At 40.2% G+C, this 62,152-nt stretch overlaps 1 protein-coding gene and 1 pseudogene across 1 annotated transcript; both read left to right on the top strand.

The window, feature by feature from the left end:
* The first annotated feature begins 4,571 nt into the window (after positions 1-4,571).
* On the top strand, positions 4,572-23,378 carry FANCB (FA complementation group B). Its single transcript, XM_052663764.1, has 8 exons — positions 4,572-5,504; positions 9,750-9,902; positions 10,743-10,835; positions 17,242-17,370; positions 20,258-20,424; positions 21,453-21,883; positions 22,002-22,239; positions 22,964-23,378. The coding sequence occupies exons 1-8, from the start codon at positions 4,572-4,574 to the stop codon at positions 23,376-23,378; spliced, it is 2,559 nt and encodes an 852-aa protein (XP_052519724.1).
* An 8,287-nt stretch (positions 23,379-31,665) lies between these two features.
* LOC128069668 (cardiotrophin-like cytokine factor 1) lies at positions 31,666-32,307 on the top strand (annotated as a pseudogene).
* Positions 32,308-62,152: the final 29,845 nt, after the last annotated feature.

A 62,152-nucleotide genomic window follows, 5' to 3' on the forward strand; every position in this document is an offset into this window, starting at 1 on the left:
AAGAACAAAACTTAAGCCTTTGGAGTTTGCTTCTCATTCAAAAGAGGAAAACTATATTACTTACTTGTACATGACCTCGTTTTCATTTATTTCTAAAGTACTTGATTTTCCTGGTGTAAATAATCCACAAATAAGAGAAAAGAGAGAGTATGAGTTAGAGTTATTTAAAGTGACAAGAGACCTTTCAGCATTCACAAACCATTAAGTATACAGTTGCTCTGATGTTTCTAAGATTAGGTACTGTATGAGCCAGAGCTAGCCATGATGGTAGTTAACCTTTTCTAGCACTTTCTATGGGCCAGGTTCTATTTCAAGTGAGTTCTATTCATTAATTCTGGTACCTTGTAGGTTTGGCACTGTTACCGCACCCTCTTACATAGATGTGGATGTGAGCTGGCTTAAAGGGACTAAATAACTTGCTCTAAATCGCACATCTAAGGAAAGGCAGGCCCGCCATTCAGAGGGTGCTCTGATGGTTCTTAGCATATGCTAAGCATTTGGTAACAGGAGTGACTCCTGGGGCCAAGCTATGGTGGAGGTAATGGAAGATAATGGCCACCTCCTTCCAAAGGTCCCATGCATGCACTGCTGCACTCCGTGCCCCCGACCCTGCAACAGGCCACCGCTGACCCACGCCTCTGCTGGAGACTCCTAGACACTCACGGGCAAGTCTGGGTCAGTCTCTTGTGGGGTCACTGCTGCTTTGTCCTGGGTCCTGGTGCACACAAGGTTCTGTGTGTGCTCTCCAAGAGTCTATTTCCCAGTCCTGTGTAAGTTCTGGCAGCTCTATGGTGGGGTTAATGGTGACCTCCTCCAAGAGGGCTTATGCCATACCCAGGCCTCCTGCACCCAGAGCCCCTGCCCATGCGGTAGTCCACTGCTGACCTGTACCTCTGCAGGATTCGCTCAAACACAGTTCTGGCTGTCTCTGTGAGGTCTCTGGGTCCTGGTGCACACAAAGTTTGTTTGAGCCCTCTGAGTGTTTCTGGTGGGTATGGGGTTTGATTCTAAACATGATTTTGCCCCTCCTACCATCTTGCTGGGGCTTCTCCTTTGTTCTTGGGCCTGGGGTATCTCCTTACAGTTTCTCAAGCACTGCACAGCTGCTGCTTCATCTGGTCCCATCACTTCATGGCAAATAGATGGCCAAACAGTGGAAACAGTGGCAGACTTTATTTTGGGGGGCTCCAAAATCACTGCAGATGATGAATGCAGCCATGAAATTAAAAGACGCTTGCTTCTTGGAAGAAAAGCTATGACCAACCTAGACAGCATATTAAATAGCAGAGACATTACTTTGCCAACAAAAGTCCACTAGTCAAAGATATGGTTTTTCCAGTAGTCATGTATGGATGTGAGAGTTGGGCTATAAAGAAAGCTGAGTGCTAAAGAATTGATGCTTTTGAACTGTGGTGTTGGAGAAGACTCTTGAGAGTCCCTTGGACTGCAAGGAGATCCAACCAGTCCATCCTAAAGGAAATCAGTCCTGAATATTCATTGGAAGGACTGATGCTGAAGCTGAAACTCTAATACTTTGGCCACCTGATGTGAAGAGCTGACTCATTTGAAAAGACCCTGATGCTGGGAAAGATTGAGGGCAGGAGGAGAAGGGGTCGACAGAGGATGAGGTGGTTGGATGGCATCACTGACCCAATGGACCTGAGTTCAGGTGGACTCCGGGAGTTGGTGATGGACAGGGAGACCTGGCGTGCTGCGGTCCATGGGGTCGCAAAGAGTTGGACACGACTGAGCGACTCAACTGAACTGACTGGAGTGACTCAGCATACATAGCCAGTGAGTGAAGAGACTTCACCATCTTTTTCTTATGTGTTTTCTCACATGAGTTCAATGGAGGGGGTGTTCCTTTGTTCTTTATTCTGCCTTACTAATTATCTCAAGTTGCCTTTCTTATACCCAGTCTTCAGAGCAAGAGAATACGTGCCAGGACAATGTAGTGGTTAGAAGTATAGGGTCAGGAGCCAGAGGGCCCCTCTTCTAAATCTAGTGCCATTGCTGATTAACTTTGTAACCTTGGGAAATTTTCTGACCTTCATTAAAATACAGTTTTCTCATTTAAGAGGCAGGGCACCTAAAGCCAGTGCTCTGGGACAACCCAGAGGAATAGGGTGGGGAGGGAAGTGGGAGGGGGGTTCAGGATTGGGGAGACACATGTTTCAGTTCAGTTCAGTCACTCAGTTGTGTCCGACTCTTTGTGACCCCATGAATCGCAGCACACCAGGCCTCGCTGTCTATCACCAACTACTGGAGTTCACTCAGACTCATGTCCATCGAGTCAGTGATGCCATCCAGCCATCTCATCCTCTGTTGTCCCCTTCTCCTCCTGCCCCCAATCCCTCCCAGCATCAGATTCTGTTCCAATGAGTCAGCTCTTCGCATGAGGGGGCCAAAGTACTGGAGTTTCAGCTTTAGCATCAGTAGATGATGGTAAACTTAATAATAGGAATAAATGTTGGACTTTGCTAATACCCAAGTAAAAGATGATGTGGAGTTTCAGCTTTAGCATCATTCCTTCCAAAGAAATCCCAGGGCTGATCTCTGTGGCCAATTCATGTTGATGTATGGCAGGAATCATCACAATATTAAAATTATCATCCAATTAAAATGAATAAATTAAAAGATGGGATATTAAGAATACTTTAAAAGAATATTTGTGAGTATTAAATTATGCATGTATTGTACCTGGCATACAATAAGCATGAACAATTTCTGGCTATTTTTTAATTCTTGTGTTCATTACAATATCTAATCCTCTGTTTTTTTCTACTTTGAATAAGAATAGTGACTTCCTTAGGAAGTAAAACTGCATTGCTTGTGCAAAATAAGATTTAAATTTTATTTCTATTACTCCTATGAAGATTTTTTTTTCAAGTCATGTTACAGCATTTCCTGGTTTCCACCACTCCCCCCGCCCCCATCCCCCACCTCTCCGGGCTTTCATTTTGGCTATCAAGTCTGTAGAAGCTCCTTTCTCAGGGAGGCAGAAACCCAAGTGCCTGGGCTATGGGAGCAATCTAATATGAATCCTTGACTGACTGAGATGTCATTATAGAGGGGCTAAGACGTAGAAGGAGAAACCAGGTTAGGACTGTATGTTTGAGAGACAGAGGTAGAACCCTTAAGAAATTCTCTGAGCCGGAAAGTTTGCAGTTCTTTATAATGGAGCACTTGTGCCTTTTAATAGATGCTGTTAACAAATTCACTGATCTTCTGTGATGTGCTTATTTGCCTTCTTTGCAAACTGTGTTTTTTAAGGGCTCTACAGAAATGACATTTGGGATACAGATTTTTTTAAACTTTTTATTTTATATTGGAGTATGCAGAAATGAATATGAATTGCAGGACACACTGGGCTTCCCCAGTGGCTCAGCGGGTAAAGCATTCCCCTGTAATGCAAGAGACACGGGTTTGATCTCTGGGCCGGGAAGGTCCCCTGGAGGAGGGCATGGCAACCCACTCCAGTATTCCTGCTTGGAGAATCCCATGGACAGAGGAGCCTGGCGGGCTACAGTTCATAGGGTTGCAAAGAGTCAGACACGACTGAAGCGACTGAGCACATAGTCGATTAACAGTGCTGTGTGATTTCAGCTGGACAGCTGAGGGACTCAGCCCCGCATACACATGTTTCCAGTTCGTTCTTTCTGGGGCTGTTAGTAGTCGTTCTCTGCTCTTCTCGAGTAGCATATTGGACACCTTCCAACCTGGGAGACTCATCTTTCAGTATCATATCTTTTTGCCTTTTATACAGTTCATGGTGTTCTCATGATAACTATACTAGGGTGGTTTGCTGTTCCCTCCTCCAGTGGATCATGTTTGCCAGAACTCTCAAAACTCTCCGCTCTGACCTGTCGGGCTTGGGTGGCCCTGCACAACATGGCTCATAGCTTCACTGAATTATGTAAGCCCCGTTGCCACAACAAGGCAGTGATCTGTGAAGGGGATACATGTATCCATTCCCCCCTAAGCCCCCCTCCCATCCAGGCTGCCACATAGCACTCAACAGAGTTCCCTGCGCTATACAGTCGTTTCTTGCTAGTTATCCATTTTAAATACAGCAGTGTCTACATATCTATCCCAAATCCCCTAACTATCCCTTCTCCCCATCCTTTCCCTGCCCTGCAGCCATAAATTCATTTTCTTAAGTCTGGAGTTTGTTTCTATTTCATAAATAAGTTCATTTGTATAATTTCTTCTTAGATTCCACATAGAAGGGATGTCATATGATATTTCTTCTTTTCTGTCCGACTTCACTTAGTGTGACAGTCTCTGGGTCCATCCATGTTGCTGCAAATCATGTTATTGAGATACAGGTTTTGATAAGTGTGACATTGGTAAGATAGCATAAAAAGCTAAAAATGTTAGTAATGTTTATAGTTGCCTGTGTAATAGTTCTCTAACAAAAACATGTGTTTTCTTTTCAGCTCTGCCTACTCAGTGGCAGTTTCCCTCATTTCATTTTTAGGTTTAAAAGCATCAACTGGAATTGACTTACTTTCAAAAACTGGACCAACACAAATTGGACTTGATACTGTAGATTCACTAGCAAACAAGCAATGTCATCTAATGAACAAGAAAGGCTCTGCTGTTATAATGGAGAAGTCCTTATTTTTCGTTTGTCTGAAGGAAATTTTGTAAATGAAGGGCCTAAAAAAACTCCTGTGTTACATGTCAGAAGAATGGTATTTGGCAGAGGACCAGGGGGATTTGTTCAGAAATCCACTGGATTCTTTAGCATAAAGGAAGAATACTCTCATTTAAAAATTATGTGTTGCAACTGTGTTTCAGATTTCAGAACTGGAATCAATCTGCCTTATGTTATGATACAGTGCATTAAAGAAAAGAACATTTTCAAATATTTTCTACTGTTTCTTCATGGTACCAATAAATTTGAAAAGTGTTTGAGTTTTAGACTAGGCTATGAGATGAAGGACAGTATAAGGGTCCTTAATGGCCCTTTAGTTTTATGGAGACATGGTCAGACATTCTTTTATGTCTCTTCTCAAATTGGCAAAGTTGTCACTGTGTCTATGAACTTTTCCTCTGTTGAGTGGGCAGGGGAGATTGAAAATCTAGGTATGGTTTTGTTAGGACCAAAGAGATGTTATTTATCTGCAGAAGGATGCACTCCAAAGCCTTCAAAATCAGATTATGCAACTTGGAATACCCACTTTTGTGCATACTCTCTTGAAAGGGCAGAAATAATAAGTGATACATATATTATCCCTCCTGCTTATACCAGCATGATAACATTTGTACATGTCTGTTCAACTGAGATTGTCAATGGCCAGTTAAGAATGTCTCTGATTGCCCTTACTCAAAGAAATCAGCTGATTTCATTCCTAAATGGGACTCCTACAAGTGTGTGCCAGCTTCCATTTGGAGATCCTTGTGCAGTTCAACTTGTGGATTCAGGTGGAGAAGACCTCCTCTTCATCATATCCTTTAAGTCCAGTGATGCTTGTGCTGTTTGGGAAAAGAGCTTTCAGGTATGGTACTTATAATCATTCAGTTGCCGTCATCTTAGACCTACTAAGCATCCCTACGCTTCATAGGATTCATCCTAGAGTCTTATTATCCAAATTGATTTTTAGTTCTGCACTTAAGGAAATAATGTATGTTACAGCATTCCTTTTTCTTAAAATGATTATCTGAATGTTTTGCTTTGCCATTTTGAATCATAAAACCCTTGAGTTTTTGGAAATACATGAATACATAACTACAATTATTATCTATCTATTTGTCTTTTACCATAACTCTTTCTAATTTTCATTAATGTGATAATAATTGGATTTGTATTTTTACTTAGAACAAGACCGTAAGCCTTTCTGGAAAACTCAAATCAGTTGTTGAACTCTGAAGAAGTTGGTAGTTGTCATTTTAAACTTGAAATCTAGAGGAGTTCCTTGAAACCTGTCATTATCTTTTTAGAGACAAATGATGGTTCTCCAGAGAAAAGCAACATGTTAACTTTTCTAGAAATTGTTGCTTAGAGAATTGCATTACGTTACATTTTGAAACTCAAGAGTTGTCCTCTGAAAAAGCGTTCACATTTTATCTATATATAGTCATGTCTTTTAATGTAAGGTTTGAAATTGCTTTAAAATACTCACTGGTGTTGAACGTTCAATAACAAGTAGAAAGGTGTAGAAAATAAAAATGAAATTGGAGGATTGGAATTATGTGTCTCCAATAATATCTCTCTGACCCTGATGTTTTGTTAACATTGCATCCTCCCGGCATAAGATGTTTATCAGCACATTCAGTTATGTGTGCTGAAGTGTTAATAATTTGAGATCTTCCAAAGCAGTTTTTAGTACATTATACAGCTTTTTAAGTTCTTGTGCTACTTTGGAAAGCAAAAAGCAGCAGATACTGCCTTCCTTGGTGTGCCCTGTTCATTTCATTAGAAGCTCAGTTAAAATTTCTCTCATTGTATTATCACCTTGATATGAAATATTGATAAATGTTTCAGAAAGCTTGAAAAGCTTTTTTTTTAAATTTGAATGTGTATACGTGTGTTTGTGTGTGTGTAGAAATAGGTTGAAATTATGTTTTATGGGACTTTTCCTTGTAGACTAGATTACCTTGATGCTAGTAGGAATTATGTTCAACCTCTGCAACACATAGAGGACTTAAATTCTCAAAAGGAAAATCATTTGAAAACTGTCCTGTTTTTATTTTGAGAGCATTCTTTAAAAGCTCATCACACTTTTCTTTCAAGGTTTTGTGGGAAGGTAGCATTTTCTGTTTGAAGAAGTGGTGTGGGGAAAAGCATCTGTTAATGGTAAAGCCTATACTCCTTATTGGGGTTAGAGTAGTGGGAAGAACACTGTTAACCTTGGGTTTCAATCCCAGATGAACACCATACTCGTGTTACCTTAAGGGATGTATTTACTTTTTGTGAACTCATTTTCTGTCTGTATAAATTTGTGATCATCTTGCCTCAGAGAGAGAAGAATTCAATAAAATGACGTTGTAAAGTGACCTGGACAGCACTTGGTGCTCAAGACAAGCCCAGAAAGTGGCAGCTACTATCGTGTTGGACGAAGGCTAGGGCTATCATCAGCATTGGTGCTTACCTAAGGTTCCCTCTTCACTTGGCTAAGGAGTAGTAACTTCCTGTCTCATTCATTCAGTGGAATAGTCCTCTCTTACTTGAAATGGGTCCCCTGCTCGGACACCATAGAATTCTGCCAGCGACACATTACCCAAGGCAGAAGACTGTATCACTGTTTGTACATGGGTCTGTAGCTGGTGGGCTCCCTGCTTTGAAATCGTATCCTACGGTTCTTTTTCTGCACTAGACCACCAGGTTATTTACCTCCGTCTCTACTGACAATCGCTATGCTACCTTTTCAGGGATTCCGTACTTCTAAGCTGTTCTCAAGTGCCCAGTACTGAATGTTCAGGAGCTACATCCTGATACCTACAAGTTAAGCGCTTCTAGATTGTCTCTGATACCTTGCCACTCTGGGAGTTTCACAGCTCCTGTCCCTGTCATGGTGTTTATTTATACACACCTACTTAAAAAGAAAACGATGTAGCTTATGGTAAAATACTTGATTACTTTAGCAACAAGAATAAAAGTTAAGAATCTACAGATAAAAGGGGGAATAATCGTGTCAGAAAACCTGAGTTAAGGGAAGTAATTGCATTTGAGCAATTACACTTCATTTAGCAGTTAAGAGAAATAAATACAGGAGGTTTTGTAATTGAATGGAACATACTATTAAGGGGAAAAATATTTTTCTCATTGCCTAGCGAAAGGAATTTCCTGTTTGTGGTATCAAGAGGTTTTAAATAGTAAAATGAATACACTATTGAGTAATAAAATGGTGCCTTTGATGGTTTTGCCCCCAAATGGGAGAAAACATCAGATGTAGTCTTCCTTTGGGTTGGCTGTGGATTTCATCCATCCATCCTTTTACTACTTCATTACAAACAGGAATTAAGGCAACTTACAAAGATAGGTGAACTACAAATAAGCATAAATTAGAATAAATAATGAAAATCAAGGTTACTGTGTTCTGAGATCAATGCTTCATGAAGGCCCTAGTCCTTAATCCAGTGGTAGGGCTTGAAAGAGAGAGCTGAGTGTGGATAAAAACATGATTAGCTTTTCTCCTAGGCTTTTTCTTTTGAGTAGAAATTATCTCTGCAAGTTGGGGCAAGTATCCTTGTAGCAGGCATTTCAAAACTGAGATCATTGTCAAGTATGTGTGCAACAGATAGTGGTGTGTTCTCAGGTAGAAAGAGGCCAGTATGTTTAGAGGCGTGATGTCCAGTATGGTCAGTAGTCACTGGCTCCAGGTGGTGATTCAGCATTTGCAGTGTGGCTGGTCAGATTTAGGATGTGCTGTCCATGTCAAATACACAGCAGATTTCAAGGGCTTAGTAGAAAGTGGGAGTAAAATATTAATATTTTTTCTTGATTCTGTTGAATTGAAGTGATAATATTTTAGCTAGACTAAAATGCCTTTTAAAAGTAAAATCACCTTTTTACTGCTACTAGAGAATTTTCTTTTACTGGCTACTGGAAAATTGAAAGTCATGTATGTGCCTTGCGTTTGTAGCTCATCTATATTTCTTTTGGACAGCCCTCTTCTAGAGCTAGAGATTGCAGGTGTGTGTACATGCATGCATGCATAGCTCTGTGGTGTTTGTGTGCTGAGCACATTCTTATTACCAGTGTCTCTTGGCATGGTTCATTATAATGCATGCTACTCGTGGTGGGGTGGTGGAAGAAAGGGAGGCTATGGGTTTACAAATAAGCTTTCTCCCTGCATGAGTGAAAACTCACTGTTTTGAGTGAAACATCACTGCTTTGGAATTAGCCTTATAGGGGAAAGATCGATATTTGATTATGTAGCTTGAAGAGTCTTATGTATTCTTCCTTGAATGCAAGCTTCCCTCTACCTGGAAGATGATGTATCCATTCTTCTGGGGTTCTGCATGGGGTTTTCAGCTTTTCTGCCTGAGGGAGAAGAAATTTCTGATCCCTCTGTTAGTTTTCCAGGGAATCAATCTGGAAGCCTTCAGCTTTTGGATCTTTAAGAAGTTGTCTTTTATTTTAAACTTGGAATTTCACGTTCTGGTATAAATTTAACAAATCATTCCAATAGGCTGTGATGATTCTAGGTGCCCCACTATTAGGATCTCTTCCCTTCTGTGCCCCACATAATCACTCTGTTCTCTCCTACCAGAATTCAGCATATATTAATTAATTATAATTTCATATGGACTCTTAGTCTGCTTTGAGAGCTCTTAAAAGTGTTTGCTAGTACCTTCTAGTTACCTAACACAACTGAATTCCTTGTGTAATTGGTTTGATCATAAATACATATCCACTAAGGATTATGGAGTGAGGGTTATCCTTAAATTAACCAGTTAGAGAACGAATCTTCACTAGAGTTAGTCATGAGAAGTGTTAACATTTATAAATTATAATAAAAATTTTATATAGGAATCAGGAATGTGACAGCCCCTGGACAAATGTTGATAAAATATTAAATATAAGTATCTTTCTATCTACAAATTTATGACTCCTTATGTCTTCTGATCTCCCAATATCTTTATTTTAGTTTGGTTCTTAGTGTTTGCACTACCATTTTCATGACTGACTTGTAAGATCAAAGATGACAAAGTGGATCTACGTGCAGCAAAAGGATTTAGCTCACTTTCTATGTATTCATGTGTCCTTTCTTTGTTCCTTCTTTACCACTCTCTTTCAGGTTGCTGCCAAGTGGGAGAAGATTAGTTCAGTACTGATAGATGACTTCTTTGGAACTGGAACGGAACAAGTACTGCTACTTTTTAAGGACTCCTTGAATTCAGATTGCTGGAGTTCCTTTGAAATAATAGGCCATGACACCTTAAACTGTTTGGTAGGTTCTGTTTATTTTTTATACATTACTTTAAGAACGTTTTAGAAAATGTGAGTACTTTAAAACTTTTGACTTACCTTTAAATATTTGTTTCATACTTTTGACCCACCTTTTAAATATTTTGATTGCATACTTAAAAATACATACATTGAATCTTTTTTTAATTATTTATTTTTATTTTTATTTATTTTTTTTACCCTATATGTGCATTTTATTTTATTTTTTAATTACATTGAATCTTTTAAATAGTATATTGACTCTCCTTTCAACAAATGTCATGCAGTTGTATACCAAATGTTATACAAACAGTATACCATTACTGTTTTTGGTGTAAATTTGAAATACAGTATATCTGGTATTTGCTCGTGACAATACTGTAAATTAACTTCATCATTGCTTCTGAAGAGCACATTTTATGCCAATAAAGCATGGTGATATTAGATTTATTAAGGAATAAAATCAAGTGAAAGTGCTTTATTAAAAGAAGTAACAGTTCACAATGTGTTAAGATCTTGAACGTAAGAGAAATAATACCCCAAAAGTTTCAGACCTATCTTAAATACCTCTGAGCCTCAGTTTTTTTATTAGTAAAATGACAATAATTCTAATTCTCTCTAGTTAGGACATTTTGTAAAAACCTAGTAAGCTGATACTTTTTGAGGCAGTATACAAATGTTCCATGGGTGGTGATAGTGGTATTCATTTTTTTCCTAGTTAGGAGAAAATGGTGTATATTGTGGCACACTGCTTTTTGGATAAACTTTAATTGTATTTTGTTAATCTTAGGAATTTTCAGTTTATTTCAAAATTTCAGTTTTAATGTGCTGTTTTGTTTACTAGAGTGAAACGTTGGATTGCAATGAAGATGACCTATTTGACGACAAACATGAGAATTGTTATTTGGTGGTCCTACCTCTGGAAAGAAGATTGAAAGTTAGTGTCTGTTTCCTTTTGCTTTTTTTGGATTAGTGCTGTTCTAAATGAAGGAAAGAACATTGAACGAAAGGTCCTTAAAGTATAAGCAATGCAGTGATTGGGGGAAAAAGAAATGGTACAGGTTATCTCCTGCTTTTCAAAAGTTTGCTTTATGCTACTTTGCTTAATGCCATTTTGGTTTACGCCACTTGGCTTTTAAGAAAGACCTCCATTAGCAAAAACTGTTTTTGCTAGCCAAAAGAAATCTGAAGAGGAGTTTTGCTTTTATGAAAAAAGGGGAAAGCGAAAAATAGTGTTCAGCGTTTGTTTTGCAACAAGCCATTGCAGCACACATCCCAAGCAGCAAGAGTAGTCCTGCCAAGCTCCTTTTCCGGACCTTATCTCAGCCTCTCAGCAGCCAGCCGCCATGGCTTTCACCTGGGTCTGTGAGCACCTGGGCTCTATCTCGATTTATTTGGTGCTGCTGCTGGTGCTGCTGGTGCTGGTGCTGCTGGTGCTGGTGCTGCTGCCGCTGCTGCTAAGTCACTTCAGTCATGTCTGACTCTGTGCGACCCCATAGACGGCAGCCCACCAGGCTCCCCCGTCCCTGGGATTCTCCAGGCAAGAACACTGGAGTGGGTTGCCATTTCCTTCTCCAATGCATGAAAGTGAAAAGTGAAAGTGAAGTCGCTCAGTCGTGCCTGACTCTTAGCGACCCCATGGACTGCAGCCTACCAGGCTCCTCCGTCCATAGGATTTTCCAGGCAAGAGTACTGGAGTAGGGTGCCATTGCCTTCTCCGTTATTTGGTGCATCCCTTACCAAGATGTGTCCTAAGGTAATTGCTTTTTTGCTTTACACCATTTCCTCGCGGCGTACAAAAGGTTTCATAGGCATGCTCTGCTTTTGGTTAGTGGGGGAAACTTGTATTTCAAAGGATCTATTTCCTTTTTTGGTCCCTCTGTAAAAGCTATTAAGACATTACTTATAAATATATCGTCTAAAATGATAGTTTTTTGTAATAAGATTGTGTAAATTTGATAAGACTTATAAAACATAAACATCTGTCTTTTGAAAAACACGTATTTTGTAGTTTTAGGGTCGGTATACCATTACTCTTTTAAAAGAGTAGTAAATATGATGAATGATGACATGTTCCAAACATGAATAGTTTACCTTCAAGTTTTCCATACAAAGCTCTCTAAAAAAGATTTTGATATTTTCCCAAGTGTACAAAGGTACTGCATATTCCCTGTAAAATACTCAAACTTCAATGCCAAGAAATATTAAAAAGAGACTAACAATTACCTTTAATTCTACTACTGTGATATAACCAGTGTTAAAACTCTGACTTGCATATTCTTATTGATGTTTTTAATGAATATATACAAGTTTACATGGAAGTGTGATTATAAGATGCCTGTTCTCACATAACCTGCCTTTTTTTATTCATAAAAATTTTCAAATATACAGAAAATTCATAGAATAATACAGTGATCATCTCTAGTCCCCATGTAGATTCCCCTATTGTTACTTTATAAAAATCATATTTGCCTTATCTGTTTCTGCTTGTGTGTATGTACATGTATTTGAAAGTTGCAAATATTCAGTATTTCACTCTTATGTGTTTTAGCAGGAATCTCCTAAAATAAGGAGATTCTCCTGTGTGACCCCAATACCGTTATTCACTTAGAAAGTTAATATAATCTCTTAGTTTTATTTACTATTCAGTCCATATTCAGAGGGCTTCAACTGCCACAAAAATGTTTCATATGGCTGCTTTTTTCAGGATCCAGTCAGTGTTTGCACTTGATTATTATATGTCTCATTGGTCTTTTTCTCTAGAATAAGCCCTCCCCACCTTTTGAAAAAATGACATTGCTGAGGCCAAGCCAGTTGTCCCTCCTTTTGGATTTGTCTGACTGTTTCTTTGTGTTGTCCTTTATGCTTTTCTGTATCCCTGGCAAAGTTTTTTGGTGAAGGGCCAGATAGTAAATATTTATACTTTGCAGGCCCTTAAAAAGTTTTTTTTTGCAAGTATTTTAATATTAAAGTGAACTCACTAAATACTTAGTGAACACATATTAGATGTAAATGTGAATGATAGGTAAATAAAGCATCATAGTAGACAAAGAACCGTAAAGGAAAAGGTGGATTACCTTAAAAACTTTTGTGCTCCAAACAAAGTAAAATAAAAAAATAAATTTTATAAAAGGAAATTGTAAAATTTGACAGAGGATTCATTTACTTAATATAAAATGCATTCTAAAACAGTATTGTTGAGCATATAAAGTGGCCTAGTCTCTTTAAAGGAAGTTTGTTATAGCTATTAAAATGTGAATTGCATGTCTTTTTAGTGTTGCAATTTCACTTCTAGAAATCTGTTCTAAGGTTGTACTTACACATGTAAAACTGATTTTACAAGAATATTTAAGTAGTATTTATAAACACAATTCAGTCAAAATCTAAATATCCATCATTAGGAGTATGGTAAATAAATTATGATTTAACTGAATCATGGAATACTATGTAGCTGTCAAAAAGGATAAGGTACCTGTTTATACAATCTTTAAGTGATGCCAAATAATTTATGAAAGCATGGCTTTTAGAAATTCCACTTCTGACAATATGTCACTTAAATTTTTGAATCAACTCTGATAATAAAAACAACTTAAAATGGTAGTTGAAATATATATTTTTTAAGCTTCAAAAGCTAAAAATATTAATATAAGAATAGATTAGCAGGGGGGAGGGGCCGGGCCGGCTGAGTCACGGAGGCCCCGGGCGCGCCCGCCGCCTCCTGACGGGGACGAGGAGCGGGCCCCGGGGGACGCGGAGGCCCGCCCGCGGCCTCGGCCCCCGCGGTGCGCGCCGTGCGGTCCCGGGCCCGCGGGGCGTCACTGCCCGTCGTCTCGGCGCGCGCGGCGGCAGGGGGCGGCGGGGCGGCCTTGCGAGGGCGCTCCGGGCGCTGGAGGCAGCCTTGTCGTCGCCTAAGCACCACGGTGCGGGCAAGAGAGTCCGCAGGTTTTGCAGGAAGACTTGGAGGAAAACTGAAGCGGTGGGACGGCCCCTGTGCTCCCGTGCAGCCTGCCTAGCGAAAGATGGCTTGTTTCGGTTCAGCCCGTGAAGTGACCCTGACTCCACGCGGGTCTCGCTCCAGTGTCCACTCGGTTCCTCTGAGAAACCTGGGCTTCCCCCACCTGCAGGCACTGCGCGAGGTGCCGGTGGCGCAAAGCGGGAGACAGGGCCTCCTGCTTCCTGCTGACCGTGCAGGGAAGCTGGCAGAATCAGCGCGCTTACAGTGTTGAGCAGTGGGGTGTCTGCGGACAAAGCGCGCGGGGCAGGTGGCTGTGGAGGGAACGCAGACCCGAGTGCAGACAGCAGGGTCCCCGGCACCCCGGGGCCAAGGTCTTGAGGCGGGTGGGGGCCTGGCTGTCTTCTTTGTTTGCCCCCAGCGCTTCCTGCGCTCCGAGTTGCCTTTCTGATTTGACATCCGGATCTTCCAGACCTGAGGATACCCGTAGACACCAGGGAACTGAACTTGGTGGTCAGGACTCAGGCGTGTTTCATTGGGGTTTGCTTTAAAGCAGCGGGCCCTCAGTTGTCCTCGAATGAAGCCACACGTTCCTGAGTTACCGTGGTCACAGCTGGACTCTCTGAAGGCGTTCACAGTGCCCATCGTGTTTGTCAGAATACTTTTTTTTAACATCTGAGGATCCTGTCGATTGACTTAGCTTCACCCATTCTAGGAGGCTGAAAAACTTCTTTTCAGAAAGTTGTGTACCACCCTCTCATTTAGAATTTTGTCTAAATTAAGAGTAAATAGGCTCCTGTACACCTTAAACTTACAGAGTGATATATGTCAGTTACATTTCTACAAAATTAGAAGGAAAAAAAAGTAAATAACTTATGAGATCCTCTCATAATAAAATGTAAAATTCACTAAAAAAAAAAATAAATAATAGATTAGCAGACCAAACTCTAAAGGCTGAAACCCAGAGAGACAAGTAGAACACGATTGCCCTGGGAGCATTCTGTATTTAAACTAAAGCAGTAGTACCCTAGTCAGCCAGCAAAACCAACATAAAGTCCTCTGCAGGACCATACATTTATCCTAGGCATCTTCTGAATCTCACAAATAATTTTTTAAAGAAAATGAGCCACCCACATGAGTGAGCAAGTGAGCACATGAAGAAACAAGGCATCCTAATTAATTATTCACAGAAAATAACCAAATACCATTTCTGTAAACAAGTATCCACATGTTACCACTGGCTCTTATTGTGGCTAAAAACATTTCTAAGCGCTGGAAGACCTTTTAGAGATGAAGAGATCTACCCTCTTCACCATTTTGCATACAGGGAAGCTGATGGAGAGCCAGAAATGTGAGGTGGTTTGTGGAGCTGGAACTGGAGTTCAGCCCACTGTCTTTCCCCTCTATAGTTTATTTTCCAGCCACTCATTGAAGGGGATAAGGCAAGGCCCGGACGTTGGAGACACTTGTACATGTGTCCAAGAAGGTTCACAGTGTTGGTGGTAATGCTCCACAACTGGGCCCAGATGTCCACCAGCGGGAGGGGGAGAGGGCAGCTGGGGTAGTGAGCTGATGGGATGCTACAGGCACGAGCTACAGCTACTAGTGAGAAATGGATGAGCTGAAAAGTGAGCACATACAGAATGACTCCACCTACAAAAGTTCAGAAGCAAAAGACACACACAAATTAAACATATTCTTAGGAGTTGATATAATGATGGTAAAATGATGAAGAAGTTATCTTGAAATGGGAGAGTAGTGTTACCTCCAGTGGAGAGAGGTTCTCGATTGGGGAAGGCCCATGGGTTGCTCTGAAAGTGCTGCTTTTTTGACCTGAGTTTGGTTCCAGTGGTTTCTACTTCATCCTTAGTCTGTGAATTTTTTTTTTTTTACCTTGTGCACTTTTCTGCATGTATGAGAGTGGTCACAATAAGAACAGGAAAGCAAGATTCAGTGTCACACAGTACAGTGTGCTCCTGTATTTGGTTTGGGGTGGGTTTTATTTGTTTTGGGGGAGAAGAATGAAAACACACCTTAACATACACATGGGAAAGTTCTGGAAAGCTAAACAATCTTTTGTCTTTACCAGTGGGATTGAGGGTCTAGGAAGGGAAAGTGAGATCTCTTGGTATGTTGTTTCAATACATTGTCATGGGCTTATTTCATACTTTTATAACAAAACTAACACCATAGAACATTTCAGTAGTCTAATGAGTCACAATTTATTCTTGGAGAATTGGGATCATGTTGACAAGAGTCAGGAAGCGAGAACACGGAAAACTTCTGAGGGGGGTCCTCATTGTCAACCTGCCCATGTGTCCCTCTTCTTCTGCCCCCTACCCCTCCAGCATTTTCAAACTTGGTTCTCCACCTTGGACAGGTACATCTCACGTCCCCTCAGTCATGAATTACTCGACCAGTGAGTGATGGAGTGTGAGTGATGTGGAACCCTCAGAACTAGGCCAACATAGGAAGTTTTAAACTATTAGCTACACATTTGATATATTTTGTGCAATGAGGTAAGATAGGGTTCAGTCTTCATTCTCCAACTTCTATTCATTGATAAAAGGAAAAAAATCTGTCTTAAAATGTAATTTAAAAGAAAGGCAAATACAGGATGTATCTTGTTTTTTTTCAACCTACAAAAACATATATTAAAAGCCAAATTAATACTTGAACAGTCTCAGATCACCATCTGCAATGAAACAGCTTATGAAAGTTCAATGGCACAACTCTTTAAATTTTCAGAAGTAAAATATATTTCATGAATGTTTTATCCTTACTGTTGATATCTATTTATCTGGTATAATAATAGGAACAGGTTGCTCTCTGCCCATTGAGAGCCATTTTATCTCCCTGGTAGTTAAGAGTTAACCCCAGCATCGAGTTTATTTGCACAAAAATAAACGTGACAGTTTGGGATCTGTTATATGTTACCTTTAAAATTTTGCTGTAAAGATCATATAAACAGATGATTTCAAGCAATATTAAATCAAAAGTAAGCATTTCTATTCATAATGAGACATCTTGTTCTTGCAGAAATTATTTCAACAAGAAAAAGTTTTCTTGTTGGGGTAGTCCTTATTTTTTATGCATATTGATTAAATTTATTCATATTCATATCAATACTTAACTCAGTTGTGAAACATGTGAATACACTGACATTGTCTCAAGTTGATATGTAAGCTATTGCATTTATTTGCTGTATTATTTTCCTTTGTAATTAGGGATTTCATTTTTTAATAAAATAGTTTTGCTCTGAGTATTCATTGCTAGCTATAGGAAAATGAATTAATAAGCAAATTTGGAGAAGATACCTACTTCATTATTACTATATTTGGTTTTATTTGAAATTATATCTCTGACAATGGTTTTTCTTTATGCTTTATAGGTTGGTTTCATTTCTATTTGGAAATTACAGCAGCATCTCTTGCTTAAGGAAAAAATTATATCCAAATCTTACAAGGCTTTGATGAACTTGTTTCGAAGGAAAGATGATAGTACACTAAGTGCCGAGGAGGTAAAGTTAAAATGTGACCGTTTTATCATTTTACGAATTGAAAATCTAAAAGCTGTTTAAGAGCTATTTAAATTGGAGTATTGGAATGCATTAGAAAGTGCTGTTCAATGAATCAAGAAGCACAATGGCAGGGATTATGTAATGGTGGGCTTTTATGACATTGAAAACTGGTTAAAAAACCAATATTTTAACCAGTTTGCACATTATTCTATGTGCTATTAAAATCTCAGTTGTCAGCCACCTTGAGGTACAAGTTTGTTTTTTTTTTTAAAGATGTAACTATTAAACTGTTTATTTGTATAGTTTGAATAGAAATTCCTCTTAAGTGAATTACAGTTAGTCCTTGAACAACATGGGTCAGGGCCTCCAGCCCTATGTGCAGTTGAAAATTCGCAAGTCGCATTACCGTGGACCCTCTGTATCCTTGGTTCCCCATCTGCAGATTCAACCACCCGGGGAGTATGTAGTGCTGTGGTATTTACTATTGAAAAAAATTCACATATAAGTGAAAGTGAAAAGTATAGTCACTCAGTCACGTCCGACTCTTTGCGACCCCATGGACTTTAGCCCACCAGGTTCTTCTGTCCATGGGATTCTCCAGACAGGAATCCTGGAGTGGGTTGCCATTCCCTCCTCCAAGGGATCTTCCTGATCCAGGGATTGAACCTGGGTCTTCCGCTTTGCAGGCAGATTCTTTACCATCTGAGCCACCAGGGAAGTCCTCACATGTAAGTAAGGGGACCTGCACAATTCAAACCCTTTTTGTTCAAGGAACAACTGTATATGTTTTCTGACTTCTTCAACAGAATATATTAATTATTATTTCATTTTGTGTTAATGGTGACATAATTTCATCTTTAATATAATGATTGTTCTTTTAGTCTGTTGTGTGATTCATTTCTAAGAGTATTTATTCCTCTGGTTAATGTCCCTAAATTGCTATGCCTTTTCAGTCCTCCTATTTGCTTTTTATAATGTTATTTTCATTTTCCTTGTAGTTGACCATCATAAGAACCTCTTCAGGTACCTTGCAGTTACTTATGCCAGTGTGGTAGTGTAGAATATTAGCAAAAACTGCTTTGACTTCATAAAAAATAGTGTTTATACATATTTGTTTCATACAGAGAAAAATAGTATAGTTGAATTACAGATAAATCAAGACAAGCTGGACATAAACACACTTGAAGTTGCATATTTTCTTTCCTCAGGTGACTTTAACATTTTACTCTGACTTCCTCTAAGATTTACCATTCATATAATGGTCTTTGCCTTTTGTCTGTATTTCAGTCTTAGCAACATGAGGATTTTGGCCCCAAATGATTCCATTAATGTAAGAAACAGAAGCACATCATGTTGCATTTCTGTGTTACTATTCTCAGCTCCTGAGGACCCTCATGCAAGTCCTGTTGAAAGCCATTGTTCGGTCTCCCCATTTCCCTTTGTTACTTGGGCCCAGTGATTTTGCTGATATTAGAAAAGGGGAAGAAAGGTTAGAAAGTAATGCATTGAAATCACTGTCTGGAAGGCACTGTTTTGAGCCCTTTACATTGCTATCTTTAAAAGCAATTCTGGCAGGTAATAAAAATTTCTGTTTCGGGTATTTACCCTGCCTCAAATCTCAGAGCTAGTGGCAGAAGTATCAAATTCCTAGGAACACATTTAGTTCACTAGAATGTAGATGCCCATATCTTTTTTCAGTGATTACCATGCAGAGGGGCAGTGTAGAGTAATAGTTAATATGCACCATGGGCTTTGGAAGCAGTTGGCTCTGGTTCAGATCCCAGCTCTGCCTCTTGTCAACTGTGTGACCTGAGATAAGGTACTTAACCTCCCTCTGCCTCAACTTTTCCTTATCTGGGAAATGTAGATAATAATACTACCAATGCAGGGTACTAGAGTTATTGTGATGGTTAAACATATTTATACGTGAACGGCATTTAGAACAATGCCTGACATATAGTAAGCATTCAGTAAGTGTTGTGTATTTTTTTTTATTATTGTTACTCCTCCTCCTATTTATATTTGTATTATAAATCCATATGTGTGTGGAAATGAGTGAGTGTGTCCTGGACTTTTAAGAAGAAAACTTTGCCATCAACTGTACTTGAGTTTAAAAAAAAAAAAAGGAAAAAGAAGAAAATTTTAGCAATAACTACACTTGAAAGAAAAAAAAATGAAGAAAAATTTCACAAATATAGTTTAATCAGTGTTATTCATAGAAAAATGTCCAATTCTAAGTTTAGTGTTAGTCATTGATAAAATAAAGATTGCATTGTCTTCAGCATGCCTTGGGCACATTTTGTCAGATTATTTTTCAAAATGGACTCAAGGTTATATCCCTGCTGGCTCTGTGTTGGGTATCCAGAGCCCTATTTACAGTTAGGCCATGCTTCTTGATTCAAGGGTTGTTGTTGTTCAGTCGGTCAGTCGTGTCCAACTCTTTGCAGCCCCATGAACTGCAGCACGCCAGGTTTCCCTGCCCTTCACTATCTCCTGGGGTTTGCTCAAACTCATGTCCATCGAGTCAGTGATGCCATCCAACCATCTCATCCTCTCTCACCCCCTTCTCTTCCTGTCTTCAATCTTTCCCAGCATCAGGGTCTTTTCTAGTGAGTCACCTCTTCACATCAGGGGCAAAGGATTGGAACTTCAGCTTCAGCGTCAGTCCTTCTAATGAATATTCAGGGTAATTTCAAGTAGATAGTTAATTGTATGTTTTATAAATTTTATTTTAGTGAATTATGTATTATCTATATCATTGATAATAATTTACTTTAAAATATGTAAGCTGTAAGGCCCAGCCAAAAACTGGTTTACATTGTATTTTTTGTTTTGCTACATTTGGTATATTTTTGTAATCAGTTATTTAAACATATTTTTCCATAAGGAATGTCTTGTTACTCTTTGTGGTGAAGAAGAAAATCCTGTCTGTACCTTTGACGAAAAGTTATCAGACAATTTTCAAGATTTAGAACAGCTAGTAGAGAAGATGTGGTATCGGGTAATAGAAGATAGCTTGGTTATTGGAGTGAAAGCCACATCTTCTTTGAAGGTGTAAGTAAATTCTAACATGATAATGTCATCTTGATCTATGGAATAGCACTGTCCAACAGAAGTATAATGCATGCCACATAGTAATCTAAATGTTCTGCTGCTGCTACTGCTGCTGCTAAGTCGCTTCAGTCATGTCCAACTCTGTGCGACCCCATAGATGGCAGCGCATCAGGCTCTGCCATCCCTGGGATTCTCCAGGCAAGAACACTGGAGTGGGTTGCCATTTCCTTCTCCAATGCATGAAAATGAAAAGTGAAAGTGAAGTCGCTCAGTCGTGCCCGACTCCTAGTGACCCCATGGACTGCAGCCTACCAGGCTCCTTTGTCCATGGGATTTTCCAGACAAGAGTACTGGAGTGGGTTGCCATTGCCTTCTGTCATATTAAATACAAATATAGGGGTTTCCTTGTGGCTCAGTGGTAAAGAACACATCTGCCAGTGAAGACACGGGTTTGGGCCCTGATCTGGAAAGATCCCACAAGCTGGGAGGCAACTAAGCCTGTGTGCCACAGCTATTCTGAGCCTGTGCCGTAGAGCCTGTGTTCCGCAGCGAGAGAAGCCACTGCCATGAGGAGCTTGTGCACCCTGCAACTAGAGCGTAGCCCCTGCTCACCTAGACTAGAGCAAAGCCCGCACCCAGCAAGGAAGACCCAGCGCAGCCAAAATAAATAAATAATGTTTTAAGTGAGTAGGGTTTTTTTTTCTCTTATTTAAGAGGAAAGGTGAAAAATCTACCCTAGAAAGAAAATACTGGCATTATTTTACCTTTCCTTTCTCTTAAAAAAAATTCCCTTTGTAAAGTCCAGCATATTTACAATGTTTTTGCTTTCTGGTTTCAAGAGAAGTGCTATTACAGGATCTTTGGAACTATGTTTGCTTTTATACTTAATTTTAAAATCTATTTTACATTTGAAATGATGTTTCCTAGGAAAAGAGAATAAACAATTTTTTTTTTTTTTACTGTTTAAAGGCATTTAATCATCTGGTTGATGACCTTTCAGACTTAACTGAGCTCTGCGTTTTTTACAGGTCCCTGAATCACGTGACTTTATTGCTGTCAGTGGATCAAGGCCCTCACTCCACCTTTCCATTTATTAAGTGTCAAAATAAGATATTTAAGTTGACTCGGAATTCATCTCCAGTACTAAGCTCAGTGCCATATGAAGTAAGATCAGAGGTAAAAAGAATCAAGTTGAGTGTTGATAGTAAAGAAGAGAAAGAGGAAAGCGTTGTTTGTGAACAATCATTGAAGAAAGAGTATGTACAGATGATCACCGCTGTAACAGCTCTTCCACCGCTTTTAACATTCAGTAATTTTTGTTGTGTTGTGCTGCTACAAATGAGAGAGAATGGTAACTCTTCTGAAGCTCATTATGTTCAATGTGGCAGAATTGTTTTAAGTGTAGAAGATCTTTCAAGTGGGAAATACGTGCTGACATTTCCAGAGAAGAAACCTATAGGTAATTTTTGTGGATCCTTTTTAATCATATACCTAATTGAATCCGAAAATTTTAAGAACACCTTTTATGTGATCCTGGACAGAGTTTAATGACAGCGCTTGTGATGTTTTTGCCGTAGAACACATGGAAGATCTCTTTACACTTCTTGCAGCATGGCACAGAGCTTGTTTTCAAATCACATCACCCATGTTTGCTCTGACTTCAGTGAGGGTATGGCTCTTAGAACACATGAAGTGTGAAGTCCTCAAAGAATTTCCAGAAATTTGCTTTTGCAAAAGGCCAGGAAGTTTCTATGGGACACTCTTCAATTGGAAACAAAGAACACCATTTGAAGGAATTTTAGTAGTCTATTCCAGGTATTTCACGTCAAATTGGCATTGGTCCAGGGAAGTGTGTGTGTGTGTGTGTGTGTGTGTGTGTGTGTGTGTGTGTGTGTGTGTTCCAACAAGGATCCCTCCGGTAGTGTTCTGTGCCACTGTAGGACATGTCCAGCTCATCACCTGGTACAAGGTGAATAAACAGGTGGTCTCACTTGGAAACTGAAGCCATTAATTATGTTTGTTTTTGTTTTTTTTTTTTTTTTGGTGGGGTTGATTAGGTAGGGTGTAATAATTTTAGGATTTCCCTTTGCTCCCCCACAATGAAATTTTACGAATATAATTTTGATTTTATGACTCAGAGAAAAACTTTAATCAGGAAGCAACCTAATCGGGTTATTAGTCAGTACTAACTGAATTGGTTAGGATATATATACAGTTGTTCCTCTGTATCCACAGAGGATTGGTTCCAGGACCATAATGGACGCCAAAATATGGATGCTGAAGTTCCTTTTATAAGCTGGCTTAGTACAGTCTGCCCTCCATATCCATGAGTTCCATATCCACAGATTCAACCAGCCACAGGGCTGACTGTATGTGATTACTGCTGTCTGAATTGTATCAGTAACCACCTGCATGCATTATAGGTTCTATTCATTACTAGAGGATATAGAAAGGAATGGTAACTGATTATTACAATATGTTGTACATGACCATTTTGCACTAAGTTTTGTAATATTTTGTTTTTTTTTTTTAATTCCAGGAATCAAACAGTTTTGTTCCAGTGCCTTCATGATCTCAGCACAGTTCTCCCTATAAACAGTTTCTTCAAATATCTAGAGTTAGAAAGTGAGGATTTTCTAATTGGTCATTTGGCAGCAGCTTTGGAGAAGGAATTGGTCACCCTTGCTTCTCCTTCTTCTGCCTTAGTGAAGGTTGAAACGAGCTTGGTGCAGAATTGTGAAGTAAGCAAAGAAAAGAGTAGTGATGATGTGACTGCTTTATCAGACATAGAGGAAAGCATCCATCTCTACAGAAAAGAACTTCAGAGAGAAAAGGAGCAAATGTTGGGGACGAACTTAAAAGTGAGTGGTGCTCTTTACAGAGAAATGACTTTAAAATTAGCTGAAGTTCAGCTGAAATCAGACCTTGCTGCCAAGCAACTGACAGATTTATAATTATATTCTCAGTTTGATTATATTTTAGAATATTTTTCCCTGCCATAGTGCTTTGGTCCTACTTTTTCATTTTACATTGTATGCCTCCTCTGTAAAATGAAGATTGAGGCTCACTGTAGAATCTTTGGTTTTGAAGATGCATAAAATAGCCTGCCTTAGAGCAGCACTTCTCACCTGGGCTCATTTTGCCTCCCAAAATGGGCAAAGGGATATTTAGCTGTGATTGGAGATACTGTTTGGTTGTCAAAAGTAGTAGTGGCGGTTGGGGAGAGCAAGAGGTGGGTGCTATTTGAATCTAGTGGGTTAAAGCCCAGGGATGCTGCTAAACTTCCTACCCTGCACAGGACAGCTCCACAGCAAGGAATGATCCAGCCCAAATGTGAGTACTGCTGGGGTGGAGAAATCCTGCCTTAGCGTTTCCACTTAACACACAAGTGATGGAACAATATTTTGTTTTAAATCTTCTAAAGAACTTAAATAGTCCTTTTATTATTTTCTGCTTACTGAAATCTTGTTATTGTTTAGTTGCTAAGTTGTGTCCGACTTTTTGCAACCCTGAGGACTGTAGCCCACCAGGCTCCTCTGTCCATGGGATTTCCCAGGGGAGAATACTGGAGTGGGTTGCCATTTCCTTCTCTAGGGGATCTTCCCGACCCAGGGATCTAAGCTGTGTCTCCTGCATTGGCAGGCGGGTTCTTTACTGCTGAGCCACCAGGGAAGCACCCTAGTAAAACCTAGCATATAAAAATCAGCTTCAAACAGATAAACAAGGTTTTCAGGATTCAGAAGATTCTGTAAACATCAAGCCCCTGTGGAAATTTAAATGGCAGAGTGTCTAGGTGACACCACTAAAATGAAAATGGTGGAAACCCTTATTAAATTCAATTTTATTAGAAAACCTCTCTGAAACTGTAAGTCTACAGGCATGTGAAAATTGTTGGGCATTTCTCTGAAAAGCCTCTCTTTTAAAAGGCTAAGTATACCTCACAGGCCACTATTTTCTAATAGTTGAAAATGCCTTTAAGCCCTCTGAAATTCCAACTGTTAGCAAAGCTAAAATGTAAAATCCTAACTAAAGTAACTTAAAGAATCGGACATTTTTAAGAACTGAGAAATTTAAGTGAAAATTCTCTTTAGTTAAGTGATTTTTAAGGGGTCAAATTAGGCATTTTAAAGGGATAAAAATTCAACTTATTCTCTTTTCTTGTTGGAAAAAAATAAGAATTTGAAATAATAAGAGAATGTCAGGAGAAGGGAAAAGACACAAAAAGATATGGGCCAAAAAGAATGTTTCTGATTCATTTTGCTCTAAAATCTGTAAGAGAAGTTTCTGTCTCAGTTGAAAGAAAGATGATTTTAGAAAGCAGCATTTCACGCTAGCAGCAGTGAAGTGCTAATTTCCCCCCGTGCCTCAGATGTGCTTGTCCTTAATGATCAGATGATGCAAGTGGGTTTTCATGAAGCTAGGTTATTACTGTCTTGGTTTCTATGGCTGTCCATATAATGTGCTACTTCTTTTTTAGTAATCCATTGCAAATTGAAATAGAACTTTATAGCTCTGTTTCTATGAAATTTCAATGAAAAATGTTTCAGACTTTCTGGAAATGGAAATGTGATAATTTCAGGATTAATTGTGGAAATCTGGAAGCAGTATATATACATAGATGTAATGAAGCTACCCATGACATGTTCTGAAAGAACAACCAGGTAGAAAATATAGGAACTAAATTATAAAATGGAGGCTGCCAAAAAGCTAAACAGAATTTAATTATAGTAGTTTATGTGTAGAAAAGCTAAGATATTTTTTAAAAGCATGTTTATTTTTTATTTATAAAGCAACTAAAAGTTATTAATCTGTATGTATCAAATAACCTCTTTACAAGTGAGCTTTGTACTCCAGTATAATTTTTCTACTTACTACAGACTAGAAAAGCCAGAGTTTGAGGAAATGACCGCCCTTGGCTGTGCTCTCATGATTCAGTTGTGTTGGCTGTGTAATAATCGTATTCCTTTGACCACTTCCGGAGAAGGCAATGGCAGTTCATCAGGAATCTGAGACTCCCCTCAGAAACCTGTCCTCCCAAAAGGAAACCCTCCTACACTGTTGGTGGGAATGTAAATTGGTGCAGCCATTATGGAGAATAGTATGGAGGTTCCTTACAAAAAACAACATACAATTACCATATGATCCAGCAATCCCTCCTGGGCATATATCAGGCTGCTACTGTCTCCTCCTCACCATGCAGTTTTCTTGTACTACAGATGTCAGCAGCTTTACGGGACAAAAGTGCCTGTATGCATAACTGGAGGTCAACATAATCATCCTGAGTTCAGCAAGGAAACTTCTTTAGCATCTTTAACTTCACCTTGGATTATCCATTTCCCCACAGCATCAGTCACTTACCTCCAAAGTATAAGCAGTGTTGAGTTCAGTTCAGTCGCTCAGTCACGTCCGACTCTTTGCGACCCCGTGGACTGTAGCCCACCAGGCTCCTCCATCCATTGGATTCTCCAGGCAAGAGTACTGGAGTGGGTTGCCATTTCCTTCTCCAGGGGATCTTCCCAATGCAGGGATCTAACCCAGGTCTCCCGCATTGCAGACAGACGCTTTAACCTCTGAGCCACCAGGGAAGCCCAATAAAAATATAAATTTATTAATATTATTGTGATATCAGGGGAAATGTGGGTCATGTTATTTTTAATATTTTTATTGAAATATAGTTAATGTACAATATGATGTAGGTTACAGGGATATGATATAGTAATTCACAATTTTTAGAGGTTATACTCCATTTATAGTTATAAAATATAGATCATATTCCCTGCATGTACAATATATCCTTATAACTTGTTCTATACATATTAGTTTGTACTTCTTAATTCCCTACTCCTATGTCACCCCTCGCCCCTTCCCTTGCCCCACTGGTAACCATGAGTTTGTTCTCCATATCTGTGAGTCTGCTGCTTTTGTGTTTTATATATATAGTTTGTTGTGTTTTTTAGATTCCACTGTATAAATGATTTCACACAGTATGTGTCCTTTTGTGTGTGTCTTATTTCATTTAGGACAGTGCCCTCCAGGTCCATCCATGTTGCTGCAAATGGCATTATTTCATTCTTTTTGATGGCTGAGAAGTATTCCATATATGTATATATATATATATATATACACACACACACACATGCATGCACACACATACACACACACACACCACATCTTTATCCAGTTATCTGTTGATGGACCTTGGGTTGCTTCCATATCTTAGCAGTTATAAATAATGCTGCTATGAATAATCATGCATGTATCTTTTAGAACTAGTGTTTGTTTTGGTTTTTTCCCGGATGTACCCAGGAGTGAAATTTCTGGCTCATATGGTAGTTCTATTAATATTTTTAATTTTTTAAGAAGCCTTCATAATGTTTCCACAGTGGCTGCATCAGTTTACATTCTCAGCAACAGTGTGCAAGGGTTCCCTTTTCTCTACATCCTCACCAACATTATTTGTATTCTTTATGATGGTAGACGTGAGGTAATGGCAGAAGTGATGACAGATGTGAGGTGATATCTCGTTGTGGTTTGGATTTGCATTTCTTTAATGATTAGTGATTTTGAGCATCTTTTCAGGTGTCTGTTGGCCATCTGCATGTCCTCTTTGGAAAAATGTCTAATCAGGTCTGCCTACTTTTTAACTAGATGGTTTGTTTTCTTGATACTGAGTTGTATGAGCTGTTTGTTTATTTTGGACATTAACCCCTTAACAATCATATCATTTGCAAATATTTTCTTCTATTCAGTAGGTTGTCTTTTCATTTTATCATGGTTTGCTTTGTTGTGGGCCATGTTATCTTAAATCCTATAATAGGTGAATTCTTAGAGGTGATTGCTGGCTCCAGCCAAGTTTTCTCTCTTGACTTGCCTCTGCTCTATCTAAATACTTGACTCTCTATTTTTTATTTCATTTCAGTTGTCTTTGTTAGAACCATAACTGTGTAGAATTATTGTATAATAATTTATATTTGGGAGTTTCTTAAATGAAAGTGTCAATTCTTTAAATAATCCTTAAATAACTTCTCTTTGAGACGTCGCTAGAAAGTCTTGAGATTCTCTGAAGTGTTTGTCATTGGCTGGTAGTCACTGCAGTAGAGCTTGGAATTCCAGGAAAACTTAGCTCTTTTAGAAAACTTAATGTCTTTATTCCACATTAGTACATCACTTGAGAAGAAACGGAGTGGGATTCTATTTTCTTTTTTCATCCTTTGTGTGCAGTAATCCTTCCCAATGATGTGCCTATAGAAAACATTTTGTCTCTTTCAAAATATCAATCGTATATGAAGTGGAAGAGGATGTGGAGATCTTTCATCTAGTCATGTGTTTATTGATATTTCATCAAATATGTGTCTTGCTCAAGTATATAAGTAGCTGCTAGGGATCTAAAGATAAATATGACTCTTCGCAGCTTGAAAAAAACTTGCAGTCTTAATGAGAGAGACAGTGGCACAGAGCTCTATGCTATACTAATTCATAAAATTATTCCTGGGGTCTTATGGGAATACCCTTCTGGGGCACTGTACCCAATAGGGACAGTGTTTGAAAGCATGAGTTCTTCATTTTGCATGACAAGACTCTTTAGGGATCTGATAAATTAAGGATATTCTTGTTCGGGTAGTTGTGGACTAAAGTGGTATTATCATATATTGGTATTGTGTCTGATAATTCAGGGATCATCCACCAGACATGTTGCTGTCCCATTAAGAAAGGGCCAGAGAGGGACTTCCCTTGTGGCCCAGTGGCCACGACGCTGCCCTCCCAATGCAGGGGGCCCAGCTTTCATCCTTGGTCAGGGAACTACATCCCATATGCTACAACTAAGAGTTCCCATGCTGCAGGGAAGCTAGAGGATCCCTCGTGCCACAACTAAGACCTGGTGCAGCTGCATAAACAAACTAGAGAGTAGCCCCCACTCTCTGCAACTAGAGAAAGCCCATGTGCAGCAACGAAGACCCAGTGCAGCCAAAAATAAATAAATATAATAATTTTTAAAAAACACTTTATTTAAAAAAATATGAAAAAGAAAATGCTCAGAGAGTTACATATACACAAAGAAAGAAGTTCAAACCAGAGCATTTTGCACAGTAAGAAGGGATCTAAAACATTTAAATCATGCAATTTTGAAATACTTATTAATTGAAATTGATTATCTGAATTATTTACCTATGTGGTAAATGCATAATATTAAATTTTTCATGGTAATCATTTCTAAGTGTACAGTTCAATCATGTTAAGTATATTCATGTTGTTGCACAATAGATTGCTAGAACTTTTTCATCTTGTGAAATTAAAACTATATTCATTAAGCATGAATTCTCAGTCCTCCTTTTCCTAGCCCTTGCTTTACACTAATAATTCTCAGCCGTGGTTGTTGATAAGAACCACCTAAGGACTTCTTAGGGCTATGCTGACCCTAAGCCTCACTCCAAAGTTTCTGATGCAGTTGGTCTGGGATCTGCCTTGGGCCTTAGCATCAGTTTGAAATCTCCCCCAGTGATTCTGATGTACAGCCAGAGCCAGTGCCTTACAACAAGCAGAATGTCAGCCTGACTGTTTCAGGGGGCACGGCTTCACAGATTTCTCTTTATCATCTTTCTCTTCGTAATGTAACATGCCATTGTTTCTCATGCTTCATGTACATACAAATCATCTGAGGATCTTGTTCAACTCTACATTCTCACTTGGCAGGTCTCGAGTGGGGCCTGAGACTGCATGTCTAACAAGCTCAAGGGTGATAGTGATGCTGCTGGTTCATGGACCATACTCTGAAAGGCAAGGTGATAAGCAACTTCATGGTATTGTTAAAGTCAGGACTTTTGTGTTGGGGGAAATTCAAGTTTTCAGAAATCTTATTGTCCTTCCATAAAATCCTCACAGTCTACTCTGTTTTCTGGCTAGCTAACTACAAGGTCATCCATCTCTGGTATTGTGCTTCCACTGGTACAGATTCTACACAAAAGTATTGCCGTACATTATCTATGTTTCAGCACCTTTGGTGATGAAAGGAATGCCAAAGAATACATTAGCTTACTCTTACTTTCTTCTTTGACATTTCCCAATTTAGATTATCTTCCATGCCTTATATCCATAATCATTGTGGAAGGGTATCTTCTCTTTCATTCCAAAGAATGAAAAATTATGCCAGATACTGAAACAATGGAAAGACAGTGATTGTACAATTCCAGATGACACCTTTTATCCATTAGGTCTTCTATTAAAGGAACATCCAACACAAAACAAACTTACCAGTGGAGGAGATGTCATGGTTACTGTAACTGGTGAGAGGTGTGCAAGCTTGAGATGGCTTGATTCAGCAGCTCAGCAGTATATTAAGGTGTACATCTTGACACACCAGTCCATCCAGAAGGAGGAAGCTTACAGAAGAGTGAGGAACCTTCTTTTCCAAAGCATAATCTCTCCTCATGTCTTGCTGCCCACATTCAGCCCTGAGATGGCCTGTGGTCATTTGAATATCCTGTATTGATTGGCTCAGGCCTGGATTATGAAAGGGAGATTTACCTGCTTCCTGTTTACTACTATTTAAATGATTTTACGTAGGCATTTGTTATGGATTGAATTGTGTCCTCCCCTTACCTCCCCTGCCCTTCCCAAGATAGACTGGGGTCCTAATCCTTAGTAAGTATCTCAGAATATGACTTAGTTTGGAAATAGAGTTGTTACAGATGTGACTAGTTGTTGTTGTTCAGTTGCTCAGTCATGTCAACTCTTGGCGACCCCATGGACTGGAGCATACCAGGCTTCCCTGTTCATCACCATCTTCCAGAGCTTGCTCAAACTCATGTCCATTGAGTCAGTGATGCCATCCAACCATCTCATTTTTTGTTGTCCCTTTCTCCTCCCACCTTCAATCTTTCCCAGCAGTAGGGTCTTTTCCAATGAGTCTGCTTTTCGCATCAGGTGGCCAAAGTATTGGAACTTCAGCTTCAGCATCAGTCCTTCCAGTGAACATTCAGGACTGATTTTCTTTAGGATTGACTGGTTTGATCTCCTTGCAGTCCAAGGGACTCTCAAAAGAGTCTTCTCCAACACCACAGTTGAAAAGCATCAATTCTTCAGCACTCAGCTTTCATTATGAAGTCCAACTCTCACATCCAGACATGACTACTGGAAAAACCATAGCTTTGACTAAATGGACCTTTGTCAGCAAAGTAACGTCTCTGCTTTTTAATATGTTGTCTAGGTTGGTCATAGCTTTTTTTCCAAGCAGCAAGGGTCTTTTAATTATATGTCTTCAGTCACCATCTACAGTGATTTTGGAGCCCAAGAAAATAAAGTCTGTCACTGTTTCCATTGTTTCCCCATCTATTTGCCATGAAGTGATGGGACTGGATGCCATGATCTTAGTTTTTTAATGTTGAGTTTTAAACCAGCTTTTTCACTCTTCTCTTTCACTTTCATCAAGAGGCTTTTTAGTTCCTCTTTGCTTTCTGCCATAAGGGTGGTGTCATCCGCATATCTGAGGTTATTGATATTTCTCCCAGCAGTCTTGATTCTGGCTTGTGCTCATCCAGCCTGGCATTTTGCATGGTGTACTCTGCATATAAGTTCAATAAGCAGCATGACAATATACAGCCTTGACATACTCCTTTCCCAGTTTTGAACTAGTCCTTTGTTCCATGTGAGTGGGTGTAATTTTTAAAATTGTGGAGACTAGCATGGAATTGATATCTTTTTGTTTTACTATGTAGAAATGTTTTAAAAAATGGCTCCCATACCTGTGTCATTTTGTAGAACAGAATATACTGATGCTAAAAATATAATCTTAGAATACACATTATTTAAACTGAATAAATTTAGTTTCATAAAAAAATCACCATGTTGTCTTAATTGTTCTCAATCTCATTGTGCAACACACCAGTGGAAACTTAGGGACAGGCACTTGTCAATGAATCAGTGTTTAGGAATCATAGATGGGAAGGTTTGAAGGAATTTATGTGAGCATGTGGCACAGTCCACTTTTTCTTTTACATATATGGCCCTGTTAGCTGTTTAGAGGCTGGATTATAAGAGACAAAGAGTAGACTGAAGAGTAGCAATGAGGAGATTGCTAGAGTGGTCTAGGCATGAGATGATGAAGTTTTGGTTTAAATTGGGATAAGTAGAACTGAGCCGGGCTGGGCTGGGCTGGGCCAGGCAGTGGGAGTTGCTGCTTCCTACTTGGCTGGAGCCCACCAGGCTGTCCATCTGGGAGAGCTGGTGGCAGAGGACTCATTGGAGATGCCCACATGCCTGTGAACCTTGCTCTGGCACCACCCCCACCCAGCCCTCATGTGCATAGAAAACCCAGGGCCTGGCCTCTCCATCTAGAAAACCCGTGATCTCACCTGCTACCTGGACACCAGCTCCACAGCTTGGCCGGCACCTCTCTGAACTACCTAAGTCCCCCCTTTCAACGAGCCTAACTTCAACACCTCAGTTGGGGGCAGAGACTCTGCTCAGGCCCTCTGTCATCCCAGAGGTGTGGTGAAACCTCAAGGACAAACCGCTGCTGACCCAGAACTACGAAGCCTACAGCCACCACCTGTGCTACTTGAGTGGCCTCACCCTCAAGGCCATCACTCTCAAGCAGTGCCACAGCCTGGCCCACCTCTGCACCAGCCTCTAGGGTGTGCTGGGAGACATTGTGGGTGTCATGGCAGCTCTGGGCTACCCACTGCTCAGCCTCTGCCTGGGACTGAGCCCGCCTGGGCCCCCAGCTTTCCCCACAGTGACTTATTCCAGAAGATGGACAGTTTCTGGCTGCTGAAGGGGCTGAAGACCTGTCTGTGACACTCGGCCAAGGACTTCAACTGTGTCAAAAAGAAGATGCAGCCTCTGGCCACTGTAGTCACCCTGCCCCTGGAGGTCCATGACTTGTAACCTCTGACCTTCCTTTACCACCTTCTCTTTCCCCTCCTCCTTCAGACCCTGCTCCCATGCTGGGAAGGAGAAACCTATATGCCAACTCTCATTGAGCCAGGAGGCCAAAACCATGAGCCTTTAGCCCTCCATGGACTTGGAAGAGGATGTGATTCAATAAGACCCATCCACTCCCAGCCTTCCTGACTTCTCCAGGCCTGGGGAAGAGGTGCTGTAGGCCCCATCCCATTTCCACCTAATGTGATGCCCAAAGGAGCCCGAAAAGATTGGTGCAAGGCTCTCATAGCTTCATGCTTCCTGCCCACTACTTGCAAGCATCCACCCAACTCCTCAAGTGGCGCTCCCAGGAAGCGTGCCTGTAGGGTAGTGAGTGGGCTACCATCTTGTGTACCTTTCTGGCATGAAGCCCTTTGGCTGCCATCCTCTCCTTACATGGATGTTGCTCTGCTTACCCCCAAATAACTCAATACATCCAATTTAGGAAACACACATGGTAGCAAGTCGAAACAGGAAGAGATGGGATTAAAAAGGGAAGAGGTGGGGTCTGCATTGGAGGTAATACTGAAAGCAGAGTGAGAGGGCCAGGCCAGACACAGGGGTCACCAAGGCAGTCAGTGTCACAGGGTGGCAACCAAAGGACATTGCTAAGGATTTTCTTGCCAGCTTTAGGACCCTTCCCCTCCACCCTCTTTCCCAGAGTATGTGGGTTGTCAAGGCTGAGGAGGGCAACCATAGCCACAGCCACAGAATTTCCTCAGAGTTTATATTGCAATAGCATTTTGAGGTGTGGGGGCAGCTCCCTCAAGCCCTAGGCCTCAACCCTACCCACTCATGACTCTTCAGTTTATTTATTTATTTATTTGAAGATGTTATATATTAGATGATATTTATTGCCTAATTTCTGTCCTTGTATTAACAAATAAAATGCTTGCTTCAGAACAAAAAAAAAATTGGCAAAGGTAAAAATGAAGAAGTATGTGGCAGAGATATTTAGAATGTATGGTCAACAGGACTTAGTTTTTTATTTATTAATAATTCTTAAAAGGAGAGGCATCACAATCACTGGAGTTGAGTGTGTATGCACACATATACACATGCCTAGACTTACCCTAGACCTGAATCAGAAGGGTCAACCTGGCTGTATGTATTTTTAAAAGCTACAAGTATGAGTCCACTGTTCACCATTTGTTAAAAACCAATGCATAGATGGTCAGCAGAAGGAGAGGTTTTTGAGTTAACGATAGAATGGACATGAATCTGAGCAAACTCCAAGAGATGGTGAAGGACTGGGAAGCCTAGCGTGCTGCAGTCTATGGGGTCACAAAGAGTTGGACATGACTGAGTGACTGAACAACAACGATAGAAATCGTGGAAAAGAATAGCTTGAACTCCTTCAATGAAATTATTTCATTTTATGAAAGTATTTTATTGAATAGGCTGAACTCAGTGTAGGCAATCTTCTTGTTTCTGGAACATCCCTATAGCTTCTTTGGTATTTCTAATACTGAAGAGCAATCTCATTTTCAAGTGTTGAAAAATTAATTCCAATCCATTATCCAGAAAATGAGACTATATAAGAAAGCAAATATAGTGTAATTATAGTAAGAACAAAAAAGTACCCCTAGGAAGAAAGGTGCAAGACCAGAATGAAGGAAACAAATACTGCTAAAGGACCCTCCCCTCCAGAACAATCAATAGTGACACATCTTTTTAAATAGAAACTCAGTGTCATTAAGTTGTCAGTTCTTTGTTCATTAACGGATATAACCCAGTTCCAATAAAGATACCAATAGATTTTCTTTGAAGCAAGTCATCTTGATTCTAAAGTTTTTGTGGAAAAATCTGCAAGCCAGAAATGTCTTGGAAGATTCTGAAAAAGAAAAGCAAGTGGAGAGTCACCCTACTGCTTATTAAGATGTATAGTAAAACTGCTGTTGTTTAGTCACTCAATTGTGTCTGACTCTTTTGCAACTCTATGAACTGTAGCCTGTCAGGCTCCTCTGTCCATGGGATTTCCCAGGCAAGAATACCGGAGGGGATTGTCATTTCCTTCTCCGGGGAACCTTCATGACCCATGGATCAAACCTGTGTTTCCTACATTGCAGGCAAGGTCTTTACCACTGAGCCACCAGGGAAGCCCATATTGTAAAATGTCAATGAGGAAAAGTGTGTTTCTCGTGTACACATAGACACACCAGAATAGAACAGAACAGAAAATTCAGAAATAGAACCAAATGCTTATGAAAATATGTACATGGACAGTGTTCCACTTCAGTGAGTAAAAGGTGATCCTAGGAAATCCAAGTAGCCATCTGGAGAAGACATGGGAGAATGTACCCATTACCAGGATCAAAGTTTCAAGTATTAAAAAAAGGAAAAAAAAAAAAAACTAGATGACAATAAGGGATAACTTCCAAAGATTATCAATTTATTTCACAAAGTCCAGAAGCCATAACATTCAGTCACTTAAAAAGAAAAACTCAAAGCATCTTTATTAAAAAATAAAGTCAAAAGAAAACATGGGAAAGATGTAATTTGTGATATGACTTAAAATAAGGACTAACACCTACAATACAGAGAAGATATCTTGAAAATGGTAAAGGGAATGGGAACATGTCAACAGGGAAAATGGTAAAGAAAAAAAACTAATGGAGAAGGAGATGCAAATAAACATTTTAACAACATGTACAACTTAAAGCAAAAAAGAAAAATGCATCCATAAAACTGGCCTTTCACTAACAACTTTCAGCTCTGAGATGTTGGTAAACTTTGTGGATGTATGTGTTGTTTCAGCAATCCTAAACCTTGAAATGCATGCAGGAAGAAGCTTTCAGAGTGGTAGGAAGTTTTGTACATAAAATTCAAAGTCTATAAATGAAAATAAAGAGCAAATACACTTAGTGACAAAAAAGACGAACCCTGACTTTCATTTAACAGTGAAATGAAATACATTGCTACTCTCCCATCAGACAAAACTGGATACACTACAAAAGTCACATTTTAAAGGATTCAGAGAGCTGTGGAAACAAAGACTGGATGAACTGAAATTACAGAAAACGGAGAGTTGTTCCAAAATGACTCAATAATTGCCAGTCCTTTGTTTATCTCGGGACAGGCTGTAGATCACAGGCAAAGGGCTTCTGCTTGAAGACAGAGAAGTCAGCAGCCTTTTAGCAATTGCATAGTACTGTAATGACATTGAAATATTAAGGGGCTCTAAAGGTGCATAGTTTTCACCTTGGAATATTTTCATCACCGGTGGCTGTACAAGAAATGGAGGAACTAGCACAAAAACTTTTAAAAGACAAATATCTGAAATATCTTTCAGTTGTACAGTGCTGCCAGAGAGGAGCATTGCTTCAAACACATGGTGAGTTTCCCCTTAAAGATATTTCCCAAGTTTTAAAGCTGAGTGAAGTAGGATGCTAATGGAAGCTGAAAACCTCTGAAAGTCAGAACTATCCATTAGCTTCTAGGCCCAAGGAGATCTGTATTTCCAGAACCTATGAACAGGAATATACCAGAAGGAGACAGGGCCTTACAAAGTTTGCAGTATGTTCCAGATCAAGCTGAATTTCTGATTGGATTGAGTTTATTAGCTACTCACATTATTTCCTAATAAAAGGAAAACCCTCTTTTCTGTGAAACTTCTATGTTTTTTCTATTTACACTATCTGGCACACAGTTAAATTTCTAGATGAGCAAAAGGCAAGACTGGCAATTAAGAGGAAAAAAATAGATGTGGATCCATGGATGTTGCTGATACTGAAGTTAGCTTATAAGAACTCTAAAATATGTTATAGAATATATTCTAAATAGAGAATAAGGACAAAAGAGATGAAAGAATAGAAAATTTAAAATGATTTGGATGTCTAAATAATCAAAATGAAAGTTTATAACTGAAAAAGGCAGTATCTAAAATTTAAAGCATAATGTATGAGTTTGGCATCAGAGGGGACATGGCAGGATGTAGGATTAGTGAACTGGGATATGGGTCAGTGGAAAATGCTCAAACTGAAGCAGAGAAAGAAAGAGTGGAAAAAAGATTAGTGTATAAGAGACATGTAAGACCTACTCAAATGGTTTAACATTCATGTAATTCACATTCCATAGGAAAAGAGAATGAGGCAAAAGCAATATTTGAAGAGGTCATAGTTGAGAATTTGTTTGAAACTGATGCAAGACATCAACTCAGGGACTCAAGAAATAAGTGGGAAACTGCACTTAATGTGCATCAAGGAAAAACAGCTGATAAAATCAAGTGGAAAATCTGATAAGGGGTTAGAGAAGAATACGTTGCCTTCAAAAGAACAAGAGTATAACCAACAGCCAGTGTCTTATAAGAAACATTGAAACCCAGAAAGCAATGGAATTTCACCTTTAAACTGCTTATAGAAAATAACTGAGCTGAAAACTATAGATGTAGCAAAAATATGTTTCAAAAATGAAGATAACATGCATACATTTTCAATCAAAGACTAAGGGAATTCATTGCCAGCAGACCTGCTCTAAAATATTAAGGGGATTTCTCCAGGCAAGAACAAAATGATGCTGTATGAAAACATGAAAATTCCAGGAAAGAATGAAGAGCATATTAAAAGATAAATAGTAAATAAACATGAATCAATATTGTACAAAACAGTTATTATTATGTCTTCAAATTATTTGTAGAATTTAATACATGATGACAGAAAAGTGACATTACCAAGATGGCAAAGCAGAACACCCAAGCCTCTGTCTCCCTCCAGAGAACAATAATCAGCAATCCACAAACAAAAATAGCTATGGGAGTACTCAGGAGTCCACTTAGGAAGCTTCAGCAACACAGTGGACCACTAACCTGAGAATAACTATATCAAAAAAAGAGTAGGAAGAACAGCTCCATTTTGCCTGCATCATCCCAGTCCCAAGTAGCACTGGTCAGTGCCCAGAGGGAGCTCCCTGGCCCAAAACAGTTCCCTTTGCTGGGAAAAGAAGAAAGGAATGAGTGATGAGTGACCAGCTTGCCCAGCCTGTCAGGATACTGCACAAAAGACCTGCTTCGTTTCATGCTACCCAGAGACTGGCGTCGTTGTGACATCTAGAGATGGCTAGGAATATGGAAGATGGGCAGGGGCTACTAGTATCAGCCATGCAGTGGGAGTGAATGTGGCTCCCAGTGACCTGCTCTGCAGAAGACCCCAGCAGCCTTTGCAACTGAGGACCTCGACAAGCCTTGAGGATGCTGCAGAGCCCTGCAGCTTTCATCACTGAGGACCTCATCACAGGCCCCAGCAGACCACTCCACAGAAGGTCCCAAAAGCTTTCGACACTGAAGAAACCAGTGGCCAGCACAGCCACCGTGGCGCCCTGCAGCTTCCGTTCCTGAGGGCCTCATTTTGCCTTTGCAGACTGATGCCAGCTGCCTGAGTCCCTTCCTGTTTTCCTTTGTCTTCGCCCAGAGCTTGCTGCAGGATGTCCAGGACCCAGGATCTGCACTGGCAATTAGCCACAAAACCCACTCCAGTAGTCCTTGCCCGGAAAATCGCATGGACAGAGGAGCCTGGTGGGCTGCAGTCCATGGGGTCACATGGGCACGACTGAGTAACTAACACACTTGTGACTGTGTGGGTGCATAATGCCAGCTTAGGTCCATAGACTACCACCCTGTGGCTACCTGCAGCTAGCCCCAGTAGATGCATGAGGGTGTGCCAAATGTCCAGGCACCTCAGCTGCTTGTATGCCTGGAGCTGGCCCTGCCTCCTTTGAGTGGACCTTACTGCCATGCATGTACCTGCAGCTAGCTCCTGCAGTCACATGAGGGCACATTAAATAGCCTGGAGCCCTGCAGATACTTCTGTGTCCACCGTTGGCCCCAACCCTTGACATTGGCCCTTTTCACTGCATGTGTCCCCTCAGCTGGCTTCCACCCCCACAAAGGCACCTACAGCCAGTGCCCATAGTCGAACATGTGCACACCACCAGCTCTGGCCAGAACTAATACCAGTTCCAGACCCTCACTTCTGGACCTGGAGTTATCACTAAGGACCCCAACATCCATTGTAGCCACCAGATACCCTGCAGCTCTCACCACAATGGATCCTGGAGTTGTCAACGTTGTGATCAATGACTGACTGAGTCGATGAGACACTTTGCACCACCCCAGACCCAGAGACACCACATGCCTCCACATTTGGCACCTCACACCACTAGACCAAATGCCACAGCATGCACTGGCATGCCCTGACTCACAGGTGAAGGTTTTTCCTTACTGAAATCAGTGCATTAAATCTGGAAGAGGTGACTACTTTGAGTACACAGACAAACAAGGTTACAGAGATCACAATGACTTGAGAAACATGACACCACCAAAGGAATACAGTAAACTTCCAGTAACTGATTCCAGAGAAATGGAGATCCACAAACTGCCTGACAGTCCAAAATAATTAGTCTAAAGTTCAGGAGCTATAGATTGACAGTTTAACAAAAGCAAGAAAAAGATACAAGAACAAAATGAAGTTCAACAGAGAAAAAACATTAAAGAGACCAAACACATTTTGGGGCCGAGGAATATAATGATTGAAATTTTAAAATGCAATAGACAGTTCCAACAGCAGACTTGATCAAGAGAAGTGAACTAGAAGACATTTCATTTGAAATTATCCAGTCAGAGGAGAGAAAAGAATGAAAAGGAATGAAACAGGACAACTCAAGCCAAATAATATTATAGAAATCCTAAAAGGAAAAAAGAGAAAGGAGCAGAAAGCTTATTTAAAGAAATAATGGCCCCAAATGCCCCAAATCTGGGGAAAGATATGGATGTCCAGATACATAAAAGTCAAAGGTCCTCAATCAGGTTCAACCCAACCAAGACTTCATTGAAACACTGTAATAAAATTTTCAAAATCAAAGAGCATTTTTCCAGAGAAAGCAAGATCAGCAAGAGAAAAGCAGCTCGTTACATACAAGAAAAACCAATGCCCAGCCCTCAACATAAGTAGGTTTCTCAGCAGAAATCTTGCAGGCCAGGGAAGAGCAGGATGATATATTCAAATTGGTAAAAGAGTAATCTGCCAGCCGCAAATACTTTGCCCAGCAAAGTCGACGGATTTCCTTATAGCTCAGATGGTAAAACAATCTGCCTGCAATGCAGGAGACCTGGGTTCTATCCCTGGGTAGGGAAGATCCCCTGGAGAAGGAAATGGCAACCCACTCCAGTATTCTTGCCTGGAGAATCCCATGGACAGAGGAGCCTGGCAGGCTACAGTCCATGGGGTCAGAAAGAGCTGGACAGGACTAAGTGACTAACACACACACACAGCAAAGTTGAACTTCAGGGATGAAGGAGAGAGAATTACATTCTTAGGCATTCCTCCAGAAGCTGAAGGAATTCATCACAACTGGACATACTTACAAGAAATGCTAAAAGAAGTTCTTCAAGTCGAAAAGAAAGAATGCTAAGTAGTAACATGAAATCATATGAAAGTATAAAACTTACTCATCAAGGTGAATAGATAGTCAAATTAAGGGTACACTAATATTGTAATGGTGGTAGCTGGCATACATAACTTTAGTGTAAAGGTTAAATAATGAAAGTATTAAGAATATAGCTGCAATAATTTGTTATTGGATATACAATATAAAAGATGTAAATTGTCACAGCAAAAACATTAACTGGAAAAGCAGTGTACTCTTGGTGAGAATGTAAACTGATACAATCACTTTCCTCAAAAAATTCAAAATGGAAATTTAATTGGAAATAAAAAATTCATATTATCCATCAGTTCTCACTTCTGGGTATATATCCAAAGGACATAAAATCAGTTTCTTGAAGAAATATCTGCAATCTCATGTTCATTTCAGCATTATTCACAGCAGGCAAGATATGTCCATTGATAGATGAATGAATAAAGAAAATGTTGCATATATGCAATCAAATATTATTCAGCCTTAAAAAGAAGGAAGTCCTGCCATTTGACAACATGGATAACCTGGAGGACATTATGCCAAATGAAATAAGCCTACAGAGAAAGAAATATTACGTCATTTAACTTATATGTAAAATTGTTGAAAAAAAAAAGGAAAAAGTATTGAGCTATATAGTACCAGAGAGTAGATTGGTGTGTACCAGAGGCTGAAGGGTGGAGGAAAAGGAGAAGTAATTGATCAAAGGGTACAAACTTTCTATTATAAGATGAATAAGTCCTGGGAGCCTAGTGTATAGCATGGTGACAGTAGTTAATGTATGTTTGAAATTTGCTAAAAGAGTAGATCTCAAGTGCTCTAATCATAGAATAAAAAACTAACTACAGGGAGGTGATGGAAATGTTAAATTGTGGTAATCACTTCACAATGTATCAAAATATGTTGTACATAAAATAGAATTTTCATTTGAGAAAAATAAGTATATAAATTATTAAGATAGTAATATAAAATGCATTGCAACAATTACAAAGTAGTCTGGAGGGGAAATAGATTTTAAGACTGTTAGGTTCTACTGAAACAGTGTAAAGCAACTGTACTCCCAATGTTTTCTAAAAATGAGTATTAGGTTCTAAACATATCAGGAAAATGAAAAAAATAATAGTTTGTATTAAAGATCAAATTGCCAACATCCACTGGATCATGGAAAAAGCAAGAGAGTTCCAGAAAAACATCTATTTCTGCTTCATTGACTATGCCAAAGCCTTTGACTGTGTGGATCACAATAAACTGTGGAAAATTCTGAAAGAGATGGGAATCCCAGACCACCTGACCTGCCTCCTGAGAAATCTGTATGCAGGTCAGGAAGCAACAGTTAGAACTGGACATGGAACAACAGACTGGTTCCAAATGGGAAAAGGAGTACGTCAAGGCTGTATATTGTCACCCTGCTTATTTAACTTATATGCAGAGTACATCATGAGAAACGCTGGACTGGAAGAAACACAAGCTGGAGTCAAGATTGCCGGGAGAAATATCAATAACCTCAGATATGCAGATGACACCACCCTTATGGCAGAAAGTGAAGAGGAGCTAAAAAGCCTCTTGATGAAAGTGAAAGAGGAGAGTGAAAAAGTTGGCTTAAAGCACAACATTCAGAAAACGAAGATCATGGCATCCGGTCCCATCACTTCATGGCAAATAGATGGGGAAACAGTGGAAACAGTGTCAGACTTTATTTTTGGGGCTCCAAAATCACTGCAGATGGTGATTGAAGCCATGAAATTAAAAGACGCTTACTCCTTGGAAGAAAAGTTATGATCAACCTAGATAGCATGTTGAAAAGCAGAGACATTACTTTGCTGACTAAGGTCCGTCTAGTCAAGGCTATGGTTTTTCCTGTGGTCATGTATGGATGTGAGAGTTGGACTGTGAAGAAGGCTGAGCGCTGAAGAATTGATGCTTTTGAACTGTGGTGTTGGAGAAGACTCTTGAGAGTCCCTTGGACTGCAAGGAGATCCAACCAGTCCATTCTGAAGGAGATCAGCTCTGGGATTTCTTTGGAAGAAATGATGCTAAAGCTGACACTCCAGTACTTTGGCCACCTCATGCGAAGAGTTGACTCATTGGAAAAGACTGTGATGCTGGGAGGGATTGGGGGCAGGAGGAGAAGGGGACGACAGAGGATGAGGTGGCTGGATGGCATCACTGACTCGATGGACATGAGCCTGAGTGAATTCCGGGAGATGGTGATGGACAGGGAGGCCTGGCGTGCTGCGATTCGTGGGGTCGCAGAGTTGGACGCGACTGAGTGACTGAACTGAACTGAAGCCAAAAAAAGCATTTTTTAATCTATAAGTTAAACACTAAAGATTAATAGATGTTTGGATGGCTCAGAAATTCCATGCCTAGGTACTTACTCAAAAAATATATCCCTCAAAAGTCTTGTACACCAATGTTTATGTGGCTTCATTATAATAACCCCTGAAGGAAAGAATCTACATGACCTTCAATAGGAGAACAGGTAAACAAATTGTGGTATTGTATCCCTACCATGAAATACTATTCAGGAATAAAAAAGAACAATGATATAGATTAAGTTCATAAACATACTATTGTATTGAACAAAAACATAAATGAGTAACTTATGATTTTATCTATGTGAAGTTCTAAAACAGACAAAATTAATCTATGACTGTGGATGATGTTAACTAGAAAGGGGCATGAACTTTCTGCAATGATAGAAAAGTTGTAAATCTTGATTAGAGTGATGGTAACATAAGTGTATAATATACATTTGTTAGAAATCATCAAACTATACCTTTAAAATTGTGCATTTTATTTTATGTAAATTTACCTTGATAAAAAATTATTGCTAAAACAACTAGGGAAAGAGTAGTCAAAATGTTATTAATTAAAAAGAAGGCAAGAGAAAAGGGAAGAAGGAACATAAACCAGATGGGCCAGATAGAAAGCAAATCCAATAGCAATATTTTGTTGTTGTTGTTCAGTTGCTCATTTGTGTCCAACTCTTTGCAACCCCATGGACTGTAGCATGCCATGCTTCCTGTCCTTCACTATCTCCCAGAGTTTGCTCACACTCATGTGCTTGAGTCAATGATGCCATCCAACCATCTCATCTGTCTCCCCCTTCTCCTGCCCTTAATCTTTCCCAGCATCAGAGTCTTTTTCAATGAGTCAGCACTTCATGTCAGGTGGTCATAATATTGTAGATAGCATAGTAAGATAGTAAAATATAAATCCAGCAATATCAGTAATTGCATTTAATGTAAATGGATTGAATATTCCAGATAAAAGACACAAGTTGTTACTGTTATTTGTATATTTCTTAGTTTAGGTTTGTCTGTCTTATATATAAGAGATACACTTTAAATAGTAAGATACAGAAAGGTGAAAAGTAAAAGTATGGACAAAGATATACCATGCCAACATTAAGCCAAAGCAGGCTAGCATAGTGATGTTAATCTGCAGACAGTAAGAATAGAATCATTTTTCAGGATACATGTTGTCTAGAAACTGTAGAATATACCCACATATAAAGTTAACACCGAATATCATGTGATCCCCATTTTCACAGTGAAAAACTACCATGGTTCAGGTTTGTGAGAGAGCATTGTGAAAAGAGCAAGCAATGTTTTGTAGAGTCAGAAGGAAACAAACTTAGAAATATAGTTAATGGGAATTTTCTAGAGTTTGTAGAACTGGGAGAGTCATTTCTCTCAACCACACACCTGGCTTTAGGAGGACTCAGATCAAAAATTAATACTGCCAGAACCCTGTGAATTATTTGCAATGAGTATCAAGTCTTAGGGTTGTTGCTGTTCACTCACTAAATCATGTCTGACTCTTCACGACCCCATGACTGCAGCCCACCAGGCTTCTCTGTCCTTGTGGTGAAGTTTACTATTTTTGTGAACCCTGCATGGCTCATCGTGGCTTTATTTACTCTCAGCTAATCATGTATGTTATTCTGATTTTAGAAAACAGTCCAAGTTCAAACCTGGGACCCACCACTTTATAACCAGGTACGTTAGGCTAGTTATTCAGCCTCCAGGGGCCCAAGTTTCTGTCTGAAGCTCAGCTGAGCTAGGAAGAGCTGAGCTGCCCAGGTGTCAGAGAGGCTGATGAAGACAGCCAGCCAAAGAAAAGTAGCGCTCAAGCATTTACTCACCTACTGTGTTAGTATACGCAAGAGCAGAGACTGCCAGTGACCTATGCTTCCATTTTCCACTGAGGAAGGGCCCACTGGGTGGATCAGCACAGACAGAAGAGTCATCTGCCTGCTGAGGGAAGCCCACACAAGGGGCTGCTGCTGCTCTATGGACCTGGGAGTAGGAGAAGGGAGATGGGAAAGGCGAGGAGTGGAAAAGGACTGAGTCTGAGTGGAGGAAAGTGTGTTCAAGGGTCTCATCTTCTTCCCCTGATAAAGAAGTCTCAGGGGAGGCACCAGAGGCAGGCCCCAGATAAGAAGGAGGCCTCTGAATCAAGGTGCCTGGACAAGGAAGTCAGATACACATCAGGACGCCTGCCAGGTAAAGCATTTGTAACTGCCTCTGCTTGGGTCTGAAAAATCACATGTAGGTTTTTGGCCAGAAGCTGGACTCCTCAGTTTCAACTGTAAAGTGGGGGATCATAACTGGAATGATGGAGACTTCCCTAGCTCTCCAGTGGTTGGAACTCCACAATTCCAATGCAAGGGGCATGGGTTCAATCCCTGGTCGGGGAGCTGGGATCCTACACGATATATGGACTGGCAAAAAAAAAAAATGGCATGATACATATAAAATGTTTAGGAGAACTCCTGGCACCACATGGTAAATTCCCAAGTGTCTATTATTTTAGTGTTGTTAGCGTTACCCATGAGTTAAAACTCCTTACTTGTGATGTTGTGTTGGTGTTACCATTGAGTTAAAACTCCTTACTTGTGGTGTTGTGATACATAATAAGAAATGTATATATGTGTGTGTGTGTGTGTGTGTGTGTGTGTGTGTGTGTGTGTGTACAGTTGACCTTTGAACAACATGAGTTTGAATCTCAAGGGTCCACTTACACTAGGATTTTTTTCGATAGTAAACACTGCAGTATTACATGATCCTTGGTTGGTTGAATCCAAGAATCCAGAAACAAGGATATGGAAGGATTACTATGTTGCACTCTGATTTTTGACTTTGAAGAGAGTAGGTGCCCCTAACCCTTGCATTGTTCAAGGGTCAACTGTATTTAGTCTTCATCCTCATTTCTGGTGGGCTTCCCAGGTGGTGCTAATGGTAAAGAACCCACCTGCCAATACAGGAAACATAATGAAATGTGGGTTTGCTCCCTGGGTCAGGAAGATCCATTGGAAAAGGAAATGGCAGCCCATTCTAGTATTCTTGCCTGGAGAATGTCATGGACAGAGGAACCTGGCTGGATACTGTCCATTGAGTTGCAAAGAGTCGAATGGGAATGAAGTGATTTAACATGAACATAAGCCTCACTTCTGGCACAGAACTCCTAAAATCCTTGGGATTTCCTGTAAGTTCAGTTCAATTGTTCACTTATATCCAACTCTTTGCGACCCCATGGACTGCAGCACGTGAGTCCTCCCTGTCCATCACCAACTCCTGGAGCTTACTCAAACTTATGTCCATCGAGTTGGTGATGCCATCCAACCATCTCATCCTCTGTCGTCCCCTTCTCCTGCCTTCCATCTTTCCTACCATCACAGTCTTTTCTGATAAGTCAGTTCTTCACATCAGGTGGCCAAAGTATTGGAGTTCCAGCTTCAGCATCAGTCCTTCCAATGAATATTCAGGACTGATTTCCTTTAGGATGGACTAGTTGGATCTCCTTGCAGTCCAAGGGACTCTCAAGAGTCTTCTCCAATACCACAGTTCAAAAGCATCAATTCTTCAGCACTCAGCTTTCTTTATAGTCCAACTCTCACATTCATACATGGCTACTGGAAAAACCATAGCTTTGACTAGATGGACCTTTGTTGGCAAAGGAATGTCTCTCCTTTTTAATATGCTGTCTAGATTGGTCATAGCTTTTCTTCCAAGGAGCAATTGTCTTAATTTCATGGCTGCAGTCACCATCTGCAGTGCCTTTGGAGCCCCCCCAAATAAAGTCTGTCATTGTTTCACCATCTATTTGCTATGAAATGATGAGAAAAGGCAGAGGAACCAAAGATCAAATTGCCAACATCTGCTGGATCATTGAAGAAGCAAGAGAGTTCCAGAAAAACATCTATTTCTGCTTTATTGACTATGCCAAAGTTTGACTGTGTGGATCACAATAAATTGTGGAAAAATTTTCAAGAGATGGGAATACCAGACCACCTGACCTGCCTCTTGAGAAATCTGTATGCAGGTCAGGAAGCAACAGTTAGAACTGGACATAGAACAACAGACTGGTTCCAAATAGGAAAAGGAGTACGTCAAGGCTGTATATTGTCACCCTGCTTAAACTTACATGCAGCGTACATCATGAGAAATGCTGGGGTGGATGAACCACAAGCTGGAATCAAGATTGCTGGGAGAAATATCAATAACCTCAGACATGCAGATGACACCACCCTTATGTCAGAAAGCGAAGAAGAACTATAGAGCCTCTTGATGAAAGTGAAAGAGGAGAGTGAAAAAGTTGGCTTAAAGCACAACATTCAGAAAACTAAGATCATGGCATCTGTTCCCATCACTTCATGGGAAATAGATGGGGAAACAGTGAAAAAAGTGTCAGGCTTTATTTTCTTGGTCTCCAAAATCACTGTAGATGGTGGTTGCAGCCATGAAATTAAAAGACGCTTACTCCTTGGAAGGAAAGTTATGATCAACCTAGATATCATGTTAAAAAGCAGAGACACTACTTTGCCTACAAAGGTCTGGTCAAGGCTATGGTTTTTCCAGTAGACATGTATGGATGTGAGAGTTGAACTATACAGAAAGCTGAGCACCGAAGAATTGATGCTTTTGAACTGTGGTGTTGGAGAAGACTCTTTAGAGTCCCTTGGACTGCAGGGAGTTCCAATCTGTCCATCCTAGAGTAGATCAGTCCTGAGTGTTCATTGGAAGGACTGATATTGAAGCTGAAACTCCAATACTTTGGCTACCTGATGTGAAGAGCTGAGTCATTTGAAAAGACCCTGATGCTGGGAAATATTGAAGACAGGAGGAGAAGGGGACGACAGACGATGAGATGGTTGGATGGCATCACTGACTCAATGGAAATGAATTTGAGTAAACTCTGGAAGTTGGTGATGGACAGGGAGGCCTGGTGTGCTGTGGTCCATGGGGTGCTGAAGAGTCGGACATGACTGAGTGACTAATGTGAACTGATGAGAACAGATGCCATGATCTTAGTTTTCTGAATGTTGGGTTTTAAGCCAACTTTTTCACTGTCCTCATTCACTTTCATCAAGAGTCTCTTTAGTTCTTCTTTGCTTTCTGCCATAAGGGCGGTATTATGTGTGTATCTGAGGTTATTGATATTTCTCCCAACAATCTTGATTCCAGCTTGTGATTCATTCAGCCCAGCATTTTACATGATGTACTCTGCATATAAGTTAAATAAGTAGGATGACAATATACAGCCTTGACATTCTCCTTTCCTAATTTGGAACCAGTCTGTTGTTCTATGTCCAGTTCTAACTGTTGTTTCTTGACCTGCATACAGATTTCTCAAGAGGCAGGTCAGGTGATCTGGTATTCACATCTCTTTAAGAATGTTCCACAGTTTGTTGTGATTCACAGGATCAAAGGCTTTGGCGTAGTCAGTAAAACAGAAGGATATTTTTTTCTGGAACTCTCTTGCTTTTTAATGGTCCAGTGGATGTTGGAAAATTGATCACTTGTTCCTCTGCCTTTTCTAAATCCAGCTTGAATATCTGGAAGTTCATGGTTCATGTACTGTTGAAGCCTGGCTTGGAGCATTTTGAGCATTGCTTTGCTAGCATGTGAGATGAGTGCAATTGTGCGGTAGTTTGAGCATTCTTTGGCATTGCCTTTCGTTGGGATTGAAATGAAAACTGACCTTTTCCAGTCCTGTGGCCACTGCTGAGTTTTCTAAATTTGCTGGCATACTGAGTGCAACACTTTCATGGCATCCTCTTTTAGGATTTGAAATAGCTCTACTGGAATTCCATCACCTCCACTAGCTTTGTTCATAGTGATGCTTAGTAATGCCCGCTTGACTTTGCATTCCAGGGTATCTGGCTCTAGGTGGGTGATTACACCATCATGGTTATCTGGGTCATAAACATCTTTTTTTATACAGTTCTTACTATGATCACTAAAGATGGCTTCCTTATCTCTCCTTGCTCTTCTTATCTTGCCTTGTTATTCTTTGGAATTTCCTGTAAAGAGAGATACAATTGTTAAGGGTCTGTCCTGGTGGCTCAGACATTAAAGAGTCTGCTTGAAATGCGGGAGACCTGGATTCAACCCCTGGGTCCGGAAGATCCCCTGGAGAAGGAAATGGCAACCCACTCCAGTATTCTTTCCTGGAGAATCCCATGGATGGAGGAGCCTGGTGGGCTGCAGTCCACATGGTAGCAAAAAGTTGGACTGAACTGAATGACTTCACTTTCTTTTGTTAAGTTAATGACGTGACCTTTGGACTGCACTTAAGGATGGGGGCTGGTTGTCAGGGAACCAACCTTGTGATTGGAGGGTTGGAAGGTTCAGTCCTACCTCCAACCTCCCCTCCCCTGTAGAGGAGGGGCTGGAGATTGAGTTCCCATGCCAGTAGACAGTGATTATATCAGCCATGCCTACGTAATGAAGCCTCCAGGGTTTGGGGAGCTTGCAGGTTGGTGAACATGTGGGAATTTGGGGAAGGTGGCACCTGAAGAAGGCAAACAAGCTCTGTGCCCTTTCCCCATACCTTGCCATGTGTGTTTCCGTCACCTGGCTGTTCCTGAGTTGTATCCTTTTATAATAAATTGGTAAGCTAGGGAGTAAACTGGAGAAGGGAGTGATAACCCACTCCAGTATTCTTGCCTGGAGAATCCCATGGACAGAGGAGCCTGGCGGGCTATAGTCCATGGGGTTGCAAGAGTCGGACGTGACTTAGTGACTAAACCACCAGGGAGTAAGTGGGTTTCCTGAGTTCTGTGAGCTGCTCTAGCAAACTGATGGAATCCAAGGAAGGGGTCATGGGAACATCTGATATATAACTGGTTGGTAAGAGGAATAATAATTCTGTTGTTGGTTTAGTCTCTAAGTCGTGTTTGACTCTTGCAATCCCATGGACTGTAGCCTGCCAGGCTCCTCTGTTAATAGGATTCTCCAGGAGAGAATACTGGAGTGGGTTGCCATTTCCTTCTCTGTACCAAAGTCTACTATCTTGGGCTTGTGACTGGCATCTGATGTGGCAGGGCACAGTGTAGGACACCCAATAGCTGTCCAGAGAATTGTTTCTTGGAGGTGTGTGGAAATCACCACCCCCACACTTTGAAATTGGGTCCAAAAACCCAAGAGACTTGTAGTTGCTTATGGATGTGTGCTCAGTTGCTCAGTTTTGTCTGACTCTTTGTGACCCCATGGACTGTAGCCCTCCTGGCTCCTCTGTCCATGGGCTTTTCCAGGCAAGAATACTAGGGTGGGTAGCCATTTCCTTCTCCAGGGGATCTTCCCATCCCAGGGATTGAACCTGAGTCTCTTGCATTCCTGGGTTTCCCTGGTGGCTCAGTGATAAACAGTCCTCCTGTCAGTGCAAGAGATGCAGGTTCCATCCCTGGGTCAGGAAGATCCCTTGGAGTAGGAAATGGCAACCCACTCCAGTATTTTTGCCTAGGAAATCCCATGGATAGAGGAGCCTGGTGGGCTACAGTCCGTAGCATCAGGAAAGAGTTGGATAGGACTTAGCGACTAAACTACAGCAACAACAGATAGAGCTAGTTCCTAATCTCTGGAACCTGTGTCTATTTCAGTGATTGCAGACACTGAAGAGAAGAGAAGGCAGTGTGGCCACGAGGGCAGAGAATTGAGTGGTGTAGCCACAGTCAAAGGATGCCAGCAGCCAAGTTTATGATAGTCTGATTCAGTGGCCAGAAGAAACTCATTCAGAAACTAATAAAATTACCCCTTATGAAGAATTAGGTGATTGAAACAGTTTGGAATAAGACTTTTTCATCAGTGATCCTTTTATAGTATCTATTTTGTTAAACAAGATGAGTACATTTATGTTTAAAATGTTAATTGTAAATCTTTCCTTTAATTCAAAGATTTCCTCTCTTCACAGCTCAGGCTAGAACCCTAGTCATGCAGACCACTGTGAGGAAGGGAAGTAGACAGTATTCTGGACTTCCACTTGCTCCACTGTGCTTGCTGGCTCCTGACGTAGAGATTCAAGACAAAGAGCTTGGCTTTAGCACAGTCTGGCTATTGGTACCTCTGTCCAGGCAGCCGGCCCAACTACAGGCTCTTCATCTCACCACTTGTTTGCATGAGCTCTTTGGAGGCCTTCACCCTGCCACATTCCAGGACCAAGGTAAGAAATGACTTCCTATGATTCCCCTATACCTCCTTTCCTTTGAATCTTGAAGCTGATATGCAGTTTCCACAAGTCTTCCCAGGCTGAATAGTGCTGCCTTCTTTTCTTATATTTACATCACAAAAGGAGTTCAGTAGCTTTTACACAACAATGAAAATGAGTTTCAAGAGTATACCTACCTTGGGCACTCCATTCAACATCTGCCTTAACTGGTGATCTATTACACAAGCAGTCAGAAAGTTCTGCCCTTTTCAATGCCAAAAAAAGGCAAAATGTTTCCCAATTCCTTTCAGTGCCAAAATGTTTCCCAATACCCTTCATTTGCATTGCCACCACCTTGTTCAGGCCACATCTTTCACCTGGATTGTGGTGGTGGCTTCCTAACATTGCCTGCTTTGTAGTACTCTGGTCCAATCTACATCCCAAACAGTAACCAGAATACTCTTTCCAAATGAAAATCCGATTTTGTCACCTCCTGGTTCAAAACAAGTCAGATGCTTCCCACTGACCTCCTAGTGAACCCCTTGACATGATTTTACAAGACCATCATGGTCTGGTCACTATGTATAATACTTTCTCAGCATTATGTGGCATCCTCCTCTGCCTCCACCACTGCTCACTGATCATCCCATTCCTTCTTTCCTAGTCCTATCCTCGTATTTATTTTCCCTTTCTGGCAAATTCTCATCAATCAATATCTCTTTCTTCCTCTCTCCCTGCCTGGGCTCCCCTCCCAGCCTTCCCCGTCTTGTTCCCTAGCCTGACGTAATCTTCCCTCCATTCCTCACTGGTATACGGCCTACTTCTCCTTTGTGTCACAATTTAAAGCCAGTTGATGGGAAAAATCTTTGCTGATCTCTCAAGACTAGGTTAGAGTCATGTTTTATTTATTCCCACAACTATTGAACTATTTTATTGTATTGTAATACCCATCATGTGGGAATTATAATTTCCCATCTCATTTGTTCTTTTTTGTTTGTTCCCAACTAGAAAGGAAGCTCATTGAGGGCATGGACTTTTAAGAATTTAATCAATAGGAGGTACAGAATAAAAATGTGATCATTGGAGGTCACATACATGAATAAAACCTAATAGAATTTAATATCAAAATAACTGAACTATTCAATGCAAGAAAGTGGTAATAAATAGCATTTGTTAGGGTACAAATCCAGTTAGACCTAGATTTAACCTCCTTGAAGGTTAAATCTAGAAAAGACAACTGAGAAATGTAGATGGCAATAGTCTCAGCTGTCTAAATTTTTACATGAAAATAGTATTTTATTACTAAAATTAATTTTATTACAGTTATATAAGATGTTAACATAAAGAGAGTTTGAAGGACTGGTATACAGGAACTCTATGTGGAAACTCAGGGCTTCCCTGGTGGCTCAGGTGGTAAAGAATCCGCCTGCAATGCAGGAGACGTGGGTTCGATCTCTGGGTCAGGAAGATCCCCTGGAGAAGGAAATGGCAACCCACTCCAGTATTCTTGCCTGGAAAATTTCATGGACAGAAGAGCCTGCTGGGCTACAGTCCACAGGGTTGCAAAAGAGTTGGACACGACTGATTGACTAAGCACATACAGGAACTCAAATTTAAAAGTTTTAAAAATGCTTTTTTTGCATGCATTCTTTCCTTAGCTATGTAATCCCCTTCAAAAAAATGAATTCCACAAATAAGACAAAAGAGAACATTTTTCAAGTTAATACTGATCTAGAAATTCAGATATACATATTTGAAGTACCTAAAATATTCTATTCATTGCTTTACTAAAGTATAATTATTTTGATCTGTTACAAATTTCTTTTATTGCCATGAAGATAAATGCATATATTGAAAATTGATATTTTTACCATAAACAGCTTTGAGTCTCAAAATTCCATAATGCCTACAATGGCTAAAATATTATTTAGGTAAGAAACTGCCACATCAATTTAGTTGAAATATACTACAATTTTGCCACAATTCAGTAGTAGGTTGTATGCCTGAATTACAGAAAACCCTTGAGAGATGAAAAAATATCACATGAAAAGTGAAGCCCTATACTGAGGGTATAAGCTTAATAAAAGCCAGTAAAACAGGGAAAAAGACATCTATCTAATTTCATGTTTTTATTATATATATATATTCAGAAAATGCTGCCCTCTAACAAATTAACCCTCTGTCATAAAGCTGACAAATGGTAATGACATATGACATGACATGGGACTTCCCTGGTGGCTCAGATGGTAAAGAATCTACCTGCAGTGTGGGAGACCTGAGTTCAGTCCCTGGGTTGGAAGATCCCCTGGAGAAGGGAATGGTTACCCACTCCCGTATTCTTGTGTGGAGAATCCCATGAACAGAGGAGCCTAGGGGCCACAGTCCATGGGGTCACAAAGAGTCAGACATGACTGAGCGACTAACACTTACACTTTTATGACATGACATAAAACATAACAGAATAAGATAAAACATTGAATGTGATATATGATATATACAACCTAATTGTTTAAACAGATGATTATTCCAGAAGGTTCTCTTTTAGTCTGCTACAAATTCGTATAGTCACATAACCAGGCCATGTTAAACTAATGTCAAGTGATATTAAATGGGGCTTTTCTTATTGTCTGGGGTGTCCCATAAGCCCCCAGAGCTGAGACCAACAGTTGTCAAATGTCTAGTCACTCTCTTGGCAGGTGATGACTGAATCACATAAGTGGTTGGTTCAGTGCCCACCTCCTACCTCCACCTGATTCAAGAGAAACCCAGAGAGACTTATTAGAAAAATTAGAGATTTCTCAAAATGAAAAGCAATGAGAACAACCTGGTATTTTTGTTTTCTTCCTCATTAGGAAGAAAACATATTTTGTTTTCTTCTCTTCTCCTTCAAAGTTAGGTCAGGGAGGTCAAAGAGGCAACAAGAAACTCCTTTGGGGAAATGGGAGCATAGGACTAGGAAAGAAGGAATGGGATGATTAGTGAGCAGTGGGGGAGGCAGAGGAAGATGTCACATAATGCTGAAGAAGTTTTATACATAGTGACCAGACCATGATGGTCTTGTAAAATCATGTCAAGGGGTTCACTAGGAGGTCAGTGGGAAGCATCTGACTTGTTTTGAACCGGGAGGTGACAAGATCTGATTTGCGTTTGGAAAGAGTATTCTGGTTACTGTTTGGGATGTAGATTGGACCAGGGTACTACAAAGCAGGCAATGTTAGGAAGCCACCACCACAATCCAGGTGAAAGATGTGGCCTGAACAAGGTAGTGGCAATGCAAATGAAGGGAATTGGGAAACATTTTGGCATTGAAAAGGGCAGAACTTTCTGATTGCTTGTGTAATAGATTGCCTGTTAAGACAGAGATTGAATGGAGTGCCCAAGGTGGGTGATACCCTTGAAACTGATGTTCATTGTTGTGTAAAAGCTACTGACTCCTTTTGTGATGTAAATATAAGAGGAGAAAGCACCACTATTCAGTGTGGGAAGACATGTGGGAACTGCATATGTGCTTCCCAAGATTCGAAAGACTTATAAACTTGGGCCAGAACGACCTCTTTTGCAAACCAGTGGTAGAGACAGACAATGGGATCCTATAAATACAGTGAGTGAGGAAAGGGGGCTTGTGAACAGAGACCAGGGCAGGTTTTGGTTTATGGAGAAGGGCTGGTTTAGGCATAGTCTATGGCTTTAGCTAGAGGCTCCTCCTGACCTAACCTGCCGAGCTGTTACGGTCCATGATGTGGCAAGCCTCGTAGCCTGAGATGGGCTGTTGACCAGACTTTTCCAGCAGAAGTCAACTATACAGAACTTGTTTACAACTGCAAAACTGTGGGAAAACTCTGACAGAAAGCAGTTCTCTGCTTGCTTCTCTAGTGAGTGAGTGTATAAAAAACTAATACCATACTTTGTGTCCTGGTCCCACCCCTGGGTAAGGCCCTGGAGGCTGTGGTCAATTGTGGGGAGATGTGATATGGAGGGAGGAAATGGACTTGCTGTTACCAGCAGGGGTAGAGCCTTGAATGTATAATTGTTCATGTCTGTATTGTCTTCAGTGATGGTGAAACAGGTGACACTGGTTCTAATTGGGTCTTAGGAGTGAAGGAGAAGGAGGAATAAAGGATGTTTCTTAGCATTTTGCTTTGGGATCTGAGTCAACAATGCCAGACATGTGGAATTTACTTTCTATCTATGTCCTGTACTTGGCTAGATCTTTATGTCTCTATCCAGACACCAGTTAGTCACTAATATTTGCCTAGTGCATTACCATTTGTCAAGAGTTTTCACACATTATCAAATGTGGTGCTTGCCAGTGTCCTAGAAGTTCACTGGGCAGTCCACTATTTCTCTTTATTATAAGGAAATTGAAGCTCAGAGAGGAGGAGTGAGTTGCTCAAGGTGGTAAGAATTCCAACTGAATATTACCACCTGAAGATTGAATCCAGTTGTTCTAATTCGTTTGCTTGGTCATTTATATATCCATTCTTTATTTCTTACACAAATATTTACTGGATGCTTCCTAGACCAGTTAACAGGTACTCTCTGGAGATACAAAGACGTGCATGAAGGTCCTTCCCTGAAGGTCTGGCACAGTCAGATGTGTTCACACAGAAGAAAAACACAAGTAGATTTCTCCAAAAGAGTAGAGGTTGTGTAAGGGCGCAGAGGAGTTCACGTGAATTATTTGTAGGAGATGTCAGATAAAGAGGGAAGAAAGACACGCCAGGCAACTGCCTTTGCTTACTACATGTTCTATGGTTCTCTGATTTCAGAATCTTGAATATCGCTGAGAGAAGTGTGGAGTTAATGAGACTGAATTTTACCTTTTATGAAAAATTTGGAAAGAAGGACTGAATTGAGGTAAAGCATTGTTTTATGCAAATAGTTAAATTTAATGAATAAATTGTTCCTTTAAAGTTCTTTCTTTTATAAGTCAGCTATGCAATAAAAGGAATTACATTTCCAAGATGGGTAATTTTCTCTATTGTATTTCACAGTTTGAACTCAGAATACTAAATATTCCTCCAAATTAAGAAGCAGAGGAAATAAAAGTTTCATAACTAACAAATGAAAAATCACAACTGTTCACCAGGGTAGAATGGAAATCTATTTGGAGCAAGTGAAAATATGGTGGTCCCATTGATCCTTAGTGGAAAAATATTATGACATTTCTATGTGAAGAGAAGTTACAAAGTTAGACCTTTGTGTCCTAATTCAGTTTGAGTACTATTCCTCTCCAAAATTAAATGGTATAACATGCCATCTGTTCATACTGAATTGGATGTCCTCTGGATTTTCTTGCATCATAATTTATGTCATTTCTATACCTCCACACCCATCTTTTTGTATCAGCTAATGGATGAGAGACCAACACTAACTTCCCTCTCCCAAGCTCTGTGCTGCCTCTAGCACCATCTCTACCATGAAGATTTCTCTGTCATCCCACCTCTCCACAACCCCATCTTCTCTTTTCCCTTTAAGATATGAATCTAATTACTTTGCTGTTGGTAGTAACAGTAAGATCTTCCTTGAAGAGCATTGTTAGAAGTAGCAAATGAATCATCAAGTGGAAAGAATATGATTTAGACTGACCCATCTCTGAAGCCAGAACCTTGCCAGTGACACAGGGTGTGACTTTGCTGTGGACAGAGGAGAGGGCATCTGGGCTTTAGTCCTGGCTGAAATCCTAACAGGGCTCTCTTCCAGGGTGGTCCACCTCACTTGAATCTAGAATGCAAACACTGAGGCTTTTGTCTCAGTAAATGTTGACCAAGTGAATGAGGCCCTGGAACAGACCCGTAACCTGTCTGGTTCAGTTGCTTACCACATTGGAAACGTTCCTTTGAAGGCTTCTCTGTCCCTGGAAATGAATTGATCTCTGTCACTCAGATGGTTTGATCTATCTATTTGTTGGTAAATCCTAAATTCAGAATTAATAGCCTCTCCTTCTGTGTCTCCTCCCCCCTTTCCTCCCTTCCCCTCCTCTTTTCTCTTTCCTTCCTAACAATAGACCCTTTGCATTCCCCGGTGTTCCATCTCAAGAATCCATGAACTCCTGGGAACTGTTCTGGACTATAATTTTTCCTGTTAATCCTCATAGAAGAGAGAATAGAGAAAAAGCAAACACAAAACAAACACCCAAACAAAACACAAAACCAGTAAACAAAACCCAGGTCCCTCTGACTTCTTCAGCTCATGGCCCTTCTGTGTCCCATCTATTCTTCAGTCCTGTCAGTTCTTCTGTTTACCAAACAGCCTCTCAGATCAACTCCTTCCCACTTCCAGCTCCAGTCCTCATTATTTCACATTTTACTTATTACAGTGAACTGTTCCTTGGTCTTCCTGACTTTGCTTTTTTCTCTTTTGTTTTCTCTTTTCTGTTGCAGATTAGTCTCCCTGGAGATCTATTTTTGTCTTGACATCTCCTTTCTTCTTGGCAAGTAGGAGAGGGTGGCACCCTTTGGCATACTAACTCATATGCAGAGTCTCCCTCCAGGCACTCTTGAGTCAGCCATCCAAGGGCCCCAGGTCACCTGGCTGCTCTGCTTCCCACTCCTGACACCCACATCTAGACCTGCAGAGCCTAAAGCATAGCCACTTTTAGTTTATTTAGTTTTATTTGATTCGTTTTTAAATTTAAGAACTGAAGCACTTTTGTCAATGTGGATGGGGATATTAACAGGAAATGATTTTTAGTATTTGATTAAGTTATGGGGAAACTTTTATGTATATGTATTTGTAACAACTCGGGTAGGTGAACTCATCTTTTCAATTGTAAATTTTATAGAATCTAAGTGCAGATTATTTCTAATGAGTTTAACATCCAAATTGAGGTATGCTATAAGTGTGGACTGCATGTTAGATTTCAGAAACTTAGTAAAAAAATGTAGAATATGACATTAATAATTTTTGTATAGAGAGTACATGCTGCTGCTGCTGCTAAGTCGCTTCAGTCGTGTCTGACTCTGTGTGACCCCAGAGGTGGCAGCCCACCAGGCTTCCCTATCCCTGGGATTCTCTAGGCAAGAATGCTGGAGTGGGTTGCCATTTCCTTCTGCAATGCATGAAACTGAAAAGTCAAAATGGAGTCGCTCAGTTGTGTTTGACTCTTAGCGACCCGATGGACTGCAGCCTACCAGGCTCCTCCATCCATGGGATTTTCCAGGCAAGAGTACTGGAGTGGGGTGCCATTGCCTTCTCCGATAGAGAGTACCTACTGAAATAATATTTTATATGTATTGATTTAGATAAGATATATTTTAAAAGTGAATTTAATCTGCTTTTTACATTTTTTATAGGGCTGCTAGAAAATTTTAAATTATACATGTAACATGTATTATATTTCTATCAGATAGTGCTAGTCTAGAGCAATTGGGCCACTTTATTTATTCTCTCTTCAATTTAGATTTTCCAGGGCAGGTTAAATTTTTAATATTTCCTGTAACCACCCCCTCTATCTTCATAAATAATTCATAACTGTTAGATAATCTGTTTGAGTGAATGATTTAGAAAGTGTGATCTAGGCTTCCAGCCCCTTCTAGTGTTTTCTAACATTGTTCTCTGCATCTGGAACATCCAACTCAGATGACCTGTCCCACCCGACCTTGACCATCCTTGACCACATGCCATAGGTTGGTGTCTCCTATCTCTTAATTCCCACAGCATCCAGATTTAGTTTCTATACACTCAGATTCATTGCCACTCTCCACACCACTTTGAATTGTTCTGACTTCTTACGTGTAAAAAACTTCCTTTCTCTTCTAGAAAATTCAGTCACTGAGTCAAGCATCATGCTTTCTCTTTCATTTGACCCATCTACCAGATTTAAACTATGATTTCCTTTTGGAGCAACACAAAGGCTCAATAAGGACCAGTGCAAGAATATTCCATATAGTTGAATTGTACCCTTACCAAGTTGCCAAATATTAAACTTGGCAATTATAATAAATTAAGAAAATATATTTATAATTTTGAAGATGCACTGTAGTGGAAAAGGAGTTTGCCTTGGAGTCAGCAAGCTAAGATTTTAGTTCTATTCCTGCCTCTCTGGGCACCTGACCTTGGACAAGTATACTTCACCTTTCCAGAACTTTCTTCATATAGAAAACAGATAAGCTCTAAGATACATTGCAGATTGCATGTTTTATAAGTCTGTGATGGAAATCTTTCTCAAATACCTTGCATATTACTCTGAATTTTTAAAGTAGAACATGCTGAGCAGAAATTAGCATTTTTTAAAATGTCAGAGTCATTATTAGGGATGTCAGTTATTATACACTGACAGTGTAATGTAGCTAAGGGGTTATTTTGATGTGTATGACTGCTTACTCTCCAGAGCAGTGGTTTGTATTTGTTAATTAATGTCTGCCCTTTAATGTCCTCTTTTAATGTCAGACTGTCACCTGTCGCTTATTGCTAACACTGGTCTTGCCTGTATTAATACCTTCCTTGTCCTCATCCCATGTAATTTGTGATTCCGAACCTAAAGTGATGTTGGGAAACCCGATCATGAGGAGCTTGTTTGATTTCTGTCTGAAATTGGGAATTTAGTCCGTCAACAACCATTTACTGGGTCCCTGTACCTGTGCAGCAGCAGCAGTACCTGGGTGCAAGGCACAAGATGGTGCAGGGGCTGAAGAAGAAATCATTTGTGAACCATCTACACAGTGAGAAGTGACTTCAGTGCAGAAAGTTTGTAGGCCTTTTCTTCTCTTGTTAGTTTCCAGCTTCTGTCCTGATGGCCAAGTTTCCCAGACAGGTCACCTATAGATAATAGAGGGCCTAATGATAATAATGGTTAATCAACACAGTGAGGAACTCTCACAGAAGTATGCAAAGAGACAGAACAGAACAGAAAGTCGAGATAGGTTCCATGTATGTGCTTGAATTTGATATATACAAAAGTAGTTTCCCGAGACAGAGAAAAGCATGGGCTATTTAGTGTCTCATTCAATTCCTACAAAAAAACCTTGTGAACCAGGTAACACTATTCCCCCCACTTTATAGATTAGACAAAGAGAGGTTCTGAGATTTGTCTAAAGTCTCCATGGTAGATCTGGGAGAAAGTGTATTGTCGTTGGTCTGTTTCTCCCCTTCCTTACTACTGAGTCCCATTATACATTAAATGATCTGAACACTTCTAGAGGTCCAGAGAAGCAAATAGAAAAGAAGTTCCCTACCAGTAGTAATTTTACCCCCCAGCGACATTTAAGTGTCTAGAGACATTTTTGGTTCTCCAAACTGAAGTGGGAGACATGCTATTAGTATCCAGTGGATCGAGACCAGGGATGCTGCTAAATGTTCTGTAACACAGAACAGCTCCCAAGGATGGGCCAGCTCTAAAGGTCAATAATGCCAAGGGTGAGAAACCCTACAATAGATAAAAAGAATGCTTAGTCCTTCTCTAGTGCTGTGGATTGGATTAAAATGAAAAATTGTTTGAAGTCTGTTTTTATTTCTTTTTTTTTTCTCGGTCACACCATACTGAAGGCAAGGAACAAATAGGAGGAAGGTGGGAAAGGGCTTCTGATGCTTGAAAATACCTGGACACATTTTTATTTTATCTTTTTATGAGTAAAATCTAAAGATCTGCTACATTTCTGTAGCAAACGATACTAATATTTGCCACTGAGATTTCTCATCTTTGGGGGGGCTGCGGTAAGGGGTGAGGGGCATATTCAGCACATGCCTCTTGCAGTTGGGTATAATCATGTGACTGAAATGGGGATTATGGGTGGAAGCCTGTTCCTGATTTTCCATGCTCTCATCCTAGACCACAGCAACCATGGGTGTGTATATTGGTATGGAGAAACCATAATATCTAAGCGATGTGGAAAACTGTACCAATGGAGAACAGCAATCCTGCCCAGTCTCCAGGACTGCTAGGCTTTGCATTAGTAAGAACCAATCTTTTATTGTGCTATATTACTGAGAATTTTGCAATTATTATTGTAGTGTATTCTAACTTGTCCTGACTAATACATCCAAGTTAATTAGCAAGTACTCTGGGATTCTTGAACCCCAACACACCCCCCGGCCCCGCTGAATTTCTGGGGTGTTGCTTCTGCCTAGGGTTTCAGGATGTATTGATATTTTACATACGGATTCATTCATACTGCTTTCTCAAATTCCGATTAGCATTGAAGTCCTAGAAAGATGTTAGTCTTTATAAAACTCCAGTGAGTTGACAGTAAGCACCAAATGTTCTCATACATAGTTTCTGGGACTACGTGTGAAAGAGTATATTTTTTAGACTTTGAAATATGCATTTTTATGTCTGAAATGATTTTTGTTGACATTAAAATATGTCCTGAATTGTGACATCTCAAGCTGGTTGGCTTTTACCTACTCATTATATAAATTCTGTTATGTAAGCTAGAATGCAAACTTTATTTCATTTACCTGAGTTTCTAGATTAGAGATTGTGAAAATTCTAGGACAATGGTAATCAACCTCTCATCTTCTGCTCCACATATTTCTTTCTCTCTTAATTTGAATCAAAACCATGTCATTATTTCTCTCACCTGTTGGAAATGGTTTACCTTTTTTGGTAAGGTAAGTCTTCAGAAACCAAAGACCAATCTTTTTAAGTTATCATCATCTCCTGGTAACATTACTTTATATCTATGATCTGGCATGCTTTTTACCACCCCCCTTCTATAAGTTTATCCATTTTAACTTATATCTAACATATTTATTATTGCATGTGTTTTCCTGCTGAAAAGCATTTATTTACTTCATACAACCTTTTAACTTTACTATGAGATATAACTGTAACATAAGGGTCAGCTGCCTATAGGAGTTTCTTCTCCTTTTCCTTGGATGTCAAGTAAACTGCCCCGAAGCGCAGCCCCTTGGGTGGGAGAAAATCTAACATGCTGCCTAAAGACATCCAGGCTCTTCTGTGCACCTGACTCTCTTGGGGTCGGTCCACACTGTGGCCTGTTCCCCTGTCACCCCTGGCCAGGCAAGGCAGCACTGTGCACACATCCATCAGCAGACTCTGATGGAAGGTGCTGGGGCACCAGAGGGAGTTATCAACAACTCAGGACAGTCAAGACGAGCCATGCAACACTGCATCATGGGCACGCTGCTTCTGAAGCATGCTGTGGCCATCCTCATTCCTGGGAACTGCTCAGTGGGTGTCTTTCTTTTCAGACATAGGATGTCACTGTGATACTGTGCTCTCCTTCATTTTCACACTCTCCTAACATAGTCTCTATCCTCCTCCTTTCTCAGGGCTCTCCATCTCTCTCAAGCTCTACTCACCCCACTCCTTTGAAGCCCAGAATCCCCCCTCTAGTATGTCCTGCACTTTGACTTTCCCAATCTTTAACTCAACCCTAGTCCAGCTTCTTTAGTCTACTTTTTATTCTGTTTATTTTTGGCCATGCAACTTGTGGAATCTTAGTTCCCCAACCAGGGATTGAACCCCTGCTCTCAGGAGTGAAAGCATGAGTCTTTTTTTTTTTTTCAATGCTCAGTATATGGTTTTATTATCAACAACCAGGGCTGACTTGAATTGACAACTGATTCTGTTATATAATAGTTTCAGGAAGAATTGCTACAGAGCATTGTTTATCAAACTAATATTCTCAAATATGTAAACATCTTTCCATATTAAATTCCTTATGGAAAGCCTCCCTATCTAGCAAGCTAATTACTTGCTTATTTAAGTGTACATTTTGTAATTAGAATATATTGAAAGGTTATGTTACTTTGTGGGAGTCTTACTAAAATATCATGTGGATCAGATAAATATTTGGGTGTCCTGCTTTAAATTTTGTCTAAATGAAAGTCTTTTAGGGATATTGATCTATACATTTGGCACCAACATCAAAAATGTCTTTATGTTAACATGGCACCTAATCTCTTTCTGAGCAAAATCTTAGCTCTGGCTTGGATTTATTTCTTGGCCTGTCTCTGCAAGTATCAAAACTTATTTTCAGGAATACCTGATTTTTTGACTCCT

This window comes from Budorcas taxicolor, chromosome X (genome assembly GCF_023091745.1).
Source record: "Budorcas taxicolor isolate Tak-1 chromosome X, Takin1.1, whole genome shotgun sequence".
Lineage (NCBI taxonomy): Eukaryota > Metazoa > Chordata > Mammalia > Artiodactyla > Bovidae > Budorcas > Budorcas taxicolor.

What these genes read in the sequence shown, in the direction of transcription:
- FANCB (XM_052663764.1), top strand. Translation starts at nt 4,572, where the DNA reads ATGTCATCTAATGAACAAGAAAGGCTCTGCTGTTATAATGGAGAAGTC. An exon ending in CTCTGGAAAGAAGATTGAAA is followed by an intron (nt 10,836 to 17,241) that starts GTTAGTGTCTGT and finishes TATGCTTTATAG; the next exon opens with GTTGGTTTCATTTCTATTTG. An exon ending in GTACACTAAGTGCCGAGGAG is followed by an intron (nt 17,371 to 20,257) that starts GTAAAGTTAAAA and finishes TTTTTCCATAAG; the next exon opens with GAATGTCTTGTTACTCTTTG.